Consider the following 72,089-nt stretch of genomic DNA (forward strand, 5'->3'; position numbering starts at 1 on the left):
ACATTGCATGCTATTCTGTAGTCTGTGATCTACAACTACACCCAGATCCTTCTCTACCAGTGACTCTGCCAGTTTAATCCCCCCTAAGACATACGATGCATGCAGGTTATTAGTACCCAGATGCATAACTTTACATTTATCCACATTGAACTTCATTTGCCAAGTGGATGCCCAGACACTTAGTCTATCCAAGTCATCTTGTAACTTATGCACATCCTCTATAGACTGTACCGTGCTACAAAGCTTGGTGTCATCTGCAAAGATAGAAACAGAGCTGTTAATACCATCCTCTATATCATTGATAAATAAATTAAACAACAGCGGGCCCAGTAATGAACCTTGGGGTACACCACTAATAACCGGGGACCAATCAGAGTACGAATCATTGACCACCACTCTCTGGGTACGATCCATGAGCCAGTGTTCAATCCAGTTACAAACTAAAGTTTCCAAGCCCAAGGACCTTAACTTACCTGTCAGACGTCTGTGAGGGACAGTATCAAATGCTTTGGCAAAATCCAGAAACACTATATCCACAGCCATTCCTCTATATACAGAGCCCCCCTCTATATCCACAGCCATTCCTCTGTCAAGGCTTCTACTCACCTCTTCATAAAAGCAAATTAGATTGGTTTGACAACTTCTATCCTTAGTAAACCCATGCTGGCTATCACTTATAATACTATTATTCCCTATGTATTCCTGTATGTAATCCCTTATAAGTCCTTCAAACAATTTACCCACAATGCACGTTAGACTTACCGGTCTATAATTGCCTGGCGAAGACCTAGAGCCCTTTTTGAAGATTAGTACCACATTCGCCTTGCGCCAGTCCCTTGGCACAATGCCAGACACCAGAGAATCTCTAAATATCATGAACAAGGGTACAGATATTACTGAACTTACCTCTCTAAGAACTCTTGGGTGTAGTCCATCCGGCCCTGGAGATTTGCTTACATTTATATCACTTAACTTACCTTGTACCATCTCTACATTAAGCCAGTTCAGTACATTACATGATGTGTTACCAGCACTGACCTGGCCAATGTCAGCTCCTTCTTCCATAGTGTATACAGAACTAAAGAACCCATTCAGTAGCTCCGCCTTCTCTTGATCGCCTGTGACAACCTCCCCATTATCATTATTAAGGGGTCCTACATGCTCTGTCCTTGTTTTTTTTGTATTTATATATCTAAAAAAATATTTTGGATTAGTTTTGCTTTCTTTGGCCACCTGTCTCTCATTTTGAATTTTTGCTGTTTTTATTACATTTTTACAGATTTTATTAAGCTCCTTGTACTGTTTAAATGTTATAGCTGACCCATCAGATTTGTATTTTTTGAAGGCTATTTTTTTGTTGTTTATTGCTCTTTTAACATCATGTGTCAGCCATGTAGGATTTAGTTTTAATCGTTTATATTTGTTCCCCTTTGGTATATATTTAGCTGTATAGTTATTTAGAGTTGATTTAAAGATGTCCCATTTACCTTCTGTATCAGTATTTGAGAACACCTCCCCCCAGTCTATGTCCTGTAGTGCAGCTCTCAGCCCAGGGAAATTTGCCTTTTTAAAGTTATATGTTTTTGCCTTCCCTGTCTGTCTTTGTTTTCTACATTTTAAGTCAAAAGTAACTATATTGTGGTCGCTATTACCAAGGTTTTCCCGCACAGTTACATTACCAACCAGCTCTGCGTTGTTGGATATGATCAGATCCAACAAGGCATCAAATTAAATTGACCCAATCTACTACAAGTCCCAGCAAGCCCTTAAGGTCTCTGAGTCACTGGTCACCTCCGTGGGCCTGGCTGGACTGTACAGACTTTTCCACCTGTAACTTCAGTAAAGCTACTATTATCTGTAACTTGGCGTCGGAGTCATTATAGCCCAGGATCCAGAGGTATACCTTCGGGTGGTATTGAGGATAAATCATGCCCTGGCATCACGAATACACAAGGGGTTAATGCCATCTGCTCCTAGGATAATTCCATCTGCCCTTTACATCACACCCTCTACTACACACCTGCTTGCACAGGGAGTCCAGCACACATTACACTGAGGCATTGATTCCCAACCGGGGTGCCAGGACACTCTGGTGGGAAAAATGGCACTAAAATGTTTTGATTTTCCTGCCCAGGTCTGCGCACCTGTCAGTCACAGACATGCAGGTCGGGCAGGAGGGAAGTCTGTGTGCAGTGCAGCTCCAATCCTCCTGTATCCTCCCTCTCCTGTGGAGCAGCTCTGGATTCTCCCTGGTCCCTCAGCAGAATGATGGGGATGGAGGGAAGGAGCAGGGGCGGCACTGACAGAGGCCTACTCAGCTTCAGGTAGTGCATCCCCACCATTCTTTCACTCCTCTACACCTCTCTGTAACCCCTGGACACCCCTCTGTTATCCCGTACACCCCTCTGTCACCCCTCTACACCCTTCTGTCACCCATCTAAACCCCTCTGTCAGCCCTGTACACCCCACGGCTACCCCGTACACCCCTCTGTCACCCCTCTACACCCTTATGTCACCCCTGTATGCCCCTCTGTCACCTATGTACACCACTCTACACCACTCTGCCACCCCTGTATGCTCCTCTGTCACCCATGTACAACCCTGTCTCCCATGTACACCCCTCTGTCACTGTGTGGGGTAAGGCTAGAGGGATTGTGTGTGCTTGTGTGGCAATTTGCTCTTCTCGCCTCAGAAGCAAAAAGAGCTAGCTACAGCTCTGTAGGAGCCTAAAGAGTTCACCTGGGGGACCTCCAGCCCAACAGTCTGATTAGATAACCTGAAGCAATGATCAAACGCCACCCAATTTTCATTGAAAATGTAGGCAGCCTTATCAACTTATTCCAGGGGTGGATTTGCAATCAGAAATGGATGAAACTCACACTTGCTACATCAGCTAAAACAGGTAAGCAGAAGGCAAACACAACAACTTCTACATTATTCACAAATTATAGCCTATGCTGCGCTATATAAGGGGACAAAATGATGTAAAGTTCACTAAGCCAAGAGTGGAGAGGAGCAATATACTGTACGCTTGGCAGAATTTAAAGGGGTATTCCAGCTTTATACATCTTATCCCCTATCCAAAGGATTGGGGATAAAATGTATGATTGTGGAGGTCCCCAGTGGTGCTGCCTCCAAGATGGGGATGTCACGGCCACGCCCCCCAGTGACATCACACCACACCCCTCCATTCATGTCGTCACACCCCCTCCCATAGACATGAATGGAAGGGCGTGGTATGACATCACTAGGGGGCGTAGCCGTGATGTCACGTCCCCGTCCCCGTTTATCATGTGGGATCACAAATATTATATTTTGATAGTTTGGACATTTACGCACAAATATGTTATTATTTTATGGGAAATAATAATGGGAAAATAAGGGAATTTATCTTTTATTAGGGGAAGGGGTTTTATATAATTTTAGAGACTTTTTTTATTTTACACTTTTTAAGTTCCCATAGGGGACTTTTATATGCAATCATTAGATGGCATTTACTATATAATGTTATGCCTATTGCATAGCTTTACAAAGTAAAATCGGCAATCTACTGATCTAGCCTGGTTAAGCAAGGCTCTGTCATTGAATTGGCGATCGGGCGGCAGGAGGCAGGTAAGAGGAGCCTCCTAGGCATTTTAGCTCCACTTAGCTGCTGGCTTCTTCTACTTTCACTTTAGACACCGTGATCGGCATTGATCACTGCGTCTAAAGGGTTAAATGCTGTACAGTGGAGGGATCGCTGCTGCCCAGCACAAGCAGTAAATGTTAGGCCTCGTTCACATTGTTGTTCGCATCCAACCCGTTAAGGCTACTATCAGGTCCCGACAGACCCTATTCACTTGCCGACGGAACTCCGAATGGTGGAGTCCAACGGCAATGTAACCGAGGCCTTACGCTACTGATAGTAGCCGACACTCGCTGCTCTGAAGCTCCCGCAGCTCCTGCGCTCGCTTCAAAGCCGCTTAAGGATTCACGGCGTACCAGTATGCTCTTGGTCCTTAAGTACCAGGACGCAAGAGCGTACCTGTATGCCCTTCGTCCTAACATGTTAAAGGTGTTCTGTGGTTTTTGTTTCTTTTATAAAAAATGAAAGAAGCGATCTGATTGGTTGCAACTATGGGCTATGGGGAACTGCTCCACTTGTCCTCTACACAGGTTTTGACATACCTCCCCCATTATGTTTTCGGGACAGGTATGATCATCACATGGTCCTTGTAGACATGTGATGATCACACACAAGCAGTATAAAGCCATGATCTCTAAATTGTTTACCTCCAGCTGTTCCAAAACTACAACTCCCATCATGCCTGGACAGCCAACGGTACCGGAAGAGGACAGACAGTGCACCTGAGCGGAGTCAGATACGTGATAGTTGTCGGCTTCCTTTGCCTACAGAGTTCTTTTGAAGAACCTAATTGCATAAAACCCTTGAGTATAATGTACTTTTCCAGCACTAACAGAACCCGGCTTAAAGTGTTTATGCTAATGTGCAGTTGTAGTAACCGATTTACAAAGAAAACATGAATTGCATTAAGTGTGTAAAGTCTGTTTTCAATGGATGCTTTTTCCGTTTTGCTGCCAGCGTCTTTAATTTCCTTTCAAATAAACAGTATAACCGCGTACGGCAAATGCTGCGGCTCTGGTGTCTGCTCCATTTGCTAGTTTTATTAATACCTTCCTCCTCTTCCTGGCATCTGACACCTCAAAATGCCAACACCCTCCATTTGCAGAATGGACTGAAAGCCGAAAAGATTTTCTTTGTTTCTTTTTTTGATTTTTTTTCTCTTTCGTTATTTTTTTTTTCTTTCTCTAGGTTACAAACTTCTGTGACATTCCAAAGAAAATGTTCTAATACCAATTACGTTCCCTGCTGGTTTCTTCAGGATCAATCGCATTAGTTACTTTTAAAGTGTCACATGGAATTTGCACATCTTGTGAGGGGCCCCGGCGTACGAGCTCCGGCTTCAATGCACCAACTTAGGGTCTAATCAGGCCTCGCCGGTAGACGATGGGTCTGCAGCAGGTTATAAATTATGAAAGGTGCACGCTGCGTCTCGCTGTTTGATCTGGATCGTACAAACGTACGGGATCTTTGATTTATATTACCATTTTGCCTGCCATATGCCATGTTTGCGCGCATTAAAGGGGGCTCTGATTGGACTCTCATCCCGGTATTATTTCAACAAACGCAAGGAAGTTTTTCCTTCAAAAGCCAGATTATGAAACATCCCCAAAGCAACTGTTCCTACCCAAAGAGCAAAACGGGAACAGTGCCAGCCATATCTCTTTCACTAAGCACACTTGGGTACGATGCGCGGAACATACGGAAGGGTCCAGCATTTTAGGCTAAATGTCCATTTGGACAACCTGTCGCAATAAAAAAAAAATTATAATAATAATAAACATGTTACGCAGTTATTATCCAATTTTTTTTTTTTTTGTCCCCATTGTTCTCCCAGTATAAATATAGCGGTGAGGGATAAGGAATGGAGGATACAGAGTGTATCAGGCACAGCAGGCCGTCATATATTAGTTCACCACATGCAAGCTTCTGTTTTTATGGAACACACAGGGGAGTCTGTACCAGGCAAATCGGGTATACGGCTGCGGAATCAGCATTACACTTCAAATAACCCTTGTATGAAATCCCTTCAATCCGCTTTAATATTCAACATTCTCCTTTCTATTCAATCCTATTCCATGTAGCAAGCGCCATGTTCTGCACTCAGGGAGGCATCATTATAGCACTCTATTACCCCTTCCCACCACAGGGATTTTTTTGACATTAGTTAAAATTTTTGTTTTGTTTATTGTTATTTTTTTAACCCTTTAAAGGGTATCTCTCATCAAAAAAACTTTTGATGTATTATAGATTAATGTATGCAGAATAACTTCACAGTTGCATGTTATTAAAAAAAATATGCTTCTTTCTATTAAATTTTTCACTTTGAAGAAATGACCACTAGGGGTCTCCCTACCAGTCCTGGCAGCAAGCATTTCAGACTCATGCTGGAGTCCTAAACACTACGAGCTGCCAGTCTGCTTTGTTCACAAAGGAGAAGACTCAGAGCTGCCAGCCTGCTTTGTTCACAGCCTGTTTGGCTGTGAACAAAGCAGGCTGGCAGCTCTGAGTGTTTAGGACTCCGGCATGAGTCAGAAATGCTTGCTGACAGGACTGATCGGGAAAAATACAATAGAAAAAAGCATATTTTTCATTAACATGCTATTGGAAAGTTATTCAACATTCATTAATCTAAAATATATCAAAAGTTTATTTGATGAGAGGTACCCTTTAAGGACTTTACCCACCTATGGGATTTTTTATTTTTGCACTTTTTCATTTTTTCCTCCTCACCTTCCAAAAATCGTAAACGCTTTCAATCTTCCACCTACAGACCCATATGAGGGCTTGTTTTTTGTGCCACCAATTTTAGCTTGCAATGACATCAATGATTTCACCACAAAATGTAAAGCAAAACGAAAAAATATATATTTGTGGGGCAAAATAAAAATAAAAAACACCATTTTGTAATTTTTGAGGCCTTCCGTTTCTACGCAGTGCACAGTGATCAACTTTGATCGAGGCGTCTAAAGGATTAATGCCGGACATCAGCCCGAACGGTGATGTATGGTATTAGCCGTGGGGTCTGCTGCTGATAGCAACTGGGCTCCCCACCGGGTATGAAGGGTATTTAGCTCCTGAGCGTCCTTCATACAGCGGGAGCGGGAGGAGGGCATATATTAATGCCAAATGTCGTGAAGGAGTTTATGGAGGAGTCTAGTTATTGGGTCTAAGACAGGTTGAGGTTTACGAAATGTACGGGGTTAATTATTAATACCGTAATGGACATTTCGCTTACCGGGGTGATGTCACCGCTCAAGTGTTTATTTAGAGAACATGTACATTTTGAATGATATGGGGTTTGTACAGGGGTGAAGAGATCCCTGGTATGGACACCATAGATCTGTGTTTTACATCTAGTGAGACTGCAGCTGTTGCAAAACTACAACTCCCAGCATGCCCGGACAGCCGTCGGCTGTCCGGGCATGCTGGGAGTTGTAGTTTTGCAACAGCTGTAGGCACACTGGTTGGGAAACACTGTCCTAAAGGAATGCCCACAGCCGCAAGCAAAAGAGCAGCCTTTATTGTAATTCACATATAGGGGGAGATTTATCAAAATCTGTGCAGAGGAAGAGTGGTGCAGTTGCCCATAGCAACCAATCAGATCGATTCTTTCATTTTACACAGGCCTCTTTAAAAATGAAAGAATCGATCTGATTGGTTGCTATGGGCAACTGCAGAACTCTTCCTCTGCACGGGTTTTGATAAATCTCCCCCCCCCCCCCCCCCCCCCCCCCATAAAACCTACATATAGGGGGAGATTTATCAAAACCTGTGCAGAGGAAAACTTGACCAGTTGCCCTTAGCAACCAATCAGATCGCCTCTTTTATTACCAGAGGCCTTTTTCAAAATGAAAGAAGCGATCTGATTGGTTGCTATGGGCAACCGGTCAAGTTTTACTCTGCTCAGGTTTTGATAAATCTCCCCCTATATGTAGGTTTTATGAGGGAGATTTGTCAAAACCTGTGCAGAGGGAGAGTGGTGTAGTTGCCCATAGCAACCAATCAGATCACTTCTTTCATTTTTAAAGAGGCCTGTGTAAAATGAAAGAAGCGCTCTGATTGGTTGCTATGGGCAACTGCACCACTCTTCCTCTGCACAGGTTTTGATAAATCTCCCCCTATATGTGAATTACAATAAAGGCTGCTCTTTTGCTTGCGGCTGTGGGCGTTCCTTTAGGACAGTGTTTCCCAACCAGCGTGCCTACAGCTGTTGCAAAACTACAACCCCCAGCATGCCGGGACAGCCTTCGGCTGTCCGGGCATGCTGGGAGTTGTAGTTTTGCAATAGCTGCAGTCACACTAGATGTAAAACACAGATCTCTTCACCCCTGTACAAACCCCATATCATTCAAAATGTACATGTTTTTCTGAATAAACACTTGAGCGGTGACATCACCCCGGTAAGCGAAATGTCCATTACGGTATTAATAATTAACCCCGTACATTTCGTAAACCTCAACCTGTCTTAGACCCAATAAATCATGGTGATATATATTAACATTTCACAGATAAGCAAACGTAACTATATTTATCCTACAAATCTCGTCAATCTAAATCCAGGCCCCTGCTATATGAATCCGTGCCCCATATATGATTGTGATTAATCTCCTGCCGCATACCCCGTAATTTACATGTTGAAATGAGTGAGAGAATGACAAGTCGGGATTCGGCCCTTTGCAAAAATAACCACAGGAAAGGCTGCGAACGCGTAATTGGCGTGAATGGTAAAACATGGGAGGTTTGGCTCCAGCTGCCCCCTCCCGGTTGTGTATTCAATCCAAGCATGACACTTTCCTCTCGAGATTAGCAGACCCATAATACCTACAGTCAAAACGTATTGTTTTCTTTTCATTTAGGCCTAAAATATATCTCGTTTTCAACTCCCACCGACGTTCACCTCTCCGCAACCGACGAGACCTCAAGTACAATGTACAAATAAACCAGCGAAGCCGCTCTATTGGGAAAGAAAAAAAAAAAAAAAAAAACAATTCTCAGGCTGCCTTGTGTTTACGCTATTCTTAAAGGGAAAAAAAAAATTTAAAATTATTTTGTCAGACCCCCGGCTCTATGGCAACTGCTTAATGTGAATTAGAACAGACACCTTTGCATTGTGTTTCATGCCAGGACACATTCTGGGTCACTTGGGATGTAGAGCGAACCGCATCGAGCAATTCTGACCGTCACCAGACTGTAATAGGCTGCATGTGTCTGAGAGAAAGAGATAACACAATTAAAATTAAAATTAAAAATAAAACTATATAAAAGTAGGAGTAAACATTTCCAAAACATGAATTTTCAATACACAAACATGTTGAGGGTAAGGAAGCCTGGGCTGTGGACATATGATCTTTGAGCCTGTCTGCCTCCTCAAGAGGATCCTCACTGTCTGTGAAAGGTAGAGCAAGGCTCTTCTCTCGTCTCAGCAGCAGTTTAGGATACTGGATCATCTAAAGAGGGCTACCCAAATGTCCCCGTATCTAAGCAACATTACAATGTTTTTTATACAGATTAGTGTTGAGCGGCATAGGCCATATTCGAATTCGCTAATATTCGCGAATATATGGACGAATATTCATCATATATTCGCGAATATTCGCATATTCGTAATATTCTCATTTTATTTTCGCAAAAGTGAAAATTCGCAAAAGTGAAAATTCGCGAATACGAAAATTCGCATACGCAAAATCAACATAAGCGAAATTCGCATATGCGAAAATGCGCACACCAGTCTCGCATTCGCATTGTGAATATTCGTGAGCAACACCAATACAGATAGCTGTTCAGCAGTCACACCTTCACAGCTTTTAGTATTTACTGTTAGTGTTGAGCGGCATAGGCCATATTCGAATTCGCGAATATTCGCGAATATATGGAGGAATATTCGTCATATATTCGCGAATATTCGCATATTCGTTATATTCTCGTTTTAGTTTTCGCATATGCGAAATGTCGCGTATGCGAAAATTAACATATGTGAATATTAGCATATACAAAATTAGCGTACGCGAAAAATCGCATATGCGAAAATTAGCATATGCCAATTTTCGTATATGCGAATATTTGCGCGCCAGTCTCACACAGTAGTATTACAGCCTTCTTTACACCACACAAGCTGGAAGCAGAGAGGGATGATCACTGTGATGTATACTGTGAAGAAAAAAAAAAAAAAAACTAATATTCGTAATTACGAATATATAGCGCTATATTCGCGAAATTCGCGAATAATATTCGAATTGCGAATATTTGCGAGCAACACTAGTTACTGTGACCGGTATTGCAGGTCAGCCGAATTCACTTGAATAGGACTAAGCTGCAATATTAGGCCCTGCCACTACAAGGAGCTGTGCACCTGGGCCCCAGTGTTCTAGCGGCATAGGCCATATTCGAATTTGCGAATATTCGTGAATATATGGACGAATAGTCGTCATATATTCGCATATTCTGAATATTCTCATTTTATTTTCGTATATGCGAATATTAGCATATGCGAAAATTAGCATATACGAAAATTAGCATAAATGGAATTCGTATATGCGCAAAATTAGCATATGCACATTTTCACATATGCGAACATTCGCACGTCAAGCTCACACAGTAGTATTAGAGCCTTCTTTACACCACACAGGCTGGAAGTAGAGAGGGATGATCACTGTAATGTGTACTGTGAAAAAAAAAAAAAAAAAAAAATGAATATTCGTAATTACGAATATATAGTGCTATATTCGCGAATATTCGCGAATTTGCGAATATACGCGAATTCACGAATAAAATTCGCATTGCGAATATTCGCGAGCAACACTAGTTACGAATATATCAAATGCGACTTCCGCATAAAATGTCTCATAATCCTCAAAAACACCACAAATCTACACAAAACCAGACCTGGTTTACAAAACTGCTTTTAGAGAGCCTTGTTAAAAAGTAGCAAACTTTTTGGGCATCTGTGACTTTTTTCTGCAGAAAAGTCACAGAGGAGAGGAGAGATTGATTGTTTTCTTGCTTACGGATGCCAAATTTATCAACCCCTGTGCGATAGTATTGCCGTAAGAAAAACCAAGCAAAAATGAATGACTTCAAATCCCACTTTCTAAAGACACACAATGGTAAATGTTCCCCTACATGTCTGGGAAATGGACTATTGAAAGTCATTGATGACGAACAACTACGTTGGGCCATTAAAGTCAAAGGACCCGCTACGAATATGCCATAGTATTCATCAGAAGATCCTTTTTGTATACCTCCAACGTGCCTCAGAGGCATGAAGGGAATAACCCCAAATGGAAAGAAGGGCCTAGGAGACATTATCTTGTCACCCGCTCTGTAATCACTGGTGAGAAAGAAGCTTTTAAGACATGATGCCTGATAAAGCTGCTGTAGCAGTGAAACGTGTTGCATGTTGGGAGAATAAACTACCTCCACTTTTAACTCGCCTGTCGATATCCTGTGACCTGCGCCATCTGAAGCCTGCACCTACACTGAAGCCTTCTCCATTGCATCTTTAAGATATGATGGGAATTACTTAAAGGGGTACTCCACTGCCCCAGGGTCCGTAATGTTTATTTCCGAATAGGGATCGACCAATATCGATTTTTTTTTTAGGGCCGATACTGATAATCTGTGGACTTTAAGGCCGATAGCCGGTAACTTATACCGATTTCAGCAGCAACCCAACCCCCCCCCCCGGCTCCACTGCAGATCAATGATTTAAAGCAGGCGCTTTAAATCAATGAACTGCTTTGGCTTTTGCTGGGCCAGAGACCGCCGCCCGCTTCTCTCCCCCTGCCTGTCCTGTGGTCCTCCTGAGTCCAACCACCACCGCTGAATCCCCCCCTGCCTATCCTCTGGCCAGAGACCGCCGCAGCCCGCTTCTCTCCCCCTGCTGATCCTTAGTCCAACCACCACCGCTGCCCCATTGCCTCCCCCATCCCCGGTTTTATAATTACCTGTTCTCGGGGCCTTGAGTCTGTGCTACTTCTGGCTCTGGCGGCATCCTGAGCTGTCACTGTGCGCACTGACGGTGACGTCGTGTTGAGGACATCAATCGTCATTGCGCAGCTCAGCGCACAGCGTAGCACGGACCCCGGGAACAGGAAATTATAAAACCGGGGATGGGGGAGGCAATGGGGCAGCGGTGGTGGGGGTCTCTGGCCGGGGCGTGGGGGGTGTGGTGCGGTGGGGGGGGGGCTTGCGGTGGGGGGGTCAGTGCGGGGGGCGGGGCATTATCGGACTATCGGCAAGGTAATTGCCGATACCGATAACGTCCAAAATCATGAATATCGAATGAAAATATCGGCCAAACCGATAATCGGTCGATCCCTAGTTCCAAATGCTGGGTACGGGCTGCGGGGGGTCGTGACGTCAAACCTCGCCCCCTCAATGCAAGTCTAAGTCCCATAGACTTGCATTGAGGGGGTGTGACGTCATGACCCCCGCACCCAGCGTTCTGATCTAAACGTTCTGTACGCTGGGGCAGTGGAGTACCCCTTTAAAGATTATGTCCACCTTAATAAACAGTTATGTATTTATTTATTGTATACCGCTGCTATGTATATATATATATATATATATATATATATATATATATATATATATATATATATGTGTGTGTCTCCATGGTAACAGACTAGAAATAAACTTTCTAGTCATCTGTCTGATACATACATATGGCGGGTAAGGCTGCATTCACACCACGATTTAACCTTCTGATGCACAGATACTATTAGCCCCATAATAGTTAATCGCTCCGTATCTGTCTGTGATAGCCCTTGGGGGGTGTATGGTAGTTGGGGTGTTGTTTTGGTAAATGAGGGGTTAATGTTAACCCTATAGTTCGTGACGCCAGGCTGAGGGCTAGTATACTGAGGTAATTCTCCGGCCTATCACCGCCCTTCCCAGTAACGATAGGTGCATATACAAAATGACTGAAGGTCCACAAGGCACTTGAACTTGAACTTGAACAAACTTTACTGAAAGGCTTGCTGTACATCCAATGCACAATAACAGTCTCAGGAATACAGTCTCTATATAGTGCAATGACTGACAGTTGTTGCGGACCTTGACTTTTAGATACAGTCTCTGAATTTAGGGTAATATTTGCAGATCCGTCCGGATTTAGGGGATAGATAAGGTCCGGTGATCATGCAGAGTGCTTAGGGATTGATACACTCTCCATTTAGACTCGATCAGCCGTTGCCGCAAGGCTCGGGCCTAACTCACTGCGGGAGATAGCTGTACAGGTCCTTTCTCATCAGGAGCGCAGAAGCAAAGAGAAAGAGCAATGGCCGCCGCTCCCTTATATGGGCAGGGGCAGGGCCGTTTTGGATTGGTCCCAGTAACTGTCACTCACCGTTACAAGGAGTGATGGGTAGAATACGTCATAGGGACCTCCAAAGGTCCTAAAGCAAAAACCATAGAGTTTTCCTGACCACGTGACCCGCAGGTCCTGCTATGCTGTATACAGGTAATTAACTATTTATAGACATTTATACAATCATATTTACATGCATCCTAAATAAACCATTAGCTCAATAACTATCTAGATGAGAGGTGACCAGGGGTGAACTAGACAATGGGGACCCCGATGTCCTAGGGACTCTGGCTAAGGGGACCCACATACGCAGGTACCGAATAGGATACGGTACCGGGACACCACATGTCCGTTCCTGTCCGTGCACAGATATGATTTCAGCCGAAATCATTTCTGTGCATTGGAAGGTCACATCGTGGTGTGAATGCAGCCTAAGCAAAAAGAAGGCAACCAATAAGATTAAGTTCACATGGCCATTGTGATTTGATCAATTCAAGGTCTGTTTGGCTCTTTTTTTGCTTAAATGGGCACTGTCACCAAACTTTTTTTTTGATATGTTGTAGTATCATGTACTTATGTACTACAACATATCTCTAATATACTTTCATTATTTTTTTTTTATCGTTTAAATAGTGTAATTTACATTTAAGAACCGTCCACTAGGGGTCTCCCTCCTAGTGGCCGGCTGCAGACTGACATGACGTCACTAGTGAATTAGGACCGATGCCGGCCAGGCAATCGGTCCTAATTCAGTCAGCCTGTGCTCGCTCCATGCCTGTCAATCAGACAGGTGGGAGCGAGCGCTGAGAACAGAGGATGCACGCATTGGCTCCCTGGCCTCACACACTGGCCCCGCCTCTCGGCATATACGCCGCTGCTGCTGCTGTCCTGCACTTCGGTATGAAATCGGGTTTGGGGGACTGAGAGCAGGGAGCACGGTTCAGGACAGAGACTGAGAGCAGGGTTTGGAAGTGTGTGTGGGGGGGGGGGGGGGGGGGGAGACCGGGGACTGAGAGCAGGGTTTGGGGGGGACTGAGATCGGGGTTTGGGGTAGCGCCACGGCCATGGCCATAAAGTTTTTGTTTTCAACACAGGCTGCCTCCAGTTGTTTCACCACTACAACTCCCAGAATGCCCTGACAGCCAATAGATGGAGGCCCCCTGTATAGATGAGCTAAGGGCGGAAGTCAGACCCCCCAGCAGGCATCAGTGACGTCGCACCTGCTTGGGGAAGTCTGCCTGTCTACCTGGTAAGTGAGCACACTACCTGGTAGACAAAAACGCATTTGTCAGATTGTAAAAAAAAAATTAAAGGCAGAGAGGGGGTTATGGATAGATGGGCAATAGGCAGGGACAGAAAAAAATAAAATAAAAGGATAGTCGGAGCTACTCTTCAACGAACACAGAACGTGTCGGAGCACATCTGACACACCAAGTTCCAATGATTCCTGTTGCCTTGACTGGTGTACGTCGGGTGCCTGGTATTATACAGGAGATAAGTGGAAAAAAATAGGACATGTAGCATTTTTGTACTCAATTCAACTCCCGTCCTTCCCACGGACGGACTGACAGAGCTCCCTATACCAGAGCACAATGGCTGTGTGAGCCCTAACAGGAAGTATGACCAGAAGATCTGACTACACAGGGCTTTTTTTTGTTCTTTATTACCATGGAGACACATAGGACTGCATAGGAGAGAAAGAAACATGTTAAACATTTTTGCATAAAATTTGCGATTTTTCTTTGCATTATTCTTGCCACCATTAAAAAGTCAGATTTTAGAAGTATGTGTCAGAGAAATATCAGAAGTTTAGTTCGTTAAGGGTCCTCTCTAGTGTTGAGCGGCATACGCCATATTCCAATTTGCGATATTTCGCGAATATTTGGACGAATATTCGTCATATATTCGCAAAATTAGAATATTCGGATATGCGAACATTCGCATATGCGAATATTTACATAAGAGAAAATTGGCATATAAGAAAATTGGCATATAAGAAAATTGGCATATAAGAAAATTGGCATATGCAAAAATTTGCATAAGTGGAAATTCGCATAAACTTTTGACATGTTCCTAGTGGTGTTGCTCGTGAATACTACTCTAATACTACTGTGTGAGGCTGGCGTGCGAATTTTCGCATATGCAAATTTTCTTATGTACATTTTTATGTACATTTGCGCATATGCGGAAATTTTGTAAATGCGAAAATGTGAATAAGAAAAAAAAATTAGCAAATGCAAAAATTAGTATAAGCGAAAATTTGCAAATGCGAAAATTAGCTTATGCAAATTTTCGCATATGCGAAAACATGAGCACCAGTCTCACACAGTAGTATTAGAGCCTTCTTTGCACCACACAAGCTGGAAGCAGAGAGGGATGATCACTGCGATGTGTACTGTGAAGAAAAGAAAAAAAATGAATATTCGTAATTACCAATATATAGTGCTATATTCGCGAATATTCGCAAATACAATTTGCATTGCGAATATTCGTGAGAAACACTAATGCTAATTTACTTATATGCGAATTTTCATTTATGTACATTTGCGCATATGCGAATATTTTGCATATGCGGAATTTTGTGCGAATATATGTCGAATATTCGTCCATATATTCGCGAAATATCGCGAATTCGAATATGGCCTATGCCGCTCAACACTAGTCCCTAGGACTAATCGAATTTTGTTTGTGTTGACAGGTACTCTTTAACCCCTTAACGACGCAGGACGTATATTTACGTCCTGCGCCGGCTCCCGCGATATGAAGCGGGATCGCGCCGCGATCCCGCATCATATCGCGTGGGTCCCGGCGCTCATCAACGGCCGGGACCCGCGGCTAATACCACACATCGCCGATCGCGGCGATGTGCGGTATTAACCCTTTAGAAGCGGCGGTCAAAGCTGACCGCCGCTTCTAAAGTGAAACTGAAAGTATCCCGGCTGCTCAGTCGGGCTGTTCGGGACCGCCACGGTGAAATCGCGGCGTCCCGAACAGCTGATCGGACACTGGGAGGGCTCTTACCTGCCTCCTCGGTGTCCGATCGACGAATGACTGCTCCGTGCCTGAGATCCAGGCAGGAGCAGTCAAGCGCCGATAATGCTGATCACAGGCGTGTTAATGCACGCCAGTGATCAGCATAGGAGATCAGTGTGTGCAGTGTTATAGGTCCCTATGGGACCTATAACACTGCAAAAAAAAAGTAAAAAAAAAGTGTTAATAAAGGTCATTTAACCCCTTCCCTAATAAAAGTTTGAATCACCCCCCTTTTCCCATAAGAAAAATAAAACAGTGTAAAAAAAAATAAAATAAACATATGTGGTATCGCCACGTGCGTAAATGTCCGAACTATAAAAATATATCATTAATTAAGCCGTACGGTCAATGGCGTATTTTGGTAACTTTTTATAACATTAAAAAATGAATAAAAAGTGATCAAAAAGTCAGATCAAAACAAAAATGATACCAATAAAAACTTCAGATCACGGTGCAAAAAATGAGTCCTCATACCGCCCTGTACGTGGAAAAATAAAAAAGTTATAGGGGTCAGAAGATGACATTTTTAAACGTATAAATTTTCCTGCATGTAGTTATGATTTTTTCCAGAAGTGCGACAAAATCAAACCTATATAAGTAGGGTATCATTTTAACCGTATGGACCTACAGAATAATGATAAGGTGTAATTTTTACCGAAATATGCACTGCGTAGAAACGGAAGCCCCCAAAAGTTACAAAATGGCGTTTTTTTTTCGATTTTGTTGCACAATGATTTTTTTTTCTGTTTCGCCGTGCATTTTTGAATAAAATGACTAATGTCACTGCAAAGTAGAATTGGTGACGCAAAAAATAAGCCATAATATGGATTTTTAGGTGGAAAATTGAAAGGGTTATGATTTTTTAAAGGTAAGGAGGAAAAAACGAAAGTGCAAAAACGGAAAAACCCTGAGTCCTTAAGGGGTTAAACGGGTACTCTGCCCCTAAACATCTTATCCCCTAAGATGTCTGATCGTGTGGGTCCCAGCACTGGGGACCCCGCTATCTCCCTGCTGCACCCGGCATTCGTTTGGCTAGTGACGTCACGGCCACGCCCCCTCAATGCAAGTCTATGGGAGGGAGCGTAATCAGACATCTTATCCCCTATCCTTTAGATAGGGGATAAGATGTCTAGGGGCGGAGTACCCCTTAAAGTCACAGTCAGAAGCTACCCGGCCACAGGCTTACTCTGCAGTCCCTCTGTTATTGCCATTGGCGCATCTGCAGTCTGAAATACCATGTTTGACCCTGCCCTAAATATTCAACAAATAACAAATCTGGGCCAATTTTTTTTTTTTACATTTTTCTTAAAATTCTGGGCTGTCTGTAAAAATAAGGGACAAAATAGTTTGTCAAAAAAGATGGATATGTCACTTTCTTTTTTTTTTTTTTTTTTTTAAAGCTGGAGGAACTCGTATGGATTGTTGTGAATTTAATTTTTTGGCGGATCACCATAATTGAACACTAATGGGCTCCTATCAGTACTCCAGGCTGTAAAAATATATCCCCTATAGTTTTTATTTATTTATTTATTTTTCTATCATGTATGGTTTTCCAGCTTCCAAAATTGTCTGTAAATTTTAGAAATTTTTAAAAATAAATTGCTCAGAAAAAAGAAGTTGATAACCCTGTGCAATCCTTTAGGTCGGTGATGGACATTGGTGGTGACTGGTTTATTCCCACGATGCCGCTACACCAAAGAGTGAAAATGCTATTTGATGAATATCGCTTGTCATTTCCTTATCATATGTAGAACGTGCTAGGAATTTTTTATTTATTTTTATATATTTTTTTTTTACCAGCACCTTCTTTCCCTGCCCTAAAGTGCTTATGATCTAATTCTGCTGCCAAGGTACAGAGCATAATGAGGAATTGATCGAAGGTTCAAGCCCTTCCTTTCATGCACTTCTTTTCATAGGCGTCTTTAATCTATGGTTCATTTTCAGTATTTTGAGAGAACCAGCTCAGGTAAAAGAGGTTTATTGGACATTAAAAAATAAGAAAGTGAGAAAAAGTCTGAATATATGTATTGGAATAAAGGCTCTTTTTATAAGACAGGAAGAAAAAAAATGGGCAGAATGAAATATTTCTGAAAGCATTTTCTATTCGGTATTTTTCTTGCAGTGCATGGCAGAGAATCTAAGAAGTGCATGTACAATATAGCGGTATTATTTATGGATATTGTTCATTACATTACATTTTATGGGTGGGGGGGACAAAGCTTTAGGTGTGTGGTAAGGTGGGGAGGGGGAGACAACACTAGCTGTATTTACCATAAGGCCTGTTTCTAGGGCAGCAGTGTTGAGGGGGGCAACACAAAAAAAAAAAAAAAATGCTGCCACCATGCTGCGGCCTGGAGAAAAAAAATCACCATTTTGTTGAATCCACATGGGTCATAACAACTTAAAGGGGTATTCCGCTGCTCAGGGTTTGGAACACCCCCTCATGATGTCACGCCACCCCCTCAATGCAAGTCTATGGGAGGGGGCGTGACAGTTGCAGTGTGGCCCGAGACATTATATCACTAGTCAGGTGTTCAAAGGGAGACTGTCTTTTCTTTAATGGGTAGAGTGACCGCTGGGTGGGAGGGAGATCATTCTGTTTTTGCAACCGCTGAAGGCACCCTGGTCAGAAAACACTGGTCTATTGCATTGAAGGGATCACAGGTGTGTTTCAATGTGCTGATGTGTGGAAGGGAGAAAAGTGACCTCACACTTACGAACAAGGAATTGTGGGATTTATAGGCTAAGGGAACAAACTCCAACAGGAAATAGCCATATTACAAAAAGATAGACTAAGCTTTATGACAGTTAGAGATGAGCGAACTTACAGTAAATTCGATTCGTCACAAACTTCTCGGCTCGGCGGTTGCTGACTTTTCCTGCATAAATTAGTTCAGCTTTCTGGTGCTCCGGTGGGCTGGAAAAGGTGGATACAGTCCTAGGAAAGAGTCTCCTAGGACTGTATCCAGCTTTTCCAGCCCACGGGAGCACCTGAAAGCTGAACTAATTTATGCAGGAAAAGTAATCGACTGCCGAGCCGAGAAGTTCGTGACGAATCAAATTTACTGTAAGTTTGCTCATCTCTAATGACAATCTTACAATATAGCCATTTAGCCTCAAGACAAGCACAGATCATTCCTAAGCATGTCCATTTCTGTCTGGCAGGTCTGTACTAAAATCACCTTATGGTGGATAACCCCTTTAAAGGGGTACTCTACTGGAAAACATTTTTTTTTTTTTAAATCAACTGGTTCCAGAAAGTTAACCAGATTTGTAAATGGCCGGAAGAAGCACGCTTACACGTGTGAAACAGCCGGCGTAGCCTCCGAGCACCCACTCACCTGCACGATGCTGTGATCCAGCCTTTCCGTGGACCGGACCCCCATGTAGAGCAGTCTCCGTTGAGCGGTGAGTGCACGTACGTGCCTTCTTTGTTATATTTGTTGATACTTCACGCTTCTCGTATGTGCACGCCGCAGGAGACTCATTACAGGCCACTGATGTCCTGCAGTATTCCCAATTCAGGTGCAGTAACATTTTAGGGTGCCCTCTCATTTCTTGGCCTTTTTGTATTATACAAATTTACAAATCTGTTTAACTTTCTAGCACCAGTTGATTAAAAAAAAATATATATTTTTTGCAGTGGAGTACCCCTTTAATGCCTATTGCTGGTACAAGTTGGCTAGAGATAGCCTCTGACACAGTTTCTGGGAGATGAAATTACTGTTTTTAGAATATGAAGGCTTATTTTTACTTAGAATATGAAGGTTTGTTTTTGGGCAGTGCTCTATGGGAAAATATATGCAAATTAGTTATTCCCAGGAAGGAAAAAAATAATTAATATTAACCAAACCAGAGTGTCCTCCAAAGGTGGCCTATCTACAGTATAAGCAGCTGTTTCTGAATCCTTCCTTCTTATCAGAGAGGTGTCTAATTTTTTTGGAAGTGACTCTTTTTCCCATGGACCATTCCTGGAAAATAAGTCTCTATACAGAAGATGGATCTTTCTAATGCAAAACAGTACTCCTTCTCCCCTAATCATACAGCGTGGAATTACATTCATGTTCTTATATCCCACGAAGTTGTTTACATGTAATTTAAGGGTTTTATAATATTGGATCAATGAAACAGTTCATCCATGACCATGTCTTTAACTTGGAGTGATGTCTGGAGGGTTGATGACACTGTATTTCAGCAAAGGAAGACTCAAAGGGGGGGAATTTACTAAGACCGATGTTTCACACACCAGTTTTCAGTATAAGCCTGCTGGCGTTACGAGCAGGAGATTTATTAAGAGACGTGCGCCTCTTAAAGGGGTACTCCCGTGGAAAACTTTTTATTTTTTTTCAATCAACTGGTGCCAGAAAGTTAACCCCTTAACGACGCAGGACGTATATTTGCGTCCTGCGCCGGCTCCCGCGATATGAAGCTCATCAACGGCCGGGACCCGCGGCTAATACCACACATTGCCGATCGCGGCGATGTGCGGTATTAACCCTTTAGAAGCGGCGGTCAAAGCTGACCACCGCTTCTAAAGTGAAAGTGACCCGGCTGCTCAGTCGGGCTGTTCGGGACCGCCGCGGTGAAATCGCGGCGTCCCGAACAGCTTGCAGGACATCGGGAGGGCCCTTACCTGCCTCCTCGGTGCCCGATCAGCGAATGACTGCTCCGTGCCTGAGATCCAGGCAGGAGCAGTCAAGCGCCGATAACACTGATCACAGTCGTGTTAATACACGCCTGTGATCAGGATGAGAGATCAGTGTGTGCAGTGTTATAGGTCCCTATGGGACCTATAACACTGCAAAAAAAAGTAAAAAAAAAGTGTTAATAAAGGTCATTTAACCCCTTCCCTAATAAAAGTTTGAATCACCCCCCTTTTCCCATAAAAAAAACAGTGTAAAAAAATAAATAAAAATAAACATATGTGGTATTGACGCGTGCGTAAATGTCCGAACTATAAAAATATATAATTAATTAAGCCGTACGGTCAATGGCCTACGCGCAAAAAAATTTCAAAGTCAAAAAAGCGCATTTTTGGTCACTTTTTATACCATTAAAAAATTAATAAAAAGTGATCAAAAAGTTCGATCAAAACAAAAATCATACCGATAAAAACTTCAGATCACGGCGCAAAAAATGAGTCCTCATACCGCCCTGTATGTGGAAAAATAAAAAAGTTATAGGGGTCAGAAGATGACATTTTTAAACGTATACATTTTCCTGCATGTAGTTATGATTTTTTCCAGAAGTGGAAGCACTTTTGGGTAAAATGACTAATGTCACTGCAAATTAGAATTGGCGACGCAAAAAATAAGCCATAATATGGATTTTTAGGTGGAAAATTGAAAGGGTTATGATTTTTAAAAGGTAAGGAGGAAAAAACGAAAGTGCAAAAACTGAAAAATCCTGAGTCCTTAAGGGGTTAAACAGAGTTGTAAATTACTTCCATTAAAAAATCTTAATCCTTCCAGTACTTATTAGCTGCTGAATACTACAGTGTATACTACAGAAAATCCCCATAGCAAACATATGCTGCTCTGGATAGTTCCTAAAATGAACAGAGATGTCAACAGAGAGCACTGTGCCAGTGATGTCAGCAGAGAGCTCTGTGTTCCAAAAAAGAAAACCATTTCCTCTGTAGTATTCAGCAGCTAATGAGTACTGGAAGGATTAAAGGGGTACTCCGGTGAAAACCTTTTTTCTTTTAAATCAACTGGTGGCAGAAAGTTAAACATATTTGTAAATTACTTCTATTAAAAAATCTTAATCCTTCCTGTACTTATTAGCTGCTGAATACTACGGAGGAAATTATTTTCTTTTTGGAATGCTCTCTGATGACATCAAGAGCACAGTTCTCTCTGCTGACGTTATTATAATAATGCTTTACTTATTGTTGTCCTTAATGGGATTTGAACCCAAGTCCCTAGCACTGCAAGGCAGCAGTGCTAACCACTGAGCCACCATGCTACCCTTAGCATATATTTGCTATGCATGGTTGTTAAAATGGACAGAGATGTCAGCAGAGAGCTCTGTGCTCGTGATGTCATCAGTGTTCCAAAAAGAAAGGAATTTCCTCTGTAGTATTCAGCAGCTAATAAGTACTGGAAGGATTAAGATTTTTTCATAGAAGTAATTTACAAATCTGTTGACCTTTCTGGCACCAGTTGATTTAAAAAAAAAAAAAAGTTTTCCACAGGAGTACCCCTTTAACACTTGAAACCCTTACTGTCTCCTCAAATATCTCTGTATACAAATTAGCAAGAAAATATTTCCCTGATAAATGGCAGTGGCACTAGAGAGTCCGATTTCTTCCTTCTGCAGCAGTGTTCCCCAACAAGTGTGCTTCCAGCTGTTGCAAAACTACAACTCCCAGCATGCTGGGAGTTGTAGTTTGGCAACAGCTGGAGGCACACTGGTTGGAAAACACTGTTCTGTAGGAAAACTAATTTGTAAACCTTTTCCTAGGAAGCATTGCCTGCCCCCTCAATGCAATTACAGTTATCACAGTTCTCACAATAGATTGGTTAAAGGGGTACTCCAGTCGAAAACTTTTTTCTTTTCTTTTAAATGAGCTAGTGCCAGAAAGTTAAACAGTACGTTTTGAATTAAATTTATTTTTGAATTTCTTGTTTGTCTTGTCCACGGTGCTCTCTGCTGATGTCCGTGTCAGGAACTGTCCAGAGGAGCATAGGTTTGCTATGGGAATTTTCTCCTGCTCTGGACAGTTCCTGATATGGGCATCTGGTGTCAGCAGAGAGCACTGTGGACAAGACAAAAAATAAATCCAAAAAGAAAATAATTTCCTCTGTAGCATTCAGCAGCTAATAAGTAGTGTTGCTCGCGAATATTCGCAATTCGAATATTATTCGCGAATATCGCATATTCGCGAATTCGCGAATTTCGCGAATATAGCGCTATATATTCGTAATTACGAATATTCGTTTTTTTAGGTTTTTTTTTCTTCACAGTACACATCACAGTGATCATCCCTCTCTGCTTCCAGCTTGTGTGGTGTAAAGAAGGCTCTAATACTACTGTGTGAGACTGGCGTGCGAAAATTCGCATATGCGAAAATCCGCATATGCGAAAATTCGCATACGCGAATGTTCGCTTATGCTAATTTCGCATCTGTAAATTTTCGCATACGTGAATTTTCGCAAATGCAAAGTTTCGCATATACGAAAATAAAACGAGGATATAACGAATATGCGAATATTCGCGAATATATGACGAATATTCGTCCATATATTCGCGAATATTCGCGAATTCGAATATGGCCTATGCCGCTCAACACTACTAATAAGTACTGGAAGGACAAATATTTTTTAATAGAAGTTATTTACAAATTTGTTTAACTTTCTGGCACCAGTTGATAAAAAAAAAATGCTTTCCACTGGAGTACCCCTTTAAAGCATGTCTACCATTAAAATATCATCTTAGTTCCTCTTTTGGTGGCTGGCTGTATATCTGTATTAGCCTTACCATTTTATTTTATGCTTTATCTTTAAAGGGGTAAAAAAAAAAATCACATCAACTGATGCCAGAAAGTTATACTGATTTGAAAAATTACTTGTATTAAAATATCTTAATCCTTCCAGTACTTATCAGCTGTTGTATGCTCTAGAGGAAGTTGTTTAGTTATTTCCAATCTGACACAGTGCACTCTGCTGCCACCTCTGTCCTTGTCAGGAACTGTCCAGAGCCCCATAGCAAACCTCTCCTGCTCTGAACAGTTGCTGACATGGACAGAGGTGTCAGCAGAGAGCACTCTGGTCAGACAGAAAAGAACTATACAACTTCCTTTGGAGCATACAGCAGCTGATAAGTACTGGAAGGATTAAGATGTTTAAATAGAAGTAATTTACAAATCTGTTTAACTTTCTGGTACCAGTTGATCTGAAAGAAATAGTTTTCCACCGGAGTACCCCTTTAACAATGGTGTGGTCCATCGCAAGCTCTTCTCCAACATGAAAAGAGGCTTCCACAAACCATTCCCTTCTCCTCTGGATCAGAAGGAACCTGCAAGGGTCTGGGATCAATGTCCCCTTTCACAAAAGCTTAGGGGAACCCAACCTGCTCCCAGCAGAAATCTGAACCTTTCTAAGTCTCAGCAAGAAGCCAAAGTGGTTGGCATCCCTCAAAAGTAACCCGGAGGTACAGGGAGGTCCGGAACCATATGGCCACCAACACCTGCCTAGACTGCCAGAAGGAACACCCAAAAGGGCACCGTAGACTGCACCCTGATCAGTCCTGGTGGACAAACAACACATGAAAACCTGCAAAGTGATGACAAAAAAATACAGAAAGTGATGTATACTGTGAGTACAGCCCTGACATCTGGATGGATCTATAAGGGCTTTGAGAAATCCACTGTGAATTCTACTATGGGCAGATACATAGGGCAACCAGACCGCAGCCCTGTGTGTGCAGTAAGGTTTGGAGTCATGTGACTGAAGCACTGGCCCGCCTCCAAACCTTAATTCACACACAGGGCTACGGTCTGGTAGTGTGTCTGCTCATAATACAGTCCGCAGCGTATTTCTTGCAGCGTGAAATACCCTTTGGATGACTCTAACCTAAAAGTTCCTCTAAGACCATCAGCCAGAAGGCTGGAAAACAAAATGTGAGTGGCAAGGAGGGCAAAAGTGAGATAAGTGCCTGTGCCTCCAGTCAATGGATTTGTCACCACCCGGTGATTTCTGGCACCATAGGGTCACCACTGCCTTGGGCACAGTACCTCTGGGCCAACCCTGGAGCACCCCAATACACTTGTACCACCTGTGTGTAAATATATATTCTGTAAGGCTAAGGGCTCCTTCCGGTGTATAATATGAACTTTTGCTTTAAATGGCGACTCTCATTAAAACTAATGTTTGCCATTGCAATTTTTATGGTAAATAAAAAAGATTTATAATATACTTTGGTAAAAAAAAAAAAAAAAGACGTTTTCTATGTTTTATTTGTGCTTAAAAAAGCTCAAGAGCACATTTTCCCCCAACTTATACACAGACTTAGGACCGAGATCCAAACACAGGAAGTGCAGCCTGGAGTGCTGAGGGGGGGGGGGGGCGGTGTCCAACCAACAGCATATGGCAGTTAAGTGTGAGAGGAGCTATGATTGGATGAGGCTGGACCCCCCCCCCCCCCCAGCACTCCAGGCTGCACTTTCTGTGTTTGGACCTCGATCCTAAGTCTTCCTCCTGCTGCAGCTGCATCCCCCTCCTTCCCCACCACCTTGTCATTAATTTACAGGTTTATATTACATCCATTTTGTAAAGACTAAGAAGGTTTACCAAAATGTATAGAACGCCTGCAGGCAGAGTAGGGGAAACAGAAGCCGCTGGAGGGTGATGAATATGCAAAATTCTCTACAAAGTTTAATTTATTAACATTTATTATTGATAGATACAAACAAATGATAATGACTGGGACGCTTTAATAATGGACGAGATATAATGTCGAAATTCCCCGTTGCAATGAATGTGACAAACACCGTGCCAACTCACCTAGAGAAAGTTTTCTTTTCTGCGATTTCTCAATAAGTCATCGGTGTTTGACGTTACTTCTTAATTTTCTATCGGAGGGTTTCGAGTGCAATATTTGGCTCAGTGTATAAACTACATAATGTGCTCAATATCCACTGAAATCTGCCGCATTGCCACAGGGTATATTGGGAATGAAGTTGTAAGGTAGCTTCACATTTTTACCTACTTTGATTAAATTATTATTGAATCGCTGCACTAGTCATTTTCTAACCTAATGACATTATGGGGAATGCTCCCTTTGGAAAAATATAATTCCCTCCTAGGTCTGACTGAAAGTATAAGAATCAAAGTTTTTGCAATGCTTTGAAAGATGACTACTGGCCCTTTCATGTACAGATGTAGCCATGGTTATCGTGAGTTCTTTAAACACAATAATGTGTTGCGTTGCTGTAATGCCGGCGTGCAGCATGTTCCCCTGCTTACACTGGGATCCCACTCCCTGCAGAAGGCTCCAGACATCTACCTCTGTACTGTCTCTTAAAGGGTACCTCTCATCAAAAACAACTTTTGATATATTATAGATTAATGTATGCAGAATAACTTTACAATTGCATGTTATTAAAAAATATGCTTCTATTTCATTTTCCACTTTGAAGAAATGACCACTAGGGGTCTCCCTACCAGTCCTGGCAGCAAGCATTTCAGACTTGTGCTGGAGTCCTAAACACTACGAGCTGCCAGTCTGCTTTGTTCACAAAGGAGAACACTCAGAGCTGCCAGCCTGCTTTGTTCACAGCCTGTTTGGCTGTGAACAAAGCAAGCTGGCAGCTCTGAGTGTTTAGGACTCCAGCATGAGTCAGAAATGCTTGCTGACGGGACTGATCGGGAAAAATACAATAAAAAGAAGCATATTTTTCATTAACATGCTATTGGAAAGTTATGCAACATTCATTAATCTAAAATATATCAAAAGTTTAATTGATGAGAGGTACCCTTTAAAGGGTCTGTGCACATCTCTAATTCCTATCCTCCTCTACTCCCTGACAGGCACCACCTATATGCAGGGCCGGTTTTAGGCTTAGCATGGTTCTGGGCAAAATTAGAAGTGGGGCCCCAAAAGTCATAATAGTGCACTAACCAGATTTGCACATTTTCGGTCATTTCAAATACCATAACAAAATATCTAAAAAGCAATTCAAAACAAAAATGGTATAATTAAAAACAACAAATCACAGCACAGAAAAATACATCCCCATATGCAGAAAAATAAAAGTTATAGCGATCAGAATAGTACAATTTTAAGCATACTCATTTTCATACAAAAACTAAAGTAGTAAAAAAAATAAAAACCTATATAAATTGGGTATTGTTGTAACCGTAGGGACCTACAAAATAGAGATAGTGTGTCGTTTTTACCAAAAGGTGCACTGTGTAGAAACCGATTCCCCCAACTTTTTCAAAATGGCGTTGTAATATTAAGGTTCTGAACCAGTGCGTGGTATGACATGGCATGCCTTCTACCCATCACCACTACAAGCAGCCACTGCTCTTTGTGGCAGAGGGGCACCACCACCATCGTGCCTGATCCTAAGGTGGTGAGGGTGGTGTGATGGAGTTCCATGCGCCCCAGACTAATTTGCGTCCGCTCCTCCCATCAGGTCTCCGGACACTTCCAAACCGGCTCTTCAATATACATTTCTTGCCTCCGCTACCCCGCGCTGTATTACTGTCTACTTCATGTGTGCTGCTGTGGCCTCTGAACCTCCCATCTGCCTGACTTCCATCATCCTCACACTAAGTCCCCTTACACACCGCCTTTGCTACCCATTGAGAATGGCCGTTAAAGTCTCTCTTTTTTTTCTGATGAATTTAACGGTCGTTCTTGTGACCAGGAGCAATGGGCAACAACGGGTCCCGGCGGCTCCCATTTACTATTATGGGGGCAGCCGGGTTCCATTATTTTCTGACGGGAATAGCGGAAGAAAAAGACGGAACAAGCAGTCATTTTTCTCCCGCTATTTCCCCGGCTGCCGTCGCACTGCTGTGTGCTAACAGCAGTGTGAAAGGAGCCAAACCACACTCCCATCATCCTCCCACTATCCCCAAACACACAGAGACATATACGCCTTTATATCCAAGAGTAGTATATACCTTTTAAGCAATTGCATACTATACTTATACACCCACACAGATCTTTATTTATTTGGAGATACATGAGTATAATCATGTTGATGTAATAATAATTTAATAAATATTTATACATCACTATATGCATTTATATATGTATATCAAATATATATCAGTGTTTTCCAAACATTGTATTGAAAGCTTTTGTAAAACTACAACTCCCCGCCTGCCCAGACATCCATATCATGTCCAGCCATGCTGGGAGTTGTAGTTTTGCAACAGCTAGAGACAATCTCCGAAACACTTGTATGTAAACACTAATTCTCTCTATCTCTCTATCTCAGCCAAAGTAGCAATGAGCTGTGCAAGGACCCCATAGGTCACTTGGGGAGTCACCTGGTCACTAGTGCCTCCTGGGTAACAATCACATGGTCATAGCAATTAAAGAAACATTACACTTTTAATGTATAAAATATGTACACTGTGGGTAATACTGGAGGGGGGCTCCTTGGGACATGAAGGGACACGGCCTGAGAGGGCAGTAGGGCAGGACTTAATTGACACGTCCAAGATGGCCGATGATGTGAAGCTGTGCTGTGACGGCAGCACACACGCAGTAGCCAGTAATACAGAGCGGGAGGGGGAGGTAAGAAATGTATATTGAAGAGCCGGTTCGGAATTGTCCGCTGACCTGAGGGGAGGGGCGGACGGAATGTTGTCCAGGGTTCATGGAACTCCATCACAGTGGCCCTAGAATAAATGGGGGGGGGGGGGCACTAGGTCTGGCCCAGTGACAGATACACCACTACATATCACAAACCGAGAAAAAAAAAAACTATACATATACACACATGTATACTCACAAATACACACACATATATATCATGTGTCTATACAAGCAACACACTTTAAATGCCTGTAAGAGAAATAGTTCACATCACACATGCTCACACACTAGATCAGTGTTTCCCAACCAAGGTGCCTCCAGCTGTTGCAAAACCACAACTCCCAGGCAGATACACTGTGCAAATCTACCAGCAGCAGCAGGAGGGGAGGAGGAGCTTGTGTGTGTGTGTGTGTGTGTGGGGGGGGGGGGGTGTTGGGAGACTACATGAATGGTCTCTGCTGAGAGCTTTTCAGAAGCAGCAAGGCTCACTTCTAAATGGTGCTGGCTCACTCCTACACATTACCCGAGCCGCAAGCACCCCATAGGAAGCCCCCTAGGCAATTGCCCGGTTTGCCCCGCCTTTACGCCGTACTGCATATATGAGAGCATTCCTCCCCTCCTATAAAGTAATATTGTAGTTTCTACAAGCAAAGGTGCCTGATTGGCATTCTGTTCCTGTGGTCCAGTGCCTGACCTGTACCTAATATATTAACTGACCCTCTCTAATCTCCAGTGTATCACCCTAACTGACTAACCACACATGTGCTTCATCAATCCTATGCCACCTAGCTGCACCTGAGCTACTCAGTTCTACTATTCAATTAGCTCTGCTCTGCTTAGATAACTCTATGGCCTGCCTGTCCAGCTGCTACCCAATGGGGATCACTCTTGCTGAAGCGACCTGGTATCCTCCCTGCAGCAGAAGTCTATCTCCAAATTTTGGTGTGGAATAAAGGGGAAAACCAGAGGAATCCTTCGACTCCACTTCCAAGTTTGACACCAAACCGATAGGTGGCTCACATTATAAGGTTATTGAGTATATTGTCTTATCCCTTATATCCCCTTTAACATGTTTTCAGCAGCTTTGAGTCTGCAGTTGCTGGCTCATTTTCCCAGCAATGGCCACTGCCAAGGAATATATGATTAAATGCAGCCATACAAATGAATATCTGTTCATGAAATACTTGGCCGGCTCAGGACATAAAGCTGCTGCTTGTTAGAACTCTGCTCTGGCTCCTAGAAGGGGTCCGCAATGATAGATGTGAACTGGGGATGTCCTGATAGGACTACCCATCCCATTGATTTCATATACTGCTTAGTTATTAAAAACAATGTAAAAAAACCAATAAAACCTGTATGTTATCCGTTTGGTTATAAAGTATGAGAGGAATCCTACAGAAAACTGGGAATGAAGATAGAAGTTGTAAACAGATGGTGTCCTTATGGAACTCCAACCCAAGACCATAACTCTCTATTTTGTTTAGATGTTCTAGCTAATGCAATGATTAAAGATGACTACAAAAATGTAAAGGAGCTATGAGAAGCCAAAGAATATTTGATCTGCATATAAATATACATTAAATTGAATTCATAACTTTCCCATTAAGATTTTTATCTGGCGCCTTTTCCTAAAACTGGTTGGTATTTGGCACTTGCCTTCTCCGAGGGCTGGGTTCCTTTTTGCATGCTTCTGGTAGCGATTCTAGAGTAGTTTCCATACTACCCCTTTCCACCCCTATAATGTCACCCTAGGGTACGTCTTGGAACACATTATCTAGTGTGAGCTCTATGATAGAGTTTCTCTTAAAGGGGTACTCTGCCCCTAGACATCTTCTTATCCCCTATCCCTATCCCCTATCTGCTGCTCCCGGCATTCATTAAGAGCGTCGGGAGCAGAGCCGGAGGCTCGTGACATGACGGCTATGTCCCCTCCCATAGACTTGCATTGAGGGGGTGTGGCCGGTGATGTCACGAGCCTCCGCCCCGCATCGCCAGTCATCCGGCACGGAGCAAAGTTCGCTCTGTGCACCAGATGTCTGGGGTGCAGCATCCTTTCGATAGGGGATAAGATGTCTAGGGGAGGAGTAGCCCTTTAATTTCAGTGAATGCCGGGGGCTGCACCGAGATTGCGGGGGTCACCAGTGGCGGGATGTGATGGCAGGATACATTTAAGCTTTGTGGGCAATTTTGTAGCCCAGGCTAAGGCAACCTTCGGCACTGAAGATGTTTTGGACTACATCTCCCACAATGCTTTGGCAGCTTTTTGGCTATAAAGGCATCATGGAATATGTAGTCCAAAATATCTGCAGTGCCAAAGGTTGCCTATACCTGTTGTAGCCCAAGACTCATGTGATCAGACAAATTTCGGAACTCCCATGACGGAAGTCCCATGCAAGTATATGGGACATCTGGTATTGGAGTTCGGAAATCAGTCTGATCATGTGAGCCTCAGTACAAGTTTCAGGCTACAAGATTTCCTGAAAAGTTTCAAAAATATCAGATTTATCAAAAACTTGTCCAGTGGAAAAGTAGCCCAGTTGCCCATAGCAACTTTCCATTGCCTCTTTCATTTTTCAAAGGACCTCTTAAAAATGATAGAAGCGATCTGATTGGTTGCTATGGGCAACTGGGAAACTTTTCCTCTGGACAGGTTTTGATAAATCTCCCCTATTGTGTTTTAAGATTAAAATAGAGCCCCAAAATCTCAAAACGTGTTATGCTGATGAAGGGATCAGCAGAATCTCAAAACCTGTTATACTTTACCACAATGAAGAAGTACTTCATGTTGTAGCCTCCGGTTGTGCACTGCTTCTGTATACTGCATTTTCCCCTACCCGTTCGTACATCTTATGGTGGCTGACACTGACACTGAGGAAGTAGTAGCCAACAGAGTCTGTTTGATGTACCTACACTAGTGTTATGACTATTCAGCTAAACCCCATTCAGCCACCCCCATTTTTCTAGTACCCGATAACACCCTATGGTGTGCTCTGCTTCATTTTATTACATCTCCGCAGTAGAACTTCCTAGATGGGGGCTTACCATATCCCGATCATCACGTGTGGGCAAAACCAATGGCTTCAAGTTTTCCACTGTTGCAGCACAATCATGCGGTGATTGATCACTGCATGGGGGCATGATTTTGCCTGCATACTATGACCATGATACAGTACCTGCTCCCATCTAAGAAGTTATATTCCCGAGAAAGCAGGAAGGTGAAAGTGGTGTACAAGAATGTGAGGAAAGATAATACCCTACCGGCTCCGGGATAACCCCTTTAATTACATTTTGTATCACCTCCCTCATAAAAAATAACATAAAACTGTACTCATAAATGGTACCTTAATGTTGATGTCAAGACAGAAACGAAAGTCCAGAAACATATGATCTGTATACAACGTCCTTCTGAATTGCATTATATTAAAGGGGTACGCCACTGGCCAGCATTTGGAAGTAAATGTTCCGAATGCTGTTTTCGCACTGCGGGGGTCGACCACGACCCTCAAGACTTCACAGCCATGCCCCCTCAATGCAAGACGGCGGTCACGCCCCCTCCCATAGACTTGCATTGAGGGGGCGTGGGCGTGATGCCACGAGGAGCGTGCCTGACCCCCGCAGTGCAAAAACAGCGTTCGGAACATTTACTTCCAAATGCTGGCCAGTGGATTACCCCTTTTAAACCCCAGTGCAATGATAAGGATTAAAATAAGGCATGAAAAGCCTAACGTGTTTCTGTTCCTAAGCCTTATTCAAAAGCAAAGGTCTATGAATAAGGCTTAAGAGCCAAAACGCGTCAGACTTTGATTGTGCTATCCTTATTGCTGTACTGGAGTTTTAAAATGAAGAAATAAAGAAGGAAGATTTATATGGACCATCTGTCCAATAAAGAAGCTGAATTTAAGCCGGTACTTTGTTGGTTGTATAGAGGCTATGTTAATGTAGTCCTGTATGTTGATATCTCGAATGAAACAGGGTGATTTGTTGACATCCCCCATTACACATTTCGCCTTGGGCATGTGCCAGCTAGCCCCCCCCCCCTATCTACACCCCTGCTCACACTGACCACTAGTAGGCACTTCAGCTATTCCGTGAGAGTAACAAAGCCTTCCCTTACCTCCTTATATCTCAGTACTTTTTCTTTTATTGAAATGTTTAGTCACCAAATGTCTCCGTCTGGAGATCTCGCTGGAGACACAAAACTGTCTTCAGATAATGTAACAAGGAAATCTGTAACTTTTGAATGTCTCTTATTAGAATTTCTTACTGAATTAACCCATGTCCTGAACCAACAGTATAATATCTTACAGGATTACAATGGCATTGCAGCGCCTCGGATTCTCAAGAAATAGCTAATGTAGCAAGACATGGTATATGTAATCTCATCTTTCAGCTAACACCAGAGATTTCAATTCCCTGTGCAAAAAAAAAAATAAAAAAATAATCCTGACTAATGTCCATGAGAGCTTTAAGGTGAATAGATATTCTCCGATAATATCTAATTGGAGGCCATAATAGAAATGAAAGTTATTGCTTTTTATTATTTATTGCTGGTTCTTTCCTCCCCTTTTATTATCTTCCATTATTACTTTGATATCCAGCTTTTCCCATCCCCCCTCCCCCACTTGCTACCCAGGCTATAGTGGGCTAATGGGTTCGGGCAGCGCCAAAGTTTTAATAAGACGGTAGCCTATTTCTTTTTCTGCAGTGTCATGTCATTTGAGCACGCGCAGAATAATTTAATCCTTACAGAAATAACAAAGGTGAATGCGATTCTACTAACACCAGCTAAAATTATTCTAACTCAGTGGCGTCAGTTCAAAAATCCTTTATATGCAGAATAGTCGGCTGGAAATGTTGCTCAAAATTTTTCCATATGGCTGGATACTCAGAAAAGTTTTCTGCTAGTTTTTCTTTTGAAAATAAGAATCTGGGCTAACTTAAAGGGGTTATTCACCATAAGGTGACTTTAGTACGTACCGGCCAGACAGTAATGGACATGCTTAGGAAGAATTTGTGCTTGTCTTGGGACTAAATGGCTATGTTGTGAGTCCGTCATAACACTGCCGCTTTCTTGTTGTGAACTGGCTATATGCTGGTGGAGTCCCTTTCCCCCAACTACAAGTCCCCGGATCCCTTGTTTGTTTCTCCCTCCAACACATCAGCCACCCCATCCATTGCAGTACAGCTAAGCTGCCTCACATGCTGTGCTTGAAACTACAATTTCCTGCAGCCCTGTGTAGAATGAGCTCCCGTTTCACCCACTGAAGCATAGACAGGCTCCCTTTCAACACCTGACTAGTGATGCAATGTCTCAGGCTGCACTACAACCTGGGAAAAGCCAGAGACAACAGTCATTTTGTATGCTGCTAAAAAATAATATTGTGGCAAAGATCACGTAAGAATTGGAAGATCAGCCATCATTCACAGGTACAGACGCTATAGGGGACATTTATAATTGTTATCTTTGGTAAGCGAGTTCTGTAGCCTTTTTTTTTTTTTTTGCTTTAGTTTTGCTTATGTGCTACATATTTATCATACTATCACAGGGGGTTGATACATTTGGAGCACATAAGCAAAACAAAACAGTAGCAGCTGAGACTTTTGTGAGACTTTTTTGCGACTGGAGTTTTGTACTCCAGGTCAGACCTGGAGCAGACTTGCGACTTTTATGTAAGGGGTTTTCAAAAAAAAAAAAAAAGGCTCTAAATACCTTGCTAAATGTCCCCCTATATGATGAACTACATTAACTTCACAGCCCCTGGAATATCCCTTTAAGAACAATGCCCATAATCCCAGAAAGGTTGTTTAAAATGAGTGTCCGACCTTCTTTATCTGCCTCCCAAACTGTACAAATTGATACCTACCTAGCCTCTTTTCCTCTATTCACTTAGACCAGTGGTCTCCAAACATCTGAAGGGCCACAGTTTGGAGACCACTGACTGAATCCTATTACAGAGGTCAGCAAAGTCCTATGTTGGACTTACCTTTCAGATAGTTGTCAAAATGTTTGGCTGGTAACTAGTTCTCCTCATTCCTTCATATACTCTCCAGCCTTGGCCCTTGGAACATTTTGGAGACCATTGGCTTGGACTATGCTTTAAGGGGTACTCCGGCGCTAAACATCTTATCCCCTATCGTCGCTGGGGACCCCCGCAATCTCTCCTCCAGCACCCCTGTTTTCCAGCTGAACAGAGCGAGGATCGCTCTGTGGCTGATGACGGGCGGTGCAGGGGGTGGAGTATTGTGACGTTGCGGCTATCACGCCCCTTCCCATAGACTAGCATTGAGGGAGCGGGATACTCCGTCCCCTGCACCGTCCATCATCAGCCACAGAGCGATCCTCGCTCTGTGTAGTTGAAAAACAGGGGTTCTGCAGGAGAGATTGCAGGGGTCCCCAGCGGCGGGATTCCTGCGATCTAACATCTTATCACTTATCCTTTTGATAGGGCAAAAGATGTTTAGCGCCGGAGTACCACTTTAATCCTATTACAGAGGTTGGTAAAGTTTTCTGTTAGATATACCCATCAGAAAAAATACTATGTTTGACATAAAAAATAGGTCATTTTCTGAAGACACATTCCCTTTAAAGGAAACTTGTCATCAGATTTTAGCAAATATGATTCGTGGCAATGTGTTAGACTGGACTAGAATAGGATGGCTCCCACTCATGGAAGTACTAGGCTGGCAGGGACACCTTTCAAACTTTATATCTTCACTATCACTGCTGACAGGAACATCTCCAGGTCAAGGTTAGGAAGATTTTAACTTGTTGCCATGATATATATATATATATATATATATATATATATATATATATATAGTAAAATCTGGTGACAGGCACCCTTTAACTAGTTGAATAGATTCTGCTAGGATCTTCACTACAGACAACAGGTTATTTCAGTCCAGGAGATAAACGTTCAGTTCATTTGTTTGATATCTTTATTGCAGAAATGGATTATATTAGATATTTTATCCTGGCGGCCCTGCAGTTTTTATGGGCAGAAGCTGTTTACTTCCTTCCCCGAGAAATCAAGTGACACGTCGCGTTTCGCCTCCTCTTACGCTGCGCTCAGTGTTTATCACCTAAGAGCTAAGGTTTGATAAAATTCTGACCAGAGCATTAAGTTAAAAACAAAGAACACAGAATCCGGGGCGAAGAAACATAAGTTAATAGCTGTTTAATGAGAGTGTCATCATTTTTCCGACTAAAATAATTTTAGATTTAAAAGTAAAGCAAATTTACTTGCGGCATCCAGTCGGAAGCAGATGTTTGGGTGACATGGCGGTGCAAGCTGTGTTGAATTTGACCTTGTAGATTAAAGCATTTTTCAAAATTAGTTTAAGCCTCCCAATCTGTAAATTGTGTTCTATCGGAGGTTCTATAAAAGTCAGAGCCACCAGCAGCAGCTTTTCCGCAGTGTAAACTATTAATTACAATAATAAAAAATCAGCATTTTTTTTTTCAAGCTGACAGATAACACAACACAGTCATTGCCCCCTGTGATGAACGCAGGCTGTAATTCGAATAAATGATAACTACGCATTATTTATTGCAAGATGGGATGAACTGGCATTGAGCTAAGCAGTTTAGCGCACATTTATTTATTTATTTTTTGCCTAATGCAAATTTGGGATTTATTTATAGATTTTGGGTAAAGTTGGTTGTTTGCAGGAATCGTCTTCACCTTACATTACATAAACCTTCCTGTTTATAGGTATTTGCTTTCATTTATAGGTCAATTATATTGTTTTACTTCTGGGAACACAATTATATATCTATTTTTTCCAATAATAAACTCCATTGTTCCCTCCATGCATATGTCCTGTCATGTGTACAATTTACTGAGACTGCTTCTATAATTTCTGAAATAGAAGGGATCTCCATTGTCTTCCATTTAGAAGCTATTTTCATTCTATAAGTAGTAGTAATGTACTCAATGTAGCCTAAAATGGAGAAGTTGGCTGGATCACTATCCATCACCTAAATAGGCTTATGTATATTAAATCAGGCGATTTATATGTTTTTAATAAAAGGTGAGGTTAATGTTCATTATATACACTATATGTTTGTCTCATAATGATACTCACGGATACCTCAACTGGATTCCCTTATACAAGGAGAGGAGGGGGAAGACTCCGGATTCCAAAACCTGATTTCTAAAGTTTTAAGGTTAGTAGTGACATAAATAAAAATTATTAAAGGGGTACTCCGGTGAAAACCTTTTTTCTTTTAAATCAACTGGTCCCAGAAAATTAAACAGATTTGTAAATGATTTCTATAAAAAAATCTTAATCCTTCCAGTACTTATTAGCTACTGAATGCTACAGAGGAAATCCCTTTCTTTTTGGAACACTGATGACATCATGAGCACAGTGCTCTCTGCTGACATCTCTGTCCATTTTAGCAACCGTGCATAGCAGATGTATGCTAAGGGCAACATGGTGGCTCAGTGGTTAGCACTGCTGCCTTGCAGTGCTGGGGCCTTAGGTTCAAATCCCACTAAGGACAACAATAAATAAAGAGTTATTATTATAATGACGTCAGCAAAGAGCACTGTGCTCGTGATGTCATCAGAGAGAACTCCAAAAAGAAAAGAATTTCCTCTGTAGTATTCAGCAGCTAATAAGTACAGGAAGGATTAATAATTTTTAATAGAAGTAATTTACAAATCTGTTAAACTTTCTGGCACCAGTCGATTTAAAAATTTTATTTTTTTTCCATCGGAGTACCCCTTTAAGGCAAGTCTCCAGCTATTGCAAAACCACAAAGAATATATATATATATATGCCTCAGACGGTTGGATGATCGCTCCAACCATCTATAATAAATTTTTCCTCCAACGCTGTGAAATAGTGAATCAGTAGGGGATACACCTTTTCTATGTTATTATAGTTTCTTTGATTCTTTAATACTTTATTTGTTGTTATTTGCTCAATTTGTTATAACATTCTGGAAAACCCAATAAAAACATTGTAAACATAAGAAACTCCATTGAATGCACTCACATTGGGGCAGATTTACTATTGCATATGCATCAGAATTCTGGCATAAATTAGCAACCAAAAATTGGCTTACATGACTTGCTTCACATTATGAGTACTATATAACTACCAATTCAGAGACGTAGCTTTCTACTTCTGGGCCCCATATGCCTCGTAAATGATCATAGGGCCCCGTAAGTGATCATAGGTGTGATTCTATTAAACACTAGGTCTTGCCTCAAGAGAGCATACACGTGCTTCCCCACTGTTCTATAAAAAATGCTCTCAGAGGCTACCTTTTGGTAGCGTACATCTTGGTAAGATATTGTTGACTGCTTGATATGCCCCTACGAGGCACTCAAAAACTTTTTGCCCTGTTGAAAGACTTTGAGAAATGAATTGCCCAACATGTAGGCCATTATGACTAAGTTGTTAGGTGTTGGGAGTAGTGGCTATATATATAGTGAACAGGCTCCAGATGGCCCAGAAAGACCACAATTGAATTATTTGACCTGCCAACAGGCTCCCACTGTTTCCTTATCCATCATTCAGACAAATGTCCATTCATTACATACTTCTGTCTCTGCCTATTCCAGATATTAGAAACCTGGACTGCTACAGACTGGAACAGTATTTGAGAAATCCAGGTTCTTTCTGGGCTCTGACAATGGTTGTGTTGGAGTATAAGGGCAATGTGGTGAGTATATTGATCCTGCCTTTTCTGTAGAGCGACTCCCCCAACTGCTGGTATAATGATCTGGGGGTTATGGTAAAAGACTTTTGGTCACCACTAGTGATGATACGATGGACACTTACTGCTCAGCGATATGTGCAGGATATTCTGCAGCCACTTATTGTGTTTAATGGTTTCGAACTGGCATTTTTCTGCAGGATAATGCTCGGCCACACACAGCAAGGGTTTCCCAGGAATGTCTCTGCCAGATTGCAACACTTCTCTGCCTGCCGGCTTGCCAGATTTATCGCCAATCAAGAATTTATCGCATCAGCTTCGGGAACCTACAAATGTGCAGGATCTAGAGGCCCGGCTGTAACATCTATGGGCATATGTGCTGCAGGATGCCATAGGGAACCTGTATACCTTCGTGCCCAACCGTATCTTGTCATGTATCCAGGTTGGAGGAACCCAACAGGATGCTAGAGCTCCATTTCAGTTGTACAGTATTTCCCAATAAACTTATCCTTTCCCTTTTATATTGTAATCACATATATCATCATTACATTCGCACATAGAAAGTTTTATTCCACTCCAACAACTCTTTCTTGGTGCATTTTGTTTTTTTGTCAATTAATGTAAATTACATATAAAACAACATTTGTAGTATATATGATCTGTTGCCCTTGTGGCCTATGCTATATAGGCAAAACTAAAAGATGCTTGTACATTAGGATACAGGAACACATGACATCTATTAGAACGGGTCATGGTTGCCCCCGACTTACAGATCACATTAGAACGATACATGAGAGTGACCATTCAGTGTTCAGGTTCTCGGGATTAGAAATGGTTAAAATCCTGAAAGACGGTAGTGATTGCCACAAATTGCTTTTGCAGAAAGTAGCAACCTGGATCCTGCGCCCTGACGTCTTGGGACCCTCAGGTATGAATGATGAAAATGACATGAATGTCTTTTTGTAAGTACTTTAATCCTCTTTTTTAGGTTTTCTTTGTCATTTGTTGTTTTTATTCTCACTTATTTTAGTTTCATTGTATTTTGCATTTGAAGACTGGTAGAGAAATACAGCTGCTTTCCACCAGGGCACCCGTAGGTGGGTCAGTGGCAGGAGGTTGGTAAGGATACTATTGATGGAGGGTCCTGTACAATGCACGAGGGGTGGTCCAGCGATGTCCCGAAATGCAGTCACAGAAACAGTACAATGGAGAATAAAGGGAGACGTAGCACTCACCCAATCCACTGTGCAAATAAAGAAAGATCTTTTTGCGGCTCCGTTTCGCGGTCACAGAAACAGTACACTGGAGAATAAATGTATTACGGTGAGCGCTCCGGTGCGGTGCTCCGACCGTGAGCGCTCACCTCCCTGTCCAGGCCGCTGTTCCCATCGCGGGACGTGCCCACATGTGAATCGTCAACAGAAATATATAGAAAAAGACAGAGGAGACACAATGCGCATTAGTGTTGAGCGGCATAGGCCATATTCGAATTCGCGAATATTCGCGAATATATGGACGAATATTCGTCATATTTTCGCGAATATTCGCATATTCGTTATATCCTCGTTCTATTTTCGCGTATACGAAAATTTACATATGTGACTATTCGCATATGCGAAAATTAGCATATGCTAATTTTCGCACGCCAGTCTCACACAGTAGTATTACAGCCTTCTTTACACCACACAAGCTGGAAGCAGAGAGGAGTGATCACTGTGATGTGTACTGTGAAGAAAAAAAAAAAAAGAATATTCGTAATTACGAATATATAGCGCTATATTCGCGAAATTCGCGAATTCGCGAATATGCGATATTCGCGAATAATATTCGAATTGCGAATATTCGCGAGCAACACTAATGCGCATCTAAGCGTAGTAAAAAAAAAATATATATATATATATATATATATAGATAATCTGAGTGTATATATAGATACCTGAGTGTATATATAGATACCTGTGTGGTCGAGTCGTATCGGGGGTAGCGACCTGGGTGTCGCCTGCCGCAGTAAGCCCATCCTGCCTTTGGCGGGCTCTGGTGAAGACCAGCGGCAACTTAGACTCCGCTCCCGTGCCATCTGCCACACAGGTTAGAGGATCCACATCCAGCAGCGTTACAAAAGGGAGACGTAGCACTCACCCAATCCATGGTGCAGAGGAGCCCATGTTGTTTTCTTCTCTGCGTCCCTGCCTGTACCTACACTGATGTATCCCTAAATAAAGGATCTTTGTTTGTTTACACTGTGGATTGAGTGGGTGCTACGTCTCCCTTTATTCTCCATTGTACTGTATTTTGCCTTTGTACGGGTTGCCGCTGACGTTGCCGTTTACAGCGGCCGCTGACATATATCAGGGGCGTCGCTGCCGCATCAATACCATAGAGGCTGTTGTGAAACAACGTTGTAGCTCTCCTCTTGTGGAATGCACCTGCATGTAGCGTCCCTTGATGTCTCCAAGAATAAAGGATCACGTTATTTCATCATGTGAGTGCCGCTATACTTTCTTTCTTCATGGAACTTTTGCAATTTGTCCTATTTACTATTAAGTGAAGCACCGCATGTAATCCTGTAGGAGACACCTGCACTATGGTTAGAATATTTATTGTTGAGCTGGAAACACACAGTGGTGCCGGTCTTTTCCTAGTGCTGGGACTTACATATAACACGGTAGCAGCATATTTCCTTTCGTCAACTCATTGGTAATGTTAGGATTTATACCGACAGCAACTGAATGAAAGACTTTGGTAGAGGAATATGATGGGAATTTCTCGGTGGTTAATCTGTTCTCATTAGGATGAGTATAAAATGCCTCATACAATAAAGAGTGAAGACTATGAGTTTGTAAATGTAAACAGTATCAATTATTTAGATACACGGTACACGCCCTGGTAGACAGGCTGTCTGAGATGAGATACAGTATACAGCTCCCGACTCTGAAAGCTATATATTTACTTTCTGGATATGTTGAAAATGGCCAGTATTGATTTGCTCACAAGGAAGTTACTATAGTAATAACTATATTTCCCATTCAGAGACAGAGCTCCTAGTATACAATGTGTATCCATCAGACAACCCTTTATTGCATGTCTCCAAGACTGAAATGGAGATGTCTTAAACCAGTGCATTAGCCATTTCAGACGCCATCTTGTTATTGAGTGGTTTATTTCCTCTGCTTTTTAACCATAGTGTTTGCACCTTTTAGGATGTTCCTTCTCAAAAAACCAACCTGTCCCATCTCTATGCAGCAGTGATTTCTATTGGTAATCCGGGAACCACAATAAAGAACATCAAGTAAAGTTCCCTTGGTTGCCAGTATTCCTGACTACAGGTGACATCCTCTCTGAACAGAGTCATTCACATTTCCCTTCTCTTTGTATTTTGCCCAGACCGCCATGTTGACGTCTCATATAATCTCATCCTCTCTGCTGGATTTGCTGCACAAACATGTCAGGTTCCTAATTTTTTCTCCCCTCTATACAAAGCCCCCAACCTCTTTGCCCCAGATGGTAAAATTGTCCCCCACACAATTAAAGTGCTCCTTTTTTGTGCCCCACACAGCAAAAATGCTCCACACAGTGCCTTGAAGATATGTCCACCTTTTGCTCCCATATGGTAAATATATTCCCATACAGTTATCTTCTTTTGCGCCCACAAATAGTAGGAAGGTAGATCCTTCCATGTAGTAGGTAATTTGCAGGTAGAGAGGTAACCTCTAGATAATAAGGAGGCATATTGTAGATAGATAGACCTCCATATAGAATGCATATTATAAGTAGGTACCCCCCCTTAGAAGAAAGTTGCCCCCTAGTTAGGTGGACCCCCATATAATAGGTATATTGTAAATAAATACCCTACCCCTCCCAATTAGTTGGTAGATTCTTTCCCCATTTAATAGGTAGACCCCCATAGAATAGCTAGGTAGTAAGAACCCCTGTTAAACTTCCATGAGGTAGAAAAAATATCTAAATCATATCTTCATGATGCCAAGAAAATCTGTTGGATCCTCTACCCATGGTCTGGTGCAGATGGTGGGATACAGTCAAATCATTGGGCTGTCTGTATGAGGACGCAGTTCTACTGAGCAGCTTCAGGCCAAGGATATAAAGAAACCTGTGACAAGAAAGGGGGCCAATGACTCTCTGCTCCTCTACAGTTTTTAACTGCATGTGTGTTTTAAGGATGCAGATACAGTTAAAGGCAATGCTTACAACTGCCAGACGTTGCTTCAGCCCTGCCTTGTAGACAGGCACCTACCCCAGCTTGTCCCTCAATCCGGCCCTGCTTCTGGGTACTTCTTTTACAATGTGAGCTGGGAAAAAAGAATTGTTACTGAGCAAAAGTCTAATCATTCTATACTTTGAAATGTGGAATTTCCTGGAAGGTTGCACTGTAATACAGACCGAAACTCATTACATCTATATTTCACCCAAGGATGAGGAATCCAAGAGGGTTTAATGATTTATTTCAGCTGTTGATAAAATATAGATCGTAAAAAATAATTGACACATATGTTAGAGAGTAGAGGGTCAGAGAGTCTTTAGATATCTCCATGGCCTCGGTAAGACATGTCACCACTGAAGGTGGGTTCTGTCAGATAATAAGTTTCATGTCTTCTGACTTGTGTGTAGAGAACAAGACTTGTAAAGGAATAACATGTGGTATCGGTTACAGGAGTCATAGACGGAATTCTATAGATGTAGAATGCATTACCTGCTGCTGTCTATCTGCCCATGTATTATGGAATATACGTCCTTCTATAATGCCATATTATTTGGTTACAGTATATCATTTTAGCACTTTATGGTGGTATTGCTATATGTAGGCTATGACTTGGCACCATATGGCATTATGATCTTATTACTTGTGGGCAGAGAAATTATGAGAAAAATATGTTTTCAATGTGTTACCTATCTGTTACCTCTCTGTGTCATATAAACAGTATATCTGTCTATTCATCTTTTATCTCATATCTATCTATCTATCTATTTATCTATCTCATATCTATTTATCTATCTATCTATCTATCTATCTATCTATCTATCTATCTATCTCTCACATCTATCTATCTATCTCCTATCTATCTATCTATCTATCTCTCACATCTATCTATCTATCTATCTCCTATCTATCTATCTATCTATCTATCTATCTATCTATCTATCTCCTATCTATCTATCTATCTATCTATCTATCTATCTATCTATCTCATATCTATCTATCTATCTCATATCTATCTATCTATCTATCTATCTATCTCATATCTATCTATCTATCTATATCTCATATCTATCTATCTATCTATCTATCTCCTATCTATCTATCTATCTATCTATCTATCTCATATCTATCTATCTCCTATCTATCTATCTATCTATCTATCTATCTATCTCCTATCTATCTATCTCCTATCTATCTAGCTATCTATCTATCTATCTCATATCTATCTATCTCATATCTATCTATCTATCTCCTATCTATCTATCTCCTATCTATCTATCTCCTATCTATCTATCTCCTATCTATCTATCTCATATCTATCTATTCATGTATACTTTTCATTTGCATCTCATTTTTAATTGTACCCTTTTAGACAACAAATGCATAATAAATGTCATCTCGTCAGATCGCCGTCTGTAAATACTTTGTACATGTGTTTCATAATGAAATCAATAAACACGAATATGTTTTACTTTAGAAAAGAGAAGATCAACACTTTGGTGTTTGAGTTTCTAAAGAAGAAAGGTTTCAAAGATTGTTATGTTACTTTAGATGTTTAAAAAAAAAATTCCCAGAGATCAAATAGGAAAAGCTTAAAACGGAGAGACATCAATCATAGGTAAAGAAAACCCGATATTTAAAGGAACACTCCAGGCAAAACTGATGTTGGGCGCGGGGCCTGAGGGGATGGAGCATAACACCATGGTGAGAATGTCCACCGGCTCCCCTTACTCTGCTGTACAGAGAACTGCAGCTTTCTTAAAGTTTTCTGAACATCTATTGCCTAGTAGTGTTGAGCGGCATAGGCCATATTCGAATTCGCGAATATTCGCGAATATATGGACGAATATTCGTCATATATTCGCGAATATTTGCGAATATTCGTTATATTCTCGTTTTATTTTCGCATATGCGAAAATTCATGTATGCGAAAATTAACATATGCGAATATTAGCATATACAAAATTAACATACGCAAAAATTAACATATGCGAAAATTAGCATATGCTAATTTTCGCATATGCGAATATTTCGCACGCCAGTCTCACACAGTAGTATTACAGTCTTCTTTACACCACACAAGCTGGAAGCAGAGAGGGATGATCACTGTGATGTGTACTGTGAAAAAGAAAACAAACAAAAAAAACGAATATTCGTAATTACGAATATATAGCGTTATATTCGCGAAATTCGCGAATTCGCGAATATGCAATATTCGCGAATAATATTCGAATTGCGAATATTCGTGAGCAACACTATGGACTCCAAACTGTGGACCAGCTATCGCTAAATTACAACTCCCAGCATGTTCGGACAGCAAACGGATGCCCAGGCATGCTGGGGGTTGTAGTTTTGCAACATCTGTAAGTCCACATTTTGGAGACCACTGATCTATTGGATGGGAGACACCTTTGGAGGCTTTCCTATGTACAGTAAAGTGTTTTCATACCTGGTTGCCTCCAGATATGGCAAAACTACAACTCCCAGCATGCCCAGACAAACAATGTGAGAAACACTGGTATAGTGTCAAGTGTTGATATCCTGCTTTATTTAACCCCTTAAGGACCAGGCCAATTTTATTTTTGCGTTTTCGTTTTTTTCTCCTCGACTTCTAAAATCCATAACGCTTTTATATTTCCATCTACAGACCCATATAAGGGCTTGGTTTTTGCGTGACCAATTGTACTTTGTTATGAAACCTGTCATTTTACCATAAAATGTACGGCGAACCCCCCCCCCCCCCCCTCCCCAAAAAAAAAAATTTTTTTAGGGAGGAAATTTAAATGAAAACCTCAATTTTGCATATCTTGGAGGATTTTGTTTTCACACTGTACCCTTTACGGTAAGAATGACATGTGTTCTTTATTCTGTGGGTCAATATGATTAAAATGATACCAATGGCTAGATACTTTTATATTTTTGTACCGCTTAAAAAAAATATAAAACTTTTTGTACAAAATCCGTACCGTATATGCCGGCGTATAAGACGACCCCCAACTTTTACAGTTAAAATATAGAGTTTGGGATATACTCGCCATATAAGACTACCCCTCCTACCGCGATGTACGGTACCTTGTAGTTCCCCCCACATTAGGTAGGCATCATGTTCCCCCACATTAGGTAGGCAGTATAGTTCCCCCCACATTAGGTAGGCAGTATAGTTCCCCCCACATTAGGTAGGCAGTATAGTTTCCCCCACATTAAGTTGGCAGTTCCCCCACATTAGGTCGGCAGTTGCGGGCCGGCTCCCGTGTGTGGCTACAGGCGGGGGCCGGCCAGAGCAGGTAAAAACTAATACTGTATACTAAAAACCAGGGGGCCTCCAGCTGTTGTAAAACTACAACTCCCAGCATGCCCGGACAGCCTTTGCCGTGCTGGGAGTTGTAGTTTCACAACAGCTGGAGGCACCCTGGTTTTTAGTATACAGTATTAGTCTTTACTTGCTCTGGCCGGCCCCCACCTGTAGCCACACACGGGAGCCGGCCTGGGCAGATAATCAGAAGTTTTCCTATCCCGGACCTCAATACCTGGCGTATAAGATGACCCCCCGACTTTTCAGAAGAAAAGACGGGGTTAAAAAGTCATCTTATACGCCGGGATATAGGGCAATCTAAAATCCCTAGTTTGACCACCGATAACTTTTTCATTTTTCCGTATATAGGGCGGTATGAGGGCTCATTTTTTGCGCCGTCATCTGTACTTTTTATCGATACCACATTTGCATATATAAAACTTTTAGTTCATTTTTTTTTATAAAATGTGACAAAAAAGCAGCATTTTTGGACTTTTTTTTATTTTTTACGTTTACGTCATTCACCGTACGGGATCATTAACATTATATTTTGATAGTTTGGATATTTACGCATGCAGCAATATGAAATATGTTTATAAAGAAAAAAATTACGCGGGGTAAAATGGGAAAAAAGGACAATTTTTATTTTTATTGGGAGAGGGGATTTTTCAACTTTTTTTTTATTTTTACATTTTTCAACTTTTTTTTACACTTTTTATGTCCCCATAGGGGACTATCTATAGCAATCATTTGATTGCTAATACTGTTCAGAGCTATGCATAGGACATAGCACTGATCAGTATTATCGGTGATCTTCTGCTCTGGTCTGCTCGATCTCAGACCAGAGCAGAAGACCCGGGAGACGGCCGTAGCCAGGTGAGGGGACCTCCGGCCGCCATGCTGGATGATCGGATCGCCGCGGCAGCGCTGCGGCGATCCTATCATCCATTTAAAGTAATGCATTGCCGCAAATGCCATGATCTGTATTGATCACGGCATCAGAGGGGTTAATGACGGACATCCACGCTATCGCGGATGTCAGCCATTAAAGGCGAGTCCCCGGCTGCTAGCAGCCGGAACCTGCCGTGTATGACGCGAGCACCGTTCCGATGGTCGCGGTCATACACAGGACGTAAATGTACGTCCTGGAGCGCGAAGTCCCGCCAAACCAGGACATACATTAACGTCTGTGGTCGTTAAGGGGTTAATCCTCCAGAAGCTCAAGTGAGCTGTAATGATAATGAGATGACTCTGCTGATCCTGTCACAGGCTGCACAGCAAAGTGAAAAAGTGAATTGCCAAAAGAAATAAATATCAAGCTGTTGTGTGATCCAGCGGCCAGTGTGAGAACTGGGTAAAAAAAAAAAAAAAAAAAAAATTATATATTAACTAATGTTAAGTTAATTAATTAAATAATACAAATGTCAGGCTGCTGAGAACTGTGAAAAAAATACATATATTCAGTATTAATATATATATATATATATATATATATATATATATATATATATATATATTATTATTATTAATAATATTGCAGAAAGAAGGAAACGTCAGGCTGCTGTGTTTTCCAGTGGCCAGTACGGGAACTGAGGAAAAAAAAAAAATTATGTATATATATATATATATATATATATATATATATATATATATATATATATAATTAAAACCTAAGTAATGTGTTATTTTGAATGTTACTTGGTTACTAAAAACTAGTGTATTAATAATAAAGTATCTTAATATTTTCTGACATTTTTTCCTAATTCTGCATAAGGTCTGTTCCGTGATGATGAATGTAAGCCTTAATGTATGTGTGAATTCTGCATTTATCCAGAATTTAAGTGTTCTGTATTTGGCTGGAAATATAGGAATAATTGTGATTTGTTGAAGGTCACCAGTAAATGACACCACTGAGATCTGAACCTCGGTCAGTGTCATTGTAATCCAGTCAACGCTCCCAAATACTGTAATTAATAATGGTGGAGGGGCACCGGGACCTTGGAAGGATCTCCGGAAAACATCAGTATTAAATCCTACTTGTGGAAACTATTAGGGTCATTGGGCCATAACATTAGAACTGATATGCTTAAAATAATCAGAGTTCACTGGAGCATGCACTATAATATGACTTCCAAAAATACATTTCTCTGTATCCAGGCTCCTATTACATTCCTAATGTGACTATAGAAACAGTGAAATAAATTTGAGAGAATAATCATCATCATAATACTAATTATAATCATTGAAAATAATAACAACAAAAACAACAATAATAATAATAGTTATTATTATTATTTTTATGAATCCTAATTAATTAAGTTATATTGGTGCATATTCAAATAAATAAATGTGTACATAAATAAATACATTAATATCTCTCTTTTAGGTTGTGTTCACATCAGCGTTTTTCATTTCGGTTACTCAGTTTCGTTGAAGAATTAGAAAAAGTGAAATGACGTTAACAGATCCTATTCATTTCAATGGGTGATTTTTCATCTCCGCTATCCTCAGTTGTCATTAACTCACCATAATTTTTCTTGAGCCAATCTTTAACTATAAGACCCTTCTGGATGGGGCATTGTCCTTCACAAACAGCTGCCATGAGGGAATGAACTTGGTTTGTCACAATGTTTAAATAAGCCTCAATTATTCATTCATAGGTACCCAGACTGTGCAAAAAACCTTCGCCATCAGCCTGGACTCTTCGCACCTAAAAGAAAGGTTTCATTATTTCATGGTGCTTGTGCCAAGTTCTGACCCTTCCATCAGCATGGTGCCACAGAGATCTGGATCTATCCACCATTTTTCTTCACCATTTAATAATCAACTCTTGCACTCTTTGACCTACTGAAGTCCTCTCTTCCAATTTCCCTTGGACACCTGAGCTGATCATCTGCTGCTATAGCCCATCCATACTAAGGAGCGGTGAGTTGTGCGATTGAACAATTTAGTTGGACACCAGTCTTGTATTTAGCTACAATATCCTTGAGTGTGCTCCACCTGTCCTTCAGAACCATTCCTGACATCCTCCTCTGTCCCCCTTAATCATTTATGCGTTCTTTCGATTCACAGGATCCCCTCTGAAAACCCCAATGATCCAGTGATATAATCCATGTATACCCACGATCTCCTGCACGCCACCCCGGCATTGTAAACTTTTTGTTCCGAGCGCTGGGTTCGGGGCCGTAGTTGTGGAGTCACGCCACCCCCCCTTGTGATGTCACACCATGCCCCCTCCCATAGACATGAATGGAAGGGGCGTGGTGTGACATCACAAGGGGGCATGTGGCGATGTCATGATCACGGCCCCAAACCCAGCGTTTGAAACAAAAAGTCCAGAATGCAAGGGTTGCATGCCGGAGATCCTTTGAATAGGGGATTCCATGTCTAGGGGTGGAGTACCCCTTTAAGAGATTGTCCATTGGTAAATAACTTCTATTCACAAGTCTTAAAGGGGTACTCTGCCCCTAGACATCTTAGGATAGAGGATAAGATGTCTGATCGCGGGGGTCCCGCTGCTGGGAACCCCCATGATCAGACATTTTATCCCCAATCCAAAGATGTCTGTATCCAAACTTGTCTGATCGTGGGGAGAATCCGGCCGCTGGGCCCCCCTCCATTCATGTCCATGGGAGAGGGTGTAATGTACTAGACATGAATGGAGGGGGGTGTGGTGGACATCATGAACACAGAATCCCCAGGATTTCATGTTCGGAACACCACATCGCATTGCCTGGGGATCAGGGGCTGGCGCTGGACCCCCTGCAATTAGTGTTGCTCGCGAATATTCGCAATGCGAATTTTATTCGCGAATATCGCATATTCGCAAATTCGCGAATATTCGCGAATATAGCACTATATATTTGTAATTACGAATATTAGTTTTATTTTTTTCGTTTTTTTTTCACAGTACACATCACAGTGATCATCCCTCTCTGCTTCCAGCTTGTGTGGTGTAAAGAAGGCTCTAATACTACTGTGTGAGACTGGCGTGAAAATTTTCGCATATGCTAATTTTCGCATATGCTAATTTTCCCATATGTGAATTTTCGCTTATGCTAATTTTTGTATATGGTAATTTTCGCATATGTTTATTTTCGCATACGCGAATTTTCACATATGCGAAAATAAAGCGCGATTATTACGAATATGCAAATTTAGCGAATATATGACAAATATTCGTCCATATATTCACGAATATTCGCGAATTCGAATATGGCCTATGCCGCTCAACACTACCTGCGATCATACATATTAACCCTTACCCTGGGGCCCCCCCACAATCCTTGGGCTGGCACTGCAGCATTCTGAACACAGAAGCCTGAGACTTCTGTGTTCGTAATGTCTGCCATGCCCCCTCCATTCATGTCTATGGGTGGGGGTGTGATGGCTAGTACACAGCCGTCACGCCCTCTCCCATAGACATGAATGGGGCGGTCAGTGGCCAGACCCCCTGCGATCAGACTTAATATCCCCTATGCTTAGGATAGGGAATAACATGTCTAGGGGTGCAGTACCCCTTTAAAGAAAATAACAGATTTCTGTTTTACTTTGTAAATTACTCAGTATTTTTAATGGAAAATTATTTCTGACACATCCGTTTTCAGCAATATAAGTAAATATTGTTCAGCTCCTGGTCCGGCGTTACCTTCATAGGTAAGCAATGTAATTAACACATAGTGGCCTATCACACACCTTATTCCGCTGGACCTTGTTGGTAATGCCGCTATGTCTATTGTATAATAACCATAGCGCCTAGGTGTGGGGAGAACTAGAAAAGTGTGAAGAAGAAGGTCACTGTGTTAGAACTTTACGACTAACACCCATACAATGTTTTTCAGAATTTGCAAACATCTCTCTTTTTTTGATAGATAAAAATATTTAGCATTACAGAAAATGATATATTTTTTTTATGATTTAAAGGGCATTTTTAACAACTTAACTTTTCATGTCTTATTCAAGGGATATGTAGAAAAGTCAAGATCCCAGCACTCACTTATTTAAGTTTCACTTATTAGGGTAAACAAGACACGTATAGGCAAAAAACTTTCTTACTTCTTCTTTCTTACTTTCTAAGCTGATGAAGGTAAGGTGTTTGCCGAAATGCGTCCGGTATAAACTTATTTTAAGATCAGGATATATTGTAGTTATATTCCTCCTCTGAGGCTGTGTATTAACACTTTGCTTTGTTTGCTGCATTTTTGTTTTGTTTATGTGGTGATTTTTCCAACATCATGGCTAAATTTCTCAGCATTGCGCAAATCACAGTAAACCACAATTTTGGAAAATTGCTGAAAAAAACAGTCGAAGTGAAGTAAACATGCATAAAAAATGTCTGAACACAGCCTAAAAACTTTTAAATGTTCATAAACACATCAGTTTTGATTATAGGTCAAATCACTTTTGCCTCATGACGACATTTCACTAAAAAACATACTTTAAATAAGATAATGCATCAAAACTGCATAAAGTGTGAACTGACTTTAAAATCTAGAAAAGTGTAAATTTTGTACATTTTTTACATTTTAGAGTTTTTCACAAAAACCGTTGCATGTATCAACAAAAATTTACAATATGTCACGAAAAAAAACTGTTACATACAGTAATCGCTTCAATCAGTAAAAGCTTAATAAAATTATTACCAACTATTCCTAAAAAGAACAGTATTCGGCTTTGTCAGCCTATATGTAATGGGCAAAGAACTTGTGAAACAATTTATAATCTCATCTCTTTAACTAAAATATTGTTTTGTTAATTAGCTCTTGCACTGGTCATTAACATAGAGGTTTACTTCCTTTTTCTCCCTGCACTGTGGATGTTTACTTAATTGGGCACTGTCAGAATCAAAAACTTTTTATATGTTGTACATCTTGGCAAAAGATTAACCTTTCAAATACATTTTTTTTTAAGAATTGATGGCTTATAAGAAAGACCACTAGGGGTCCCCATATCATCCAGAACATAATCCTGTCTGACTGCAGCATCATCTTTGTCCCAGCTGAAGCACAGGCAGGGACATGGTCCAGGAAGTGAGGGCGGGGCTAGCACTTCTCTGTGCTCACTCCTTGCCCTATCAGACTACAGCAAGAAAACAGAGAGGAGGGGTTACAGAGTAGCCTGCAGTGATTGGTATAAGAGACCGAGCACAGTACAGCAGGTTCAGGGAGTAAGTGAATGCATGGTTAGTGAGGGCGGGCTCAGTGCTTGCCTAGAACACACCACTTCCTGAATAGTGGATGTCAGATTGAATGGGCAGCAGAACAGAGGGATTTTAAGCCAAATACAGACGCTAGACACATAAAAAAGACATGTAAAGCTTATGCATGACCTAGTGAGTAACATAGAGAAGCATTATTTTTGGTGATATGACAAGTACGCTTTAATGTGCTCAATAAAAGACATGAACAGTTTAACTATTTGTGTGTTGTTAATTTAGCTAGATTGTGTTTGTCTATAACTGTGACTTCGAGCTTAGACCATATTTTGTTAATAATTAACAGCAAAATACAGAAAAATCTAAAAGATTTGTTTTTTTATTTTGTTCTCTGCACTGTGGATGTTTACTCAATGTGCTCAATATGGGACATGAGCAGTGCAACTGTTATTTAAGATACTCGTGACTCTTAGAGAAAGGGCTTAGCCATTTGTTTGGCTATTGGGCAGCATTAACCTGCCAATCTCCCTTTACAGATAACCTGCATACTAAAGGAATTGGCCAAAGGGTCAAGAAGAGAAAAACGCTGGGCCATCCTTTCCTGGGAGGCAAAACCAAGTGTTATAATGGGCAAGGGTTAATGGGCGCTCTCTTTTAAATACTAAACTTCTTAATAATCTCTCCAAGACATATTGTCAGCCTTATCCTGTCTGATAGACGATTGATTTTTTTGTATGTTTTTTTTTTGTTTGTTTGATGGTTTTAACGCCAAGTTTAGAGTGTTTGATGGGATTGACTTATTTTTGCCGCCTAACCGGTTTAGATTATATTGATCATTAAAGCAAACATTGTCTTTGTATCTTGCGAGTCCGCACTTAGCCGGGATCAATGCTTTATTAAAGTTGAATCGCAATAATTGACGGTAATTAAGGGCTATGAGATTTTAATGAGGGTTAAAGTCTCAGCAGAGCCCAATAGTATTTAAAGAAACTCTTCTCCCTCAGCTCTCTGGTGTCTCATTCTCATTGTAAGCGACTGAAGGTCAGCGAGTCACTTTGAAAAAAGAACGAGGCTGCCGGCTTCTCTTCTCCTGCTCGGCTGCAGTGTCAGCTCGCAGGCTGTATGTTAATTCACTGCCATGTTCTTACTACAAAGTAAAATAGAGGGTCAGGATCACCAATGTTGTCTCCTCTGTTTAAGTGGATACATCTGGAGTCTCCTTAACATGCAAAAACAGAGATATAAGGTCTGCTAAGCTATTATGAGCCTATTTGTTCAGGCTAATAGGTTTGGGAAAAAAGTAGGCAGGATGCAATATGTTGTGCAAGCTTGACACTACTGTATGGCATATACTAATAGCCTGTGTACTTCTGACTATATTTTGGATATCTATCACACAAATACTGCCAGGCAGTAATAAACATGATCTGTGCTTGTGTTGGTGGTAAATGGCCATGTCCTGTGACTTATCTCCTTCCCACACATCAACCACCCCACCCATTGCAGCACAGCTAGGCTCCCTTTCATGCGTGCTGTGATTGAAACATTAATCCCTGCAGCCTTGTGGAGAATAATCTCTCTCTCACCCAGCGGTCGCTCCAACCATTGCAGCACTGCCATGCTTGCTTTTAACACCTGACTGGTGATGTCATGTCTCAGGCCACACTGCATCTTGGGAAAGGTCGTAGACAGCACCCATTTTGTATGCTGCTAAAAATGAACATCAGGGCAAAGATCACATTAGAATTGCAAGACCAGTCATCAAACACAGGTACAGACACTATATTGTGAACTACACTAACTTTACAGCCCCTGTAGCACAGTCAAATAAATGAAAAGCTCATAATGCCCTTTTAACTTACCAACCAGTGTGCCACCAGCTTTTGCAAAACTACAACTCCCAGAATGCCTGGAAATGGCATGCTGGGAGTTGGAGTTTTGCAACAGCTGGAGGTACATTGATTAGGAAGCACTAATTTAACCCAATGGTTGTCAGAAAGTGTTCCGTCACTTTGTCTTTCCACTTTTATGCTGTGGTCCATAGTGACATTGACACCTAAAGGGTTAATGGCCTGGCAGCTCGCGCCTTTAGAATGGGGTGATAACAGAATAATACAGCCAGTACTGGCTAGTGCGTAGCTCTTATGCCCGTGTCATCACTATTGTTTCACTATTGTGTGCTGTGCTACGTTTGTTGCAATTTGTTGCAGCTGTTCCTATGACAGAGTGCCCCTTTATCAATCATATCTAAACATATCAATTCTAAGTGTTATGTAAGGATAATAAGTAGATCATGCCTGGTCGCAGTAAAGTTAGCATCACACCATGTGACGGCACTACTTCTGACATCGACGAACAGCTCCTGGGCTTTATTGCAAAATCTGGCACAGTATCCTCTACCTTCCATGTACTATTTATAATTCTAGTGTCATTTTATCCATAAGGGGGGGGGGGGGCATTGGGCCACCAGACCTAGGGGCTGGGATGAGACTAATGTCTCTGCACTACCATAGTTATGGCATACTGCCAGACAAAATTCATAAATTTACCTGTCCCCATTCACATGCTGTGTCTGTTCTCTTCAGGACGCCACTGGGAGGGTCTCAGTATTTCTATGATGACCAGTTCTGCTAAGCACAGTGCAGGGCGTCATACTCATAGTAACCCAGAAAATCCCCCGAAGCTCAAACCTCCTAAGGGAAAGATATTTACACTAGACTTCTGCTGCAGTTAGATGCTCAAGATTGTGGTTCCAACTCTTCTGTGCTATTTCCCTTTGCCTACTGACTTTGTACTGTGCTACCCTCTTGGTTTTGACCTTTGCTTGCTCTGACTCTTATTCTGGGTTTGTACTGTACTACTTTGCCCTCTGGGCTTGACTGCTAATTTGGTACATACTCTGCCCATGTCATGTGTTGACACCCTGTGCGCTTAGCTAATGTAAAGACCATCGCACAGTTTGAGGAGGCCACTGTTTAAATGGGCACTGTCATTAAAAAAAATTTTGCTATTGTACTCTTTATGGTACAGTAAATAAAAAAACATACTTTATTTGAAAAAAAAAAAAATGTTTTCTATGTTTTATTTGTGTTTAAAAAAAGCTGCCATTAGGAGTCTCCCTACTTGTCCAGAGCACATTTCCCCCCATCTCTTGCACAGACTTTTGACTCCTGCTGGCCTGGCAGAAGTTCAAAATCAGGAAATGCAGTCTGGAGTGCTGAGGGGGTAGGGGGTAGGGGGTAGGGGGTAGGGGGGAGGGGGGGTGTGCAGCCTTATCCAATCATAGCTTATCTCAAACTGAACTGCTCTGGGCTGTGTGTAGCAGAGTGAGGGAGGAAGTTCTCCCCTGTATGGCTTCAGATGATGTCACGCCTGCTGGGGAACGCCCCTTCCCAGTCTGTGAATCTGAGTGAGACTGAGCAGAAAATACAGAGCAATATCAAGTTAGAAAACTAAACAATAATAAAAATAAAGGGGGTGGTTTATCATAATGGGGCAGTGAACTGGGAGGATTATAAAATTTAACAAGATCATGACAGATAGGCCGATCACCCAAGTAGGTAGTTACATCGATGGGGGTGAGTTCAGGTCAGCACTGCTCCCTGCCTGACTGTACAATGCGGATACTGTTATGCCTGGTATTGCAACCCGGCCCTTTTGAAGTGAATGGAACTGAACTGCAATACCAGATAAAACCTATGGACTAGAGGGGAGCTATTTATGTGTAACCTCATAGAATCGCTTTAAAGGAAACTAGGCTGTTCAGCCTTCACCTGTCCAGACAAAAGTTGTAATTCTGAGCTACCAAAGAGAAGATTTTAGAACATACCTTAAATCTCCTGTTGGTATTATGCGCTCCGGCTCATATCTATTTAATATGATTCCAAAACCTCTATAGTTGCCTGAGCTCTGCAAGACATTGACCTTTGTCCAGTTGCTAAGAAACTACTATCCGCTTTACACTGAGATAAAAAAGACAAACCTGGGGAAGCTGAGATTTTATTTTTTATATATACGGTCAGGCGGTATTATTCCAGGACATCCCCAGATACTGGATACCAGAGACAAATCACTTATGCAAAAATAATACAAAACGTGTACCAACGAACAGGAACATTGTAGACTTCAATGCCAGGTCCCTTCACAGATTTGGCCTGTGAAAAAATGTTTGTAGCATGCAAGGACTGATGTCAGGTATCAACTACAGATATGAGAGGGAGAAGACCGGAATTAAAGGGGTGCTCCGGTGAAAAACATATTTTTTCAGCGGGTGCCATAAAGTTAAACTGATTTGTAAATGACTTCTATTTAAAAATCTTAATCCTTCCAGTACTTAGCCGCTGCTGTATGCTACACAGGAAGTTCTTTTCTTTTTAAATTTCTTTTATGTCTGATCACAGTGCTCTCTGGTGACACCTCTGTCCAGGTCAGGAACTGTCCAGAGCAGGAGAGGTTTGCTATGGGGATTTGCGCCTGCTCTGGACTGTTTCTGACAAGGACAGAGATGTCAGTAGAGAGCACTGTAGTCAGACAGAAAAGAAATGTAAAAAAAAAAAAGAACTTCCTCTGTAGTATACCGCAGCTGATAAGTAGTGTTGACTCGTAGTGTTGAGCGGCATAGGCCATATTCGAATTTGCGATATTTCGCGAATATATGGATGAATATTCGTTATATATAGTGTTGCTCGCGAATATTCGCAATGCGAGTTTTATTCGCGAATATCGCATATTCGCGAATATTCGCGAATATAGCATTATATATTCGTAATTACGAATATTGTTTTTTCTTCACAGTACACATCACAGTGATCATCCCTCTCTGCTTCCAGCTTGTGTGGTGTAAAGAAGGCTCTAATACTACTGTGTGAGACTGGCGTGTGAATTTTCACATATGGGAACATTTGCATATGCCAATTTCGCATATGCAAATTTTCGCATATACGCAAATCAACAATCACGGAAATAAACAAAATTCGCATATGAAGATGAAAATTAGCAAACGAAATTCACATATGCGAAAATGAGCATAAACCATAATTAACATAAACCAAAATTCGTATATGCGAAAATGTGCATAAAACAATCAACATAAGAAAAAAATTCACATCTACAAAAATTAATACAAACAAAATTCGAATATGCGCACATTTATTTACCCTTAAAATTCGCAAATGCGAAAATTAGCAAGCACGAAAATTAACATAAACCAAGATTCACATATACGAAAATTTGCAAATGCGCAAATTAACATAAACCAACATTCGTATATGCGAACATTTGCATACAACATAACAAAAAAATTCACATATACGAAAATCTACAAATGCGAAAATTAACATAAACCAAGATTCATATATGCGAAAATTTGTATAAAACAATTAGCATAACCAAAAAGCGCATATGTGAAAATTAGCAAAATGCGAAAATTAATAAAGACTAAAATTCGTATATACGACAATTACTAAAATGCGAAAATTAGCATAAACAGAAATTCGCACATGCGAAAATTCCCACGCCAGTCTCACACAGTAGTATTAGAACCAAAGGAGGTTCTAATACTACTGTACACCACACAAGCTGGAAGCAGAGAGGGATGATCGATGTTTACTGTGGAAAAAAAAAATAATAATAATAAATAAGAATATTCGTAATTACGAATAGTGCTATATTCGCGAATTCGCGAATATGCGATATTCGCGAATAAAATTAGCATTGCGAATATTCGCGAGCAACACTACTGATACGTACTGGAAGGATTAACCTGTTAAGGACCCAGGATGTACCGGTACATCCTGAGTCCGCTCCCATTCTATAAAGCGTCATAGCGGGTCGGGTCTGTGGCTAATAGCGCGCAGCACTGATCGCGGTGCCATGCGCTATTAACCCTTTAGATGCAGCGTTCAAAGAACGCCGCATCTAAAGTGAAAGTAAAACAATGCCGGTAAGCTCAGGGAGCTGTTCAGGATCGCTGCGGCATCACAAACAGCTGTAAGACACGAGGAGGGTCTCCTACCTGCCTCCTGGTGTCCGATCGCCGAATGGCTGCTCAGTGCCTGAGATCCAGGCATGAGCAGTCAAGCTGCAGAATCATCGATCAGTGGTTTCTTATGAGAAACCATTGATCAATGTAAAAGATCAATGTGTGCAGTGTTATAGTCCCCTATGGGAGATATAACATTGCAAAAAAAAAAGTGAATAAAGATCATTTAACCCCTTCCCAAATAAAAGTTTTGAATCGCCCCCCTTTTCCTATTTAAAAAAAAAAAAACGTGTAAATAAAAATAAACAAATGTGATATCGCCGCGTGCAGAAATGTCCGAATTATTAAAATATATTGTTTATTAAACTGCACTGGCAATGGCGTACGCGCAAAAAAATTCCAAAGTCCAAATTAGCATATTTTTGGTCACTTTTTATATCATGAAGTCCTATCATTGCATAAATGGTACCGCTAAAAACTTCAGATCACGGCCCAAAAAATCAGCCCTCATACCGCCCCATATGCGGAAAAATAAAAAAGTTATAGGGGTCAGAAGATGACAATTTTAAACGTATACATTTTCCTGCATGTAGTTATGATTTTTTCTAGAAGTACGACAAAATCAAATCTATATAAGTAGGGGATCATTGTAACCGTATGGACGTACAGAATAAAGAGAAGGTGTCATTTTTACCGAAAAATTTACTATGTAGAAACGGAAGCCCTCAAAATTTACAAAATGGCTTTTTTTTTTTCAATTTTGTCTCACAATGATTTTTTTTTTATGTTTCACCCTATATTTTTGTGTACAATGACTGATGTCTTTACAAAGTATTTACAGAATTGGTGGCGCAAAAAATAAGCCGTCATATAGATTTTTAGGTGCAAAATTTAAAGAGTTATGATTTTTTAAAGGTAAGGAGGAAAAAACGAAAATGCAAAAACGGAAAAACCCCGGGTCCTTAAGGGGTTAAAGGGGTATTCCAGGGAAAAACTTTTTTTTTTAATATCAACTGGCAACAGTGCTCTCTGCTGACACCTCTGCTTGTCTCGGGAACTGCACAGAGTAAAAGAGGTTTGCTATGGGGATTTGCTTCTAAACTGGGCGGTTCCCAAGACACGTGTCATCAGAGAGACAGAAAATAACAACTCAACTTCAGCAGCTCATAAGTACTGAAAGGATTAAGATTTTTTAATAGAAGTCATTTACAAATCTGTTTAAACTTTCTGGAGCCAGTTGATATATAAAAATAAGTTTTTTCCTGGATAACCCCTTTAAGATTTTTAAATAGAAGTAATTTACAAATCTGTGTAACGTTCTGGCACCAGCTGCTTTAAAAAACATACTATTGTTTTTCCCTGGAGTACCCCTTTAAGGAAACAGAGCTATAACATTTTACCTAAAATGTCATATAATAGGAATTGTAATAGTGAGTATAGTTCAATGGCATCATATTGTAGTAGATTGAATAGCGACGGCCTTCATAGGATGCTGTACCACAGAATTTTTACACTTTGGACATTTTCCTGTAGATCTATTTGTTCTGGAGACAACACAAGTTTACACATAACAGCACAGCCAACAAAGTTATATGATTTTTTTTTTGGCAACCATGTTTGAACGAACTTAAAGAGGTACTCTGACGATTGGAGCCGGAGGCCGTGAGTGTGATGTCATGCCACGCCCCCTCCATTCATGTCTATAGTATACTACAGTTTTAGGTCTGGTCCAAAATAGTGTAGCTTGCGAATATTCGCAATTCAAATTTTATAGCACTATATATTTGTAATTACGAATATTCGTATTTTTATATTTTTTCGTTTTTTTTTTTGTCACAGTGCACATCACAGTGATCATCCCTCTCTGCTTCCAGCTTGTGTGGTGTAAAGAAGGCTCTAATACTACTGTGTGAGACCGCCAGGCGATTTTTTGCATATTTGAAAATTTGCATATGCTAATTTCCGCATATGCAAATTTTCGTTTGTGCGAATTTTTGCATATGGAAAATAAAACGCGAATTTAGCAAATATATGAGGAATATTTGTCCATATATTCGTGAAATATCACGAATTCGAATATGGCCTATGCCGCTCAACACTAGTCCAAAACCGCATACGGGTCAAAACTGAGCCGACTGGAGTCACCGTTTGACTCCGGTCGAATCAATAAAGTAAATGGAGTCACGGGTTGATCCGGCTGGGGTACGGGAGCGCCCGGTTTGCCCCTCCCCTCGCCGGATCCGGCACCCGTATGTACAAAACGTGGTGTGAATGCACCCTTAGTCCCAGGTATTCCTGTTTTGCTAGGGATGCCAAACCGGTTTCAACTGTACCTTGGTGGACCAGCGGGCATAATGCCTAGTTGTGTGCCAGGAGCATTAGACCTGGAACCTTGTAGGTGCCTTTTGGCCCAGTGGTGAAAGGTTTGGTTTATTAGGAGCCTCCATCTCCTTTTGGAGAAAGGTTTTTGATGGACTGCATTCTTGTGCACAGTTTTTGTGTGAACACTTTTTGCACTTGGGTGACTGAGAGCACGAACCTCGGCTCTAAAAAAAAACTAAAAATGTGATTTGGGTATGCAGGGGTTAGCGCAATGGTGACCTGAACTTCTAGATAAGTCCTGGAGTTTTTGGTTAGAGAAGAACAGCAAACGAAATAAATGCCAACCAGGCACAGTTATGCCAAATAACCCCTAATCAAATGTAAATGTTATTGTGCATTAAAATGATGTAAAATTAAAATGACATATAAATACCCAATATGTTATAGTACTGTCCGAGTGCGTCATACCGTCCAATAAACCGGTACAATATAGGTTAAATTCACGTCATTTTAATGCACAATAAGTTTTGTTAGGGGTTATTTGGCATTATTGTGCCTGGTTGGCACTTGTTTCATTTGCTGTTAATTGCCTTCCCTAATAAGTGTATTTTTGTTGGTATATGGTTAGAGATGAGGGGCAGAAGTCCCCTTGGAGTGGTGACAGCAAGGTACCATAACTTACTGGGTATGGGACCCCGAGTAAGTAAAAAAAAAAACTTTATAACCACCTTGAAGGGATAGTCCACTGGAAAAAAAATTTTTAATCAGCTGGTGTTAGAAAGATTTGTAAATCACTTCAATTAAAAAAAAAAAAATCTTAACCCTTTCAGTACTTCTCAGCTGCTGTATATTCAAGAGGAAGTTCTTTTCTTTTTAAATTTCCTTTCTACCTGACCACAGTGCTCTCTGCTGACACCTCGGTCCATTTTAGGAACTGTCCAGAGTAGGAGCAAATCCCCATAGCAAACATCTCCTGCTCCGGACAGTTCCTAAAATGGACAGAGGTGTCAGCAGAGAGCAATGTGGTCAGGCATAAAGGAAAAAAAAAAAAAAGAACTTCCTCCGGAACATACAGCAGCTGATAAGTACTGGAAGGGTTAACATTTTTAAATAGAAGTAATTTACAAATCTGTTTAACTTTCTGACACCAGCTGATTTAATAAAAAATATATATATATATATAAATCCAGACAGATGTCCAGGCTTTATTAACTTTTTTTTGTCACTGTGTACCCTTTGTGTGTTGTTTGTCCACAAAGATCTTTTGGGGTGCGATACTCTCCTGTGGTCTAGGAGAGGTGTGTGGGCAAAAAATTCCTCACCTCCCTGCATCAGGAGAGATGCCATGTTGTGGAAACGGAAGCTGAAGAACGGGAGCTGCAGCAAGACCAATGCGGTATCTTGGTTAGGTTTTTTTTTTTTTACCATGGTCCCAGCTTTATGTAAAGAAATATATATATAATTTTTTTTATTAGATTTTTTTTTATTTATTTACTTCTTTTTTTTTTATACTTCTTTAAAGGGATATTCCAGGAAATAACTTTATATATATATATATATATATATATATATATATATATATATATATATATATATCAACTGGCTCCAGAAAGTTAAATCAATTTGTATATTACTTCTATTAAAAAATCGTAATCCTTCCAGTACTTATGAGCTGCTGAAGTTGAGTTGTTCTTATCTGTCTAACTGCTCTCTGATGACACCTGTCTCGGGTGAGCTGTCCAGAGTAGAAGCGAATCCCCATAGCAAACCTCTTATTCTCCGGACAGTTCCCGAGACAAACAGAGGTGTCAGCAGAGAGCACTGTTGTCAGACAGAAAAGAACAACTCAACTTCAGCAGCTGATAACTAATGGAAGGATTTAGATTTTTTTAATAGAAATAATTTACAAATCTGTTTAACTTTCTGGAGCCAGTTGATCTAAAAAAAAAAAAAAAAAAAAAAATTCCTGGAATACTCCTTTAAGAACAAAGCAGCACAGAATGTTGGATCTACCCTAGCAAAATGTCCAAAAAAAGCTAAAAACAATCAGTCAAGAAGTAATATAGATGACCTAGATGCTTGTTTATGATGGTGCATTCAATAGAGCGGCCATGACCTGACATAGCCGGCGTGGATGGAAGCAATGTTGGCATAGGTTGACACGTGATTAATGAAAATAATTGTTATTGGGCGCTACCCTTGGTAAAATAGAGCGGATCATCATTATGAGTGACAGTACTTATGAGCTGCTGAAGTTGAGTTGTTCTTCTCTGTCTAACTGCTCTCTGATGACACCTGTCTCGGGAGCTGTCCATAGTAGGAGCAAATTCCCATAGCAAACCTCTTATGCTTCAGACAGTTCCCGAGACAGACAGAGGTGTCAGCAGAGAGCACTGTTGCCAGACAGAAAACAACAACTCAACTTCAGCAGCTGATAACTATTGGAAGGATTAATATTTTTTAATAGAAATAATTTACAAATCTGTTTAACTTTCTGGAGCCAGTTGATCTAAAAAAAAATATATATATATATATATATATTAAAAAAAAGCTTTTTTTCCTGGAATACCCCTTCAAGAACAAAGCAGCACAACATTTTGGATCTACGCTAGCAAAATGTCCAAAAACTACAAAAAAACTAAAAACAACCAGTCAAGAAGTAATATAGATGACCTAGATGCTTGTTTATGATGGCGCATTCAATAGAGCGGCCATGACCTGACATAGCCGGAGTGAATGGAAGCAATGCTGGCATAGGTTGACAGGTGATTAATGAAAATAATGGTTATTGGGCGCTACCCTTGGTAAAATAGAGCGGATCATCATTATGAGTGACAGTTTCATATCATACCGCAAGCTGCTTGACAGCATTTAAAGCCGTCTGGAGATCCTGTATCTGGCAATATATGAAGCAGGCTCTGATATTTATTGTGTTTCCTTTAAAGCTCGGAGGTTGCCATAGGCGGTGGGTGCAGGACGCACGGAGGACGGTGCAAGGTCTGCTCATTTCTCTGAACACTATAAATAATATTATTTTTCTCCTATATGAATAAAATACAAGCAATTCCCGTATTTTCTCAGTCAGTATGCTGACCAAGCAGTATGGGATGCAATAGCGGAATGTGTTCTTCATGTTAGGATAACATTATTATGCTTGTGTTTTTATATGTGCACGTTAAACATGCGGTATTACATTACGGCTGCTTGATTAGATCCTTTAAAGGGGTACTCCGGTGGAATTTTTTTATTTTTTTTAAATCCACTGGTGCCAGAAAGTTGAACAGATTTGTAAATTACTTCTACTAAAAAAAAAAATCTTAATCCTTCCAGTACTTATTAGCTACTGAACCCATATAGTTCTATACCTTTCCAGTTTCTGGGGCCATTGCAGTCCCCCTGGAGGTTCCTTCCCTGTGTTGTAAGAGACGGCATGAAAAGCTAAAGGGGTAATAACACCGCATTAAAGGGGTACTCGGGTGGAAAACTTTTTTTTTATTTTATTTAAATCAACTGGTGCCAGAAAGTTAAAGGGTACCTCTCATCAAAAAACTTTTGATATATTATAGATTAATGTATGCAGAATAACTTTACAATTGCATGTTATTAAAACATATGCTTCTTTCTATTTAATTTTTCACTTTGAAGAAATGACCACTAGGGGTCTCCCTACCAGTCCTGGCAGCAAGCATTTCAGACTCATGCTGGAGTCCTAAACACTACGAGCTGCCAGTCTGCTTTGTTCACAAAGGAGAACACTCAGAGCTGCCAGACTGCTTTGTTCACAGCCTGTTTGGCTGTGAACAAAGCAGGCTGGCAGCTCTGAGTGTTTAGGACTCCAGCATGAGTCAGAAATGCTTGCTGACAGGACTGATCGGGAAAAACACAATAGAAAGAAGCATATTTCTCATTAACATGCTATTGGAAAGTTATTCAACATTCATTAATCTAAAATATATCAAAAGTTTATTTGATGAGAGGTACCCTTTAAACAGATTTGTAAATTACTTCTATTAAAAATCTTAATTCTTCCAGTACTTCTTAGCTGCTGAATACTACAGAGGAAATTATTTTCTTTTTGGAACACAGAGCTCTCCACTGACATCACGAGCACAGTGCTCTCTGCTGACATCTCTGTCCATTTTAAGAACTGTCCAGAGTAGGAGAAAATCCCCATAGAAAACATATGCTGCTCTGGACAGTTCCTAAAATGGACAGAGATGTCAGCAGAGAGCACTGTGCTCGTGATGTCAGCAGAGAGTTCTGTGTTCCAAAAAGAAAAGAATTTCCTCTGTAGTATTCAGCAGCTATTAAGTACTGGAAGGATTAAGATTTTTTAGTAGAAGTAATTTACAAATCTGTTTAACTTTCTGGCACCAGTCGATTTAAAAAATGTTTTTTTTTTTTCCATCGGAGTACCCCTTTAAGGCAAGTCTCCAGCTATTGCAAAACCACAACTCCCAGCATGCCCTGACAGCCTGCGGCTGTCAGGGCATGCTGGGAATTGTGGTTTTGCAACAACTGGAGACCCTCAGGTTGATAACTTCAACTCTAAATAATGATTGTTTAATGTATTGCATGTAATTGAAGCATTTTTTATGTGCACTATAAATTCTGTTATGGGCCAATACTATTTATAGGTAGGGTCATACATAATGGATTCGCAGCGTATATTACACTGTGGATCCGCCGGGGACCCGAGCCATAGTATGCCTCCAGCTGTTGCCACCCCTACCCCGCCCCCGCTCGCTTCAGCACTCTGCCACTCCGAGCAGCCACACAGGGGCCTGCGAGTCGCAGAGTGCACTGCAGTGTACTCAGACATCACGGGGGAGCAGCTGCAATGTCTGAGTACACTGCACATGCGAACGGTGACTTGCCGGCCCCTATGTGGCTGCTCGGAGTGGCAGATTGCTGCTGCGAGCAGGCCAGGGTCCGTTACATGTGACCATACCCTAAAGTTTTAAAATAAAGGGGTACTCTGCCGGAAACTTCCTTATCCCCTATCCAAAGGATAATATGTCTGATCGCGGGGGTCCTGTCCTGCCACTGGGGACCCCCATAATCTCTGGACTGATGCCCTCAAAATACCATATCCTTTACTTCTGGCCCAAAAAACACCTGCACGGTTCCAAGTCCCTTTTTGCTGAAGCTACTAAGAGGACCACAAGTGCTTCTGGCATCCTTCTAGGTGTTAGCCCAATTGCCAACCAAGGAGCCATATACAGTGACCCCCCCGACCTACGATGGCCCCGACATACAATAATTTCAACATGCGATGGCCTCTCAGTGGCCATCGCATGTTGAAGGCAGCATCAACATACCATGCTTTTGTATGTCGGGGCCATCGCATAAACGGCTATCCGGCAACGCAGACTGCTTCAGCTGCCACCGGATAGCCGTTTACGGTGCCCCGTGTGCTCCGGTGATGGTTTCCTACCTGTCCTCGGGGCTCCGGAGTGTTCTCTTCGGGATCCCCTCCATCGCCGGCGCTCTCCATCGTCGTCATCACGTTGCCGCGCACTCCGTCCTGTCATGCAATAGGAGCGGCGTGCGTAGTGACATGATGAAGGCGACGTGAGAGCGACGATCCCGGGCAGCAGAGACGTTCCGAAGCGGCGGGGGCATCTCGGGGATGCGGTGACAGCGATGGAGGGCGACATCCAGGGCAGCGGTGACGGTCCCGAGCGGCGGGAACAGGGGAGTACAACTTCCTATTCTTTTCATTGCACGGATCCCTCAACATACGATGGCTTCAACAAACGATGGTTCATTTGGAACGGATTACCATCGTATGTTGAGGGACCACTGTACACGTTAACACCCTTGCCAAAGCAGGGACCTGGGGTTGCAGGGGTGTGAGAAACCTAATGGCCACACACACCTCTCCTAGACCAACAGGTGGTCTTCACACCCAGATCAATCTTAGTAAATGAAAATAAGACACAAATGTAGTAAAAACACAGAAATAAATAAGCGGACGTGCACCGTGAAAACGGTGCATGGACATCGGGACAGATCTATTAACTCCTTAATGACGCAGGACGTATATTTACATCCTGCGCCGGCTCTTGCAATATAAAGGAGGGTGGCGCGATGACACCACATCATATCGGGGCGGTCCCAACGACTATCAACGGCCAGGACCCGCGGCTAATACTGGACATCACCGATGTCGGTGATGCCCGGTATTAACCTTCAGATGCGATCAAAGTTGATCGCCGCGTCTAAAGTGAAAGTAAAACCTTCCCGGCAGCTCAGTCTGGCTGATCAGGACCACCACGGTGTCCCGATAAGCTGTACAGACACTAGGAGGATCCCTACCTGCCTCCTTGTTGTCCGATCATTGATTCACTGCTCCGTGCCTGAGATCCAGACAGGAGTAGTGGAGCACCGATAACACTGATCAATGCAATGCTATGTCTGCAAAAAACTATGTAAATAAAAATAAATATAAACAGATGTGATATTGCTGTGTGCGTAAATGTCTGAAATATAAAAATATATTGTTAATTAAACTGCACGGTCAATGACGTACACGTAAAAAAAATTCCAAAGTCCAAAATAGCGTATTTTGGTGACTTCTTATACCATAAAAAAATGTCAAAAAGTCAGACCAAAACAAAAATGGTACCAATAAAAACTTCAGATCACTGCGCAAAAAATGAGCCCTCACACATCCGCGTATGCAGAAAAATTAAAAAGTTATAGGGGTCAGAAGATGACAATTTAAACATATACCGTATTTTTCGCCGTATAAGACGCACTTTTTCTTCCCCAAAACTGGGGGGGAAAAGTTAGTGCGTCTTATACGGCGAATACCTGCGGCCATCAATGGCTGGGACCCGCCGCTAATACAGGACATTACCGATCGCGGTGATGCCCTGTATTAACCCTTCAGACGCGGTGATCAAAGCTGACCGCCACGTCTGAAGGGAAAATAACACTAACCCGGCTGCTCAGTCGGGCTGTTCGGGACCACCGCGGTGAAATCGCGGCGTCCCGAACAGCTTACAGGACACCGGGAGGGACCTTACCTGCCTCCTCGGTGTCTTCTCCATGCCGGGATCCCCTGCGCTCTCATCACGTCGTCGCGCACGCCGTCATCCAATAGGAGCGGCGTGCATAGCAACGTGATGACGTTGACATGATGACGGCGACGGAGAGCGCGGATCCCGGGGAAGAAGGCGTCCGGAGTGTCGGGGACACCACGGGGACGCGGTGACAGCAATGTAGCGACATCCAGGGCAGCGGTGACAGGTCCGGAGTGGCGGGGACACGTGAGTACTACCTCCTATACAGTGGTCTTCAACCTGCGGACCTCCAGATGTTGCAAAACTACAACTCCCAGCATGCCCGGACATCCAACGGCTGTCCGGGCATGCTGGGAGTTGTAGTTTTGCAACATCTGGAGGTCCGCAGGTTGAAGAACACTGTTGGGTGCAGAATCTTTTTTTTCAAAATGTTGCACCTTTAAAATAGGGTGCGTCTTATATGCCGGTGCATCAACATCCGATGCTTAAATGGCTATCCGGTGGCGCAGACTGCTTCAGCTGCCACCGGATAGCCGTTTACGGTGCCCCGTGTGGTCCGCTGACGATCACTTACCTGTCCTCGGGGCTCCGGCACGTCCACTTCGGGATCCCCTGCATCGTCGGTGCTCTACATCGTCGTCATCACGTCGCTGCGCAGGATGCCGGGGAAGCAGAGGCCTTGCCGGAGTGTCGGGGACACCTCGGGGACGCGGCGACAGCAATGGAAGGCGACATCCAGGGCAGCGGTGACGAGCGGTGACGGTCCGGAGCGGCGGGGACAGGTCAGTACAACTTCCTATACCAGTGGTCTTCAACCTGCGGACTTCCAGATGTTGCAAAACTACAACTCCCAGCATGCCCGGACAGCCGTTGGCTGTCCGGGCATGCTGGGTGTTGTAGTGTTGCAACATCTGGAGGTCCGCAGGTTGTAGACCACTGTCCTATACTTTACATTGCACGGATCCCTCAACATATGATGGTTTCAACAAACGATGGTCCGTTTGGAACGGATTACCATCGTATGTTGAGGGACCACTGTATATGGTTTATCACAATCCCTTCTCCAAAAATAGAGAGGCACACACAAACCTTTCCTTCTCAACTGGGCCAAAAAGCACCTGCAAGGGTGCAGGATTTATGTCCCCCTGTGCGAAGCATAGGAAGGTCCAACCATGCTCTTTGCTACCATCTGGGTGCCATGCCAAAGAGCCGATATTGTGGCATCCCTGAAGCAGGGACCCAGTGGTTCCAGGAAGGTGAGACATAAAGGCAAAAGAGCAGTGCCTAAGAAATTTTTAAACAGGGTAAATGACAGGCAGAAAGTATGCCCTTCACATTTGAGCATGCAACAATACAGTAAAGTAAAGTACACGGAGTAAAAATTGTTATTACCAAGTGGAACAGGTACAAATGGCGTGCTCCCACCACCCAACGTTTCGCTCAAGCCTTCTTCCAACTGTATTGTTGCATGCTCAAACGTGAAGGGTAGAGATGAGCGAACTTACAGTAAATTCGATTCGTCACGAACTTCTCGGCTCGGCGGTCGCTGACTTTTCCTGCATAAATTAGTTCAGCTTTCAGGTGCTCCGGTGGGCTGGAATAGGTGGATACAGTCCTAGGAAAGACTTTCCTAGGACTGTATCCACCTTTTCCAGGCCATCGGAGCACCTCAAAGTTGTTAACACTGCGATCACATTTTTTACTCGTGCTCCCACTCAGTTCAGATTTTCACCAGTCCCATTCTCCCCCTATATGCATTTTATAGTTTTTTTTTTTATGTATGTCCTTTTTACTACAGTAAATTAATAAAGCATTATTGATTCTTAAAACGCATTTTTTTTTCCTGCATCTCAAACTTGAAGCCAGAAACTCTGCAAACCTCTGTAAACCTCCGCCCGTGTGAATGTACCCTTGTCACGATGCCGGCTGGCAGGTGGTGGATCCTCTGTGCCAGAGAGGGATTGGCGTGGACCGTGCTAGAGGATCGGTTCTAAGTCACTACTGGTTTTCACCAGAGCCCGCCGCAAAGCGGGATGGTCTTGCTGCGGCGGTAGTGACCAGGTCGTATCCCCTAGCAACGGCTCAACCTCTCTGGCTGCTGAAGATAGGCGCGGTACAAGGGAGTAGACAGAAGCAAGGTCGGACGTAGCAGAAGGTCGGGGCAGGCAGCAAGGATCGTAGTCAGGGGCAACGGCAGAAGGTCTGGAATCACAGGCAAGGAACACACAAGGAACGCTTTCACTGGCACTAGGGCAACAAGATCCGGCGAGGGAGTGAAGGGGAAGTGAGGTGATATAGGGAAGTGCACAGGTGTAAACACTAATTGGAACCACTGCACCAATCAGCGGTGCAGTGGCCCTTTAAATCGCAAAGACCCGGCGCGCGCGCGCCCTAGGGAGCGGGGCCGCGCGCGCCGGGACAGAACTGACGGGGAGCGAGTAAGGTACGGGAGCCGGGGTGCGCATCGCGAGCGGGCGCTACCCGCATCGCGAATCGCATCCCGGCCGGAGGTGGTAACGCAGCGCCCCGGGTCCGTGGAACCGACCGGGGCGCTGCAGTGAGGGAAGTGTAGCGAGCGCTCCGGGGAGGAGCGGGGACCCGGAGCGCTCGGCGTAACAGTACCCCCCCCCTTGGGTCTCCCCCTCTTCTTGGGGCCTGAGAACCTGAGGATCAGACTTTTGTCCAGGATATTGTCCTCAGGTTCCCAGGACCTCTCTTCTGGACCACAACCCTCCCAATCCACTAAAAAAAACGTTCTTCCCCTGACCTTTTTAGAGGCCAAAATCTCTTTAACAGAGAAGATGTCCGAGGAGCCGGAAACAGGAGTGGGAGGAACAGATTTAGGAGAAAAACGGTTGAGGATGAGAGGTTTAAGAAGAGAGACGTGAAAGGCATTAGGGATACGAAGAGAAGGAGGAAGAAGAAGTTTGTAAGAGACAGGATTAATTTGACACAAAACTTTAAAAGGACCAAGATAGCGTGGTCCCAACTTATAGCTCGGGACACGGAAACGGACATATTTAGCGGAGAGCCATACCTTGTCTCCAGGGGAAAAAATGGGAGGAGCTCTTCTTTTCTTATCTGCGAATCTCTTCATGCGAGAAGAAGCCTGTAAGAGAGAATTTTGGGTCTCTTTCCATATGGTGGAAAGATCACGAGAAATTTCATCCACAGCGGGCAGACCAGAGGGCAAGGGGGTAGGGAGGGGGGGAAGAGGGTGACGGCCGTACACCACGAAAAACGGAGATTTGGAGGAAGATTCAGAGATTCTGAAATTATACGAGAATTCGGCCCAAGGTAGAAGATCTGCCCAGTCATCCTGGCGGGAGGAAACAAAATGTCGTAAATAGTCACCCAAGATCTGGTTAATTCTCTCTACTTGTCCATTGGATTGAGGATGGTATGCAGAAGAAAAATTTAATTTAATCTTGAGTTGTTTACAGAGAGCCCTCCAGAATTTAGACACAAATTGGACGCCTCTATCCGAGACGATCTGTGTAGGCAACCCGTGAAGACGAAAAATGTGTACAAAAAATTGTTTAGCCAACTGAGGCGCTGAAGGAAGACCAGGAAGAGGGATGAAATGTGCCATTTTGGAGAATCGATCAACGACCACCCAAATAACAGTGTTGCCATGGGATGGGGGTAAGTCAGTAATAAAATCCATACCAATCAGAGACCAAGGTTGTTCGGGGACAGGTAGAGGATGAAGAAAACCAGCGGGCTTCTGGCGAGGAGTCTTATCCCGGGCACAGATAGTGCAGGCTCGCACAAAGTCCACCACATCAGTCTCTAGAGTCGGCCACCAATAGAAGCGAGAGATGAGTTGCACAGATTTCTTGATGCCCGCATGACCTGCGAGATGGGAGGAGTGACCCCATTTGAGGATCCCAAGGCGTTGGCGTGGAGAAACAAAGGTCTTTCCTGGAGGAGTTTGCCTGATGGAGGCTGGAGAAGTGGAAATCAGGCAGTCAGGAGGAATGATGTGTTGAGGAGAGAGTTCAATTTCAGAGGCATCTGAGGAACGAGAGAGAGCATCGGCCCTAATGTTTTTATCAGCAGGCCGAAAGTGAATTTCAAAATTAAATCGGGCAAAGAACAGAGACCACCTGGCCTGACGAGGATTCAGCCGTTGGGCAGACTGGAGGTAGGAGAGGTTCTTGTGATCGGTGTAAATAATAACTGGAAATCTTGATCCCTCCAGCAGATGCCTCCATTCCTCAAGTGCTAATTTAATGGCTAGAAGCTCTCGATCCCCGATGGAGTAGTTCCTCTCCGCCGGAGAGAAGGTCCTGGAAAAAAAACCACAAGTAACAGCATGCCCGGAAGAGTTTTTTTGTAGAAGGACAGCTCCAGCTCCCACTGAGGAGGCATCAACCTCCAATAGGAAGGGTTTAGATGGGTCAGGTCTGGAGAGCACGGGAGCCGAAGAAAAGGCAGACTTGAGTCGTTTAAAGGCGTCTTCCGCTTGAGGAGGCCAAGACTTGGGATCGGCATTTTTTTTTGTTAAAGCCACAATAGGAGCCACAATGGTAGAAAAATGTGGAATAAATTGCCTGTAATAATTGGCGAACCCCAAAAAACGTTGGATGGCACGGAGTCCGGAGGGGCGTGGCCAATCTAAGACGGCAGAGAGTTTATCTGGGTCCATTTGTAGTCCCTGGCCAGAGACCAAGTATCCTAGAAAAGGAAGAGATTGGCATTCAAACAGACATTTCTCTATTTTGGCATAGAGTTGATTATCACGAAGTCTCTGAAGAACCATACGGACATGCTGGCGGTGTTCTTCAAGATTGGCAGAAAAAATCAGGATATCGTCCAGATATACAACAACACAGGAGTATAGTAGATCACGAAAAATTTCATTAACAAAGTCTTGGAAGACGGCAGGGGCGTTGCATAGACCAAAGGGCATGACCAGATACTCAAAGTGTCCATCTCTGGTGTTAAATGCCGTTTTCCATTCATCCCCCTCTCTGATGCGGATGAGATTATAAGCACCTCTTAAGTCCAGTTTGGTAAAAATATGGGCACCTTGGAGACGATCAAAGAGTTCAGAGATGAGGGGTAGGGGGTAGCGGTTCTTAACCGTGATTTTATTAAGACCGCGGTAGTCAATGCAAGGACGTAGAGAGCCATCTTTTTTGGACACAAAGAAAAATCCGGCTCCGGCAGGA

The sequence above is a fragment of the Hyla sarda genome, chromosome 7 (assembly GCF_029499605.1).
Source record: "Hyla sarda isolate aHylSar1 chromosome 7, aHylSar1.hap1, whole genome shotgun sequence".
NCBI lineage: Eukaryota > Metazoa > Chordata > Amphibia > Anura > Hylidae > Hyla > Hyla sarda.